General features: G+C 35.7%; 1 protein-coding gene, 2 long non-coding RNA genes and 1 pseudogene across 6 annotated transcripts; 1 reads left to right on the top strand and 3 right to left on the bottom strand.

Annotated features, from left to right (window-relative positions):
* Nucleotides 1–7,114: 7,114 nt before the first annotated feature.
* Nucleotides 7,115–10,307, bottom strand: LOC141638683 (uncharacterized). 4 transcript variants are annotated; one of them, XR_012542180.1, is made up of 5 exons: nt 10,127–10,306; nt 9,118–9,379; nt 8,957–9,027; nt 8,803–8,863; nt 7,115–7,466 (listed from the first exon to the last, which is right to left on the bottom strand). It is a non-coding gene; the product is annotated as an uncharacterized LOC141638683 (long non-coding RNA). The 4 variants fall into 4 exon arrangements; XR_012542183.1 differs by having other exon boundaries at nt 9,225–9,379; nt 10,127–10,301; XR_012542181.1 differs by having other exon boundaries at nt 7,115–7,476; nt 8,957–9,379; nt 10,127–10,307.
* Nucleotides 10,308–15,090: 4,783 nt separating this feature from the next.
* LOC141638685 (uncharacterized) lies at nt 15,091–32,966 on the top strand. Its single transcript, XR_012542184.1, has 4 exons — nt 15,091–15,173; nt 31,736–31,844; nt 32,361–32,415; nt 32,576–32,966. It is a non-coding gene; the product is annotated as an uncharacterized LOC141638685 (long non-coding RNA).
* LOC141638684 (uncharacterized) lies at nt 25,173–28,099 on the bottom strand. The gene is made up of 6 exons (XM_074448032.1): nt 27,823–28,099; nt 27,635–27,737; nt 26,675–26,704; nt 26,127–26,231; nt 25,889–25,993; nt 25,173–25,373 (listed from the first exon to the last, which is right to left on the bottom strand). Exons 2-6 carry the CDS (start codon nt 27,724–27,726, stop codon nt 25,247–25,249), a joined length of 459 nt encoding a protein of 152 aa, XP_074304133.1. The 5' UTR covers nt 27,727–27,737; nt 27,823–28,099; the 3' UTR covers nt 25,173–25,246.
* Nucleotides 32,967–34,637: 1,671 nt separating the features above from the next.
* On the bottom strand, nt 34,638–39,218 carry LOC141638676 (NADH dehydrogenase [ubiquinone] flavoprotein 1, mitochondrial-like; annotated as a pseudogene).
* Nucleotides 39,219–66,081: the final 26,863 nt, after the last annotated feature.

The following is a 66,081-nucleotide window of genomic DNA, read 5'->3' as shown; positions in this document are numbered from 1 at the left end:
AACAATTTGAATTAATAATTAGCTAAACCTTTTTTCTAGAAACCCAACTCTTTTAAAAAGAAATCTGAAAGTCATCATTTAAATCCAAGCCATTTAAAGTGATAAAAAGGATATTCGAAAGATGAAATCGAGTTTCAAGTGTTACAGACCAAGTTAACAGTCCAGGCTATTGTTACTTGCAAGAGTAACGATAATCTTGACTGTTGTTATTGCGTTTAAATACTCTACTCCCTAACTTGTACATTAGATGACACAATTTACTCTAAATCTTTGGGTGATCAACAATTCAACACATCTTAATCCAAGCTTGAGTTGTTCATTAAGCCTGGAAAGGTAAACTAAGAGAACACACATTAAATGGGCATGTTATCATCAATCAAGGGAACCCAACAAATTCCCCATTTGATGATGACAAGCCCAAAAAAAACGAATGTTAACTTAACAGAAATTCCATTTCAAGGTCGGTCAAGCAAAGTCAATAGGAGAAGGGACTGATTTACCTTATGGAGCAAGAGCCTATGTCAAATATACCAAACAAGATTACATTACCCCTAAACAAGAGTAAAAACTAAGAAGGTTAGACATAGTTATGAGTTAACCAAAATGCAAAGAGATTAAGAACACGAGTTTACCTTTTCCCCCTCTTGACATCATCAAAAAGGGCAGGGATGCTACCGTTAGTTAAGAGCAAACACGCATAAGAAAACACGAAAAGAAACAAATAAACGTGACAAGATAACAAAGTCAACACAAACGTTTGGTTTAAACATAGTCCAACCAAAGTTCACCAAGGCTAAATAGAGTTTATAAGTACACCACCAACAGAAAATAAGAGTGAAAGGCCGGAGGTAAGAAAAAGGCAAAAGGGGTAGGGAAGTATTCGGGTTTGGGGTTTTTAGGGGGAGGAGGCTTGATCACCGTCTGAGTCATCACTCAATGGATCATCATCCAATGGGTCAGAACCACCATCATCACCATTCTCCTTGGTGGAAACAAGAGTGGAGATGATATCCACCTCGCCTACGAGCAAACACACCTAGAACACGGAATTAACTAATTAAATCACTAACATAGTGCAAATGACATGTAAAATAGAGCTAAAATAGGGGATTAAAATTTATATAAAATGGACCTATCAAACTCCCTCAAGCTAAACCCTTACTTGTCCTCAAGCAAGCACACAATATAATGTATGATAAGGATAAGGGTGCGAGCAACAATCATCTCATCCAAGTGCAATTTTTATCAAGTAACTTTAGAGCACAATGAATCAAATCCCTAAACAACATGGGCATAGGAAAATGCAACAACATGGATGAGATTTATATGACGGCGTAGCATGAAAGACTTCACATGAATTTTTCGGCCTTTGCATGATCTTTTTTAACTTTGGACTCTCACGATTCACTCGTTACTCATTTATATGTGAAAGGATTTTTGTGTGAGTAGTACTCACCTATCCTCGGCTCATGAGAGTGTGCCCCCAATCTAATATGGTAGTCATTTCAAATCACAAGTAAAAAACAATCAAAATGCAAGCATGTAAAAGAAGCCAAAGGGTAGAAGATGGCAATTTGTAATGGGTAAGAAAGGGGAACATATGAATTATGGTATGTGGAGCTAAGTCAAGCTAGCAACAACCAAGTGAAAGGATGCTCAATCTCAAAACTAAACCCAATATTTCAATAAAAATCATAAGAACATTCTTCAAAAGATGATAATAAAACAAGAGAATTTTCTTAATTCTACTTCTCCTTCTTTTTTCCAATACAATTCATGCTTTTTTTTTCTCTTTTTCATTCTTTCATTTTTTTTTTCACATCTCTTTTTTTCTTTCTTTCTTTCATCATTTTTTTTTCACTTCTTTCTTTTACTTCTTTCTTTCATAAACCAATTTCGGAAAATAGCAATTCCGGCATAACCAAGCTCACAAAGACTCAAAATTAAGCATATCCCAAATGAGCACCCTAACACCAATGACATAGCTACTAGCTTAACAAGGTAGACAAGTTTATAATGTAGCTAGACGAATGTAAACATATGTAAGAAGGGGCTAGAAGTGGGCAACAATGTCAATGTAAATGGCTTTAAATGCAAGCATATTATGAATGTAATGATCATAAAAGAGATAAAATAAAAATCATACTTGTGCGTTATTGATATAACACACACCATAAGGAGACCTACACTCACCTAAGTGAGACCGAAAATGGATGAATCGGTCCAAGTAGGCTCTACCTTACCATCTCGTGGCTTGCCAAAAGTCAAGATCAAGCCTATTCAGTTCAAATTTCATCCTCCACATACTATATCAAGACATCCCCATGTATGCAAAACCCGTCAAAAGCGCGACTCATAAGATTTAAAAAGCTACAATATAGGAAATGCAAAGAGGAAAGACATTATGCATAAGACAAAAGGGTGGACACAACAAACACTTTTCATGCAATTTTTCAATGTTTTCAAATTTTTAGTTTACAAGATTTCCCATAACTAGACTCACTAAATCCCTCCCCCGAGCTAGAACAACACATTGTCCTCAATGTGTAAAACAAAGAAGGACACCCAACAATGGGAGATGGGATGACACATGCGGAAATAAAGAAAGGAAATAAAGCATACAACCGCATAGAATCTCCCCCAAGCTAGCTTGAAAATAGGGTAAAGTCCAATCCAAGTAGCAAAGTACCTGTGAAAGACAAGCTACTACATACGAAAGCAAGCTAAATTTCTTATTGTCCTAACTATTACATCAAAACCAAATTGAAATTGCAATTGTCCCAAAATTATAAATTGTCTCAAAAAGCATAAGTGAAACAAAGTTTCCTAAATGAATATCCATTGTCCTCTAAAAAGCATGTCAACGCCCTTAGAAGTTTATCATATTCATGCGCATGAGCAATACACAAGCATATGTAAGCAATTGATAAGATATAAGCATGAAAGATCAAAGGCAAGAAAGGATTAATCTTATCAAAATGCTCATGAGATATTTCAAATAGAACCACCGTACTCCACTCGTCAGCAAGAGAATGAGCATCATGCTTAAGATCATAAAATAAACCGTTAGTGCAAATATTATAATCATGAACGGTCTCAAATTGCTGGTATGAAAACTCTAAGTGGTAGGACTCATAAAAATGGGGGGTGCATCCCACTTAACCTATATATCAGCATCACTAAGTCCTCCATCAACTTCGAATGGGTCAACTACATCCCATGTGAAAGGATTTTCAAAAGTTTCACATGTCTCGGGTAAAACCTCATCCGTTTCACTATGGTCGGGCTAAAGCCCATCCATGTCACGTGTGTCAACTACTTCCTCCACGAAATGGTTAATTGGAATGACAATAGGGGGAATTTCAATAGTGAAAGTCGGACCATCGTCATCGTCATCCAATAATTCAAAATTGTTAGGGGGAGAAGACTCACATTGGGAGGTTGAGAGAGCATAAGGAGAGGAAATAAACTCACATTGGCTCGCTTCCTTTTGATAAAGTTGTTCCAAACGGGCTTGAAGCACTTTCCTCTTGGATTCGCCACACATCGAATTGACGCGCTAACTCTCGACATTCGGTAGCCATGAAATCTAAGAAATTCCAAAGTTCCGGCCCGACCATGTAGTAGACACTCACATCACTCAAGTTGATAGCCAATTCACGGGTCTCAAAATCCATGCCACCAAGCACGAAAGGATCCAAGTAATCCCCATCAAGGATATGCCCAAGGGAGATGAGACCATCGCAAAAATAGTAGAACCGGGCGAGATAGTCATGAAAAGGCTCATCTTTGAGTTGTGGGACGAATTCGTAATTCATTATGAAAGGCCAAACTTCTTTACCTACAAAATAGGTACTAAAACTACAAAGAAAACGTGAGAAGAATCCCAAGGAATAAGTGTTCCCCGAGATAAATAAAACAAGATAAAATTCAACAACTAATTAGCAACAAAACCGTGCTCCCCGGCAACGGCGCCAAAATTTGATAGGATTGTCATAACCTAATCAAAGATAAATACCCTATACACAAATGAATGTAGTAATAGGGGTCGAACACAAGGAGACAGGAGTTGCTAAACAAGTTGTTATGGAGTGAATTCTATCAAGGTTGGTTAACATATGATTGATTTGTTGGATAATGGAATAAAACAATAATGATAAAGGAATAGTCTACGGAGGTCGGGTCACATATGCAAATTATGTAAATGCTGAAGTTATCATAGGAGTTGATACAATCGTTAATTGTTTAGGCTTATAGACAACCATCTCTCGGCCTTATTGTCAACCATAGATCGGGTCCTAGCGAACTCTCGTTATGACTAGGTCGTTCTACTAACACATGTTTAGTCTAGTTCAACTTCGTGCCTCTCGACTTATAAAAGTGAATTAACAAATTTAATTTAAGATAGTGATCATTTGTCAAGATTAGCAATACAATGCAAACATGTGAAAGAAATAATGAAACGATATTATAACATCCTAATTCAACAAGTGCAAGAACTACTTATGCATGGTTTCCCTTATTCCCTAGACAATTTTAACTACTATTGCATAATGTAAATTAGACTAATGACAAATGATAAAGTGATCATAATTAGTAAATGGAAATGACAAAGGAATAACAAAGTAGTACTAGAAATAAGATTACCTTTATAATGGAAATAGAACTTGAATATAGAATAACAAATACTTGAAATAGAAATTACAAATGAACTTGAAATGTTTAAGGGAAATTACAATAAAGAAATGCTTAAGGTAGTGTTTGGAAACACGGAATTGATTTCATTTTTATGATTTCAATTATAGAAATTGAAATGTTTGAATTCAATTCCAAATCCAATTCCAAAATTGTGTTTGGTAAACCCGTGGAATTGGAATTGGAATTGAATTTGGGCAAGACGGATATGGGTTGAGGCCATTGGATGTTTTATATTTGAAAAAATAAAATATTGTCTCGAAAAATATTTGCCATCAGAAAAAATATCATAAATAAAAATATTGTGATGAAATTTGCGTCACAAAATAAAACGTAAGAAGTCATGGAATTGAAATGACTAGTATATGGTAGGTATTTGAGAACCCCAAATTTTAACTAGCTTGGATTTGGCAAGGAATTGAGTCAATTCCAATTCCAAATTCTAAGAGTTCCCAAACACTTGAAATATCTCAATTCCATAATTCAATTCCAATTCAAGGTTCCCAAACATAGCATAAGAGGAATTTAATCTAACATAAACTAAGAACTGAAATGAGAGTATAAAAGTGGTGTAGAAGGCGTGTAAGAAGTGTGTTTGAGGTCCCGGATCAACACCCTTTATATAGGGGTGAAAGATGAACATAAACATTTAAGAGGAGGGTAACCCCGATCGGGGTCGTGGGTTTTCTCATTTTTTTCTCTTAATTCCGTCTTAACTTTGTACTTAATGTTGATGCGGAATCCGATGCTTGTTTCTTAATGCGTCCGTCTAAGGTATCTTAGGCATCCTTTGGCATCCAATGCATGCATATGGCTTGGGCTTTTAATTTGACTTCATTTCTTTACATATCCACCAACCAAGATTGGTTTCCTCTTTCTCGAGTTTTCCAATTTCTTCCCAAAATGCCCCTACGCTTCCCGAAACACCTTTGCATGGTCAAGAGTTGCTCTCAAATCCCTTGCATTGATGACACTTCTCTATTGATGCTTTTATAAAGCGTCGATCGTAAATAACCCTCCATTTTTTTTTTGGAAAACCGTCACATATACTAAATAGGATGGCGCAATTTTCTAAATTCACCTAAAACTAGTTTTAAACCCGTGCAAAATTGCACGGTATGTATTTGGTCTGGTTTAATGTTTTAGGATGTATTTTTTTTTTTTTTTTTTTTTTTTGCATTTCTATTGTACTTGTCTAGTTGGTCTAAATCAGTGATCTACATAATTAATGTTTAAACTTGTTACTACTACGAGTTCACATGCAATGGTTGAAGAGGAAATAATAAAAGATTTTTTTTTAAAAAATAAATCGTACTATCTAGTTTTTAAATATTATGCATGTAATTTATTCGCATTATATGTAATTCAATCCCGTAATTAAATGTAATTCCTTTTCGTAATTATGTAATTTTTTTTTTAAATTATTTAATTCATTTATTTGTAATTAGTTTCATTTATTCCGATTTGTAATTCATTCCGCTTATATGCCATTAATTTCATTTATTCGGAATGTATAAAATTATTTCATAGTATTTATTCTGAGACGGAATTTGTCGCATGTTTGTATAGCCGGAATTCTGAAGAATTAAATACATTGCACACTAACGGATCCTACCATAACATGTATTTCCAAAAAAAAAAGGTTTAATTAATGACGTGGCACGTTCCTGGATTGAGTATTGTTTTCTGAACTAGTTTAGAATCCGTGCAAAGTTGCACGGGTATGTATTTAGGCTTTGTGTAATTTATTGTTTTAATACTCCCTCCTATTCACCATTTTCTTCCCTATTTCCTTTTACGGATTATTCACGTTTTCTTCCCTATTTCCTTTTTTGGATTGAATCGTGTGGTCCAAATTCAATAGCATGTGGGGTAGTGTGTTTTATGTGGTCCAAATTCAATTCTTATTTCTTGTGCAAAAAGGAAAGGGGAAGAAAATGGTGAATAGGAGGGAGTATTATCTTATTTTAAGTGTATAACAATGAGCATTGACGTAAGAAATTAAAGTTAAAAATATGAGAGATTTTTTTAAATTGTTTTGAGTCTATGTTAGGTCATTGAGTATATATATAACTAAGGTAACACAAAAAAATTCATTTTAATATATAGGTACAATGTATTGCTATTTGATTTAATTTTTTTGCGTTTATATTAGGTCACTAAGAACATAAAAATTAATTTTGGAGCGCTTACAGCCGGCACTTTTAAAACTCGATAATTGATTTCACCAACGCTCAAACTACATTCACTCGCATAGCGCACATAGATTTTGTTTAGTTTCATTTTCTTCTTTGTAAATTTAAAAAGATTCATCAATGGCAATACATAGATAAGATAAACATTGAAAAGTGATGCCCGACATTTCAACAACTTACGTAAAAAAAAATAGCCCAAGCATGTAAGTTTAGTAAAGAATCAATTCAAAACTCAATAATTAATTCACCATAGATCAACTATGATATAAACAACCATATACTTCCTCCATTCTCATATGATGTACCCATTTTATTAAAATACTCCACTTATATATTCAACAAATGAGTACATCATATAAAAACGGAGGAAGTATAATTAAAGAGACTAACTTAGTCTCCTTAGCTTCAACCTTCATTTGTACAATTATTTACACCCACAAAACTGCGAATCTCCTAATTATGCTATGTCAATGGACAGTAGTTGTGTTGCACCAAGGGGCCAATAATCAAGGTATATATGCATTGCCTTCTTGTCTTTAAATCCTTTCAACCTTTAGATGCATTGCCTTCTAATTACTGCCAAAAACTCAAATTTCATAAAAGGAGATCTTTAGCAAAGATGTGCTGTGCATGATGAGCGTAAATATCATAAATCAACTATTTGTATGTAATTAGAACACGAAGAGGAAATTACAGAAAATTAATTCTGAAATACTATGTATAAAGTCAAAGTACACAAATTCTCATTAAAGACGGGCACTATCCGTCACAAGCTAAAGATGGATAGTGCCCCTCTCACAATATGCGAGTGACACTATCCATGAGGTGCTCCATTTCCCCTTCACTTGCCCTCTCACTTATCTTATTGTAAAAGGGGTATTATCCCTCTTCAGCTTGTGATGGATAGTGTCCATCACAAGCAAGACGCTTTGGTCAAAGTAAGAGTGAAACAAATTATGTTAGTTTCCATTCAGTGCAAGTAAAAGTACTAATATGTCACCATAACTACATGGATGTAGTCTCCGTACAAAGCAACTTGAATAGAAGATTTGATTCAACACTAAATAAGGGGAGCTAGATAAATATAGCTAATTTACAATGGCTCAAGATAAATTAAGCAAAAAATGCTCTATCTCATTCTATGTCCCTATTTTCTACGGAGTATATGGTCTACCTAATGTTAAACCCTCTTTCATTTAAGGCGATCAAAAATTTGTTAAATTTATATGCAACATAAGTTATTGGACCCAAGGAAAAAGAAATGTCAGCAAAAGAGATAATAAAGTAATTTAAAAAATCATGATTAAGTAAGCATAAATAAAACTCAACTTAAAATAAATAGTAGTAACAAACTGATTAGACTTTTACGGTTTTACCAAAGCTGTATAACAATGTCAAAACTGGCCTTCTTTAGAGGTGAACTTCAATGCAAGACACAGAACATTTAATAGGAAATGAGTATGAAAAACATTTTGCAGAAGAGAGAACATCGGACAAAGATTGAGTGCTCGAAATGATAAGGGAATGAAAAAGAGAAATTTGTGACGCATAAGAGAGATGGGAACCAAGAATTTCACAAACTTGTGATCCTTGGATGACAAATTAAGAAAGACCAACCAACAAAAATACTCTCGTGATACTTATCATAACATAGATGTTTAGCAGTAAATAATTGAAAGAATTGAAAAAAAACCTACTGAGTAAATTGATAAATGATAAGTTCTACGGTCCACAATCAAATCCTCTACTTTCAAGGAGCGCATGCGCAACCACAATTTTGGGTTTCATAATGAAATTGTTTTATAAAATATGGTATCAAAATAAGGAGTCCTGCATGCCTCCTAATCTCCTATATGACCAAATAATATACTCACGAGTAAATAGATAAAAATCAATAGATTACTATACACACCTGGTTATATCATGTATATGCCCTTGAAAATTTCTCTCAAAGAGATGCAAAGTTTGAGCACCTGTTATCATGATTCAAGAAACTCATGAGTAAGACAACACGGGGTAACTTTGTTTAGGATAACGCATAATCATTATTAGGAGTTTAGACATACCCCCAACGACATAACATGGCTAATTACTAATTAGCAATAACAAATTCCCGACATCTTTGAATTTCTACATCCTGCAAATCAAAAGTAAGCTATTTTAGAAAGTACAAAGTATAATCAGTGACTTGGTGTCCAAATTCAAGGTATCAATAACTGTTTCAAACCTTTTGTCTATGGATATATAGCATGTTGCAGCGCAAAAACTCTGTCATAAATCTAAACGGAAGTATAGAATGAGTAATATAAAAATATCACTAATCAAAACACATACCTTGGTGCAGAATAACAAAATTGAACTTTGGATGAGATAACTAAACTTGACAACAGTACGACCGATAAATTTAGGGAAAAAACGACACTGTTAAACTAATAGAGAATTCCTGCTTTACAGATTCAGGATCACCATAGAAAAACTGAAACATGCGCCTGCAATTCCAAAATCAAACAAAATTCATGATGAACGAATCAGAACATAAACGACAAACATCAACAAAGCCCACATATAATTCTGTCACATATCAATCATATAACAAACTCATCGAACTAACACAATAAACCGTCAATTTCCTTCAAGTTATAAAGTGATGATATTTGGGAAAAAAACTAAGAGGCCAAGTACTTCAAAACTGATCCTGTTGATGAAAGTCGGTCAACTACTTCGAAATTGAATTCGCTGATGAAATCAATTCAGTAATTGAAATGAATGGATTAACATAAAGAAGTTGATTAGGTTGAGCACAATACCAACATCTTTATAAATACTTGAATCAAATAATTGAATTGAGCAACAGATGATAGGAACAGCAAATTACATTACATCAAAAAATATTGAAAGAACTTACGACCAAACATGTAATTGTTATATGTCATAAAATCTAAATCTCGATAAATTCATATCTAAAGATGATAGGCATGTTGCAATTTAGGCATAGTCTGCCTTACTGCGAATTGAAAAGATCACCTTTTAATAAATTGAAAACACGCAAACTTTAAATCTAGAAATAGACAAAGATCATAACTCAATAAAGAAAAATTCTTGTGTACTCCGGGAGTACCGTACTCCTTACACCTAGGATATTATTATATTCTATTTGGTGGATTAGTTTTAAGTGTAAGGAGTACGGTACTCCCGGAGTACGTAAGAATTTTTCCTCAATAAATTGAAAAGATCACCTTTCAATTAGCAGATTTTGGGTGGAACATTTAATAATTCTCATTGCGAATTAGAGTAGAGGTCGAATTTCCTTTGGGGGAAAAATAATTTGTGATATGAGAACATGTAAATAGGAAATTTCTGGATGAAATATACTCCCTCCATTCAACTCCACAAGGCTCTTTTCTTTTTTCACGTTTGCCAACGCGTGTTTTACGTGGTAAATACTAAATATCATTAGCTACGTATTTGCAAAAATTATAAAAGTTAGATATTTTTAATGTACTCGTAAAGATGAATCAAACAAGATCCCACATGAATATATTTTCACTTATGTATTGAGAGAAAATTGATAGTGAATGCTCACTTGGAGGGAGTATGAAAAACAATTTATAGAAGTAGCGTATGTTTGTATACTCCGTATAAAGATGACGGCTACTACGAATGAACAATAGGAGCATTCATTTAGGTCTTTTGGAGTAGGCGGGAAAAAAACTCATGAGAGCAAGACACATGTATGGTATGACGTGGTATGGTTATTGTTTTATAAGTTTACTAGTATTGGTGCCCGGCTTCGCCCGGGCTACCGCTACTTACCATTACATTTTTTTTTCATTAAATAAAAGGCAAAATTATTTAAAGTTGCATAACTAATAAATTTATCATTAATATACATTTTTATGACATCCTAAAATTACGATGAAATAAATTTTGAGACAAATTCACAACTCCCGCTATTAATATTTTACTCTTATTAATGAAACAATAGTAATAACATTTCACTATTTGCCCGTAATCATAGTTACTTTCACTACTCCCGCCGTAAGTATTGTTACTGTCACTACTGCCCCATTAATATTGAAAATTTCACTACTCCCGTCGTAATTATTGTTACTTTCACTATTGCCGCATTAATATTGATTATTTCACTACTCTCGTTGTTGTTTCTACCACTTTCACTAATCTCGCTGATAATATTGTTACTTTTACTATTCAAATGAGTGATTACTATCATATAAGTATATCCAATGTTATTACAATTCTTTTCTTTACTAACGAAATTACTTTTACTACTTAAGCTTGCAATTTTAAGCGGATTCTATATTTATATAAATATCTTACAAATATGCATTAAATCAAATCGAAACAATTATGCAGTATTATATATTATGGAATCTAACTTGAATTATTTATAACCTACTTATATTATACTTTTGTATGTTAAATAATTAACTTCTCTATACATCTAATAAACTATAATGTTTAATAAAATTGCATAGATTTTAAATTTAATATATAATTTTACGATGATAATAATTAATAGCATAAGTGTCCATGTTTATACTAATTAATTATTTTATTTTAAGGAAATTGAACATCTTCTAGTCTTCTATAAATATTTAGGAAAATTACCAAACATCTTCTTTCTTTTAGTCTCCTTTAAATTGACCACCTTAATTAATTATTTTATTTTAAGGAAATTGATCATGTTTTAGTCTCTTACAAATGTTTAGGAAAATTACCAAGCTTCTATATAATTTAATTTTAACCCAAACTATATAATATTTGCATTGAGATCCCTTAATCGGGTCCATCACACGGTGCTAGTGATTTAAAACTATATAGTATAAAGATCGCCCTTAGTTTTACTCATCTCGCCCCTAAATATTACCTTTTTGTCCTTGAGTAATTAAAACCCCATATACTTTCCTTTTTACTCATTTTCGATTTTAAATTAAAAATTTCAAAAAAACCGCTTCAGAAATTAACAAAAACAAAACCGTCTCAAAATAATACAAAATAGCGATTTAAATTGGACAAAAATTGACGATTAAATAACCAAAAAACTTAAAACGATCATAACTTTGTGCTCGGGTGTCCGATTTTGACGAATTTTTTTTTCAAATCACTTAACTCGACGAGACGAACACAATGGTAAAAAAAAAAAAAAAAAAAAAAAATTGGAAAATGGTCCATTCGTGTAAAAAACACGAATTGACCTAGGCCGATTCATGTAGTTTACATGAACTTTGCCAGGCGATTCGTGTAATCCACATGAACTGATCGGCTAGGCCCATTCGTGTGATTTACATGAACTCATTTTTTAGCCAAGGCTGGTTCATGTAAACCACATGAACTGCCTTTAGGCGATTCGTGTTTTTCACACGAATGGGCCCACTTTCCAATTTTTTTTTTTTTTTTTTTTTACCATTGCGTTCGTCTCGTCGAGTTAAGTGATTTGAAAAAAAAAATCGTCAAAATCGGACACCCGAGCACAAAGTTATGATCGTTTGAAGTTTTTACGTTTCTAATCGTCAATTTTGTTTCGAATTTAATCGTGCTTGATTATTAATTATCGTAAAATGGGTCACCATCACTCATATTTTGAATTACCGATAAAAATTAGTTTTGAGAATGTTTTAGAGTAAAGGGCAAAGTTGGAAAGTGAAATGAACATTAGGGGCGAGATGAGTAATATAGGGGCGATCTTTAGTAATTTTGATTAATAAAGATAAGGTTGCCTGCTAACTCATCCACACTGTCACGCACCGCTACTCCATACTCCTCATTTCTTCAATAGATAAAAAACCCTAATCTTCAAAATACACGGTTTTATCATTAATTTTTCGTTCAATCATCAGCAAAGATGATTCAAGCTGCCAATCGATTCTAATTCTTCAACCACAAAGACGATACAATCTGCTTATTATATCACAGGTATGGTTTTCTCATTCATTTTCAATTAGTTGTATGTTATTGATGGTAATTTTAATTGCTTTAATCGGGTTATGGGCGTTCTTCCTAATTTTGATCATCAACAACGATTATTAAATTATTGCTTTCGGGACATATTCAGATAGTTTGGTGCTTGGTAAGATTCAGATAGTTCGGTGCTCGGGACATAATTCTGAATTCGATTTCATTCTTTGTTTAATTTTGATTCTTATTTTTCGTTTGATTTTAAGTTCAATTATGAAATTAGGGTTTTTGTTTGAAGTTTTCAGATTCAAATTGGAGTTGTTAATTTGAGTTTCGTTTTTAATTATGTTCCGGAAGCCATATTTTTGTGTTTGATTTCTTTGATCTTTCTTCGTCAATGCATAAAAATATGTTCAAATACATTTTTTTTTAAATCCATCCAATTATTTATGAGTATGGAGTACTAATTATTGATTTGCTTGAAGAAAACGCCGTCCATGCCGCCTCTGATGCAATTGAGTATCATAATTTTAGCATTTGTGGTATGTGCATCATGGGATTTTGGATATCCCGTGCTCGAGAATGTAAATGGCCAACGACCATAGTATTCATATTTGTTTTCTTATTAATTTGATGCATATATTATCAAATCTAAAAGTATGGATTATCAGTCATATTTAACAATTTCTGTCATGTTCACTAGCCAACTAGACAAAATGACTAAATAAACTTTGGTTGTAATACTATTATTACCACCAAATCTTTGTTTTAAACCAAAAATCCGAGAGTTTTCAAAGGACGATCAAGCACCCAATAATTATATCTTTTGACTCCAGTAGTTATATACGGACTATTATTGTCATGAAGTTGTTTTCTACTGTATATGTTTATTTCCAAAATTTCTTTAATGATCATTAGAGAAAGCGTTGACGGGGATGAGCTTATTAGAATGAACCCCTCATTGTTTGACGTCTCCGTATAATTATTTTGACATGTCAGTGATTGTAATTTTGAATGTTGGCTATTAAATTAAATTTTGGGAACAATGCAAGTATTAAGTTTGGAGATGTAAGGCTAGCTATTTGGTAATAAATGTTTTACATACACAAATTCTCTTGTGTGACGGTGGTACGATGCAATTAGTGAAAAATGATCACTCTTTGTTAAATAGTGACTACTTTGAGAATGGTCATTTTTTAGTTATAAAAAGTGATCACTATTTAACTATCAGTAGTCACAAAAACATGAAAAAATCGTTGTCATATAAGAGGACTATTGTCTTACGTATGCTTAGTTTGAGATGCTTTGAGTTAGTTCATCACGTCTACGGGATAGTTTGAGTTTGAGTACGAACTATAGTTTCTAATATAGCTTAGTCATATGCGGTAAGGAGCATGAACATATTAGAACTTCATGGCTTATAAATGGTAAAATCGGTGCTCTAGCCTTTAGGGTTAGTGCTGACTCTCCAAGGGTAAGAGTTTAAATTTAGCTAATGTTCCACGGTCAAATAATGTATTTAACCTAAAAACTTTAACAACAATGATTCTTCCTGCATCCCTAGGTAATTTGGAGGTCAGTTTGATCAATTGTACGTCATTGCTTTCTCGATTTATTGTTAGATGTAGGTGGTTCATTGATTAACGACTCAAAAAACAGAGGAAGTTCAGAAGGAAGATAATACATACAACTGAGGTCATCAACGGTTCACGACTACTAAAACTATAAAATTATTCAAGTAGACACCACAAAAGGATGTAGAACCAAGGTTTCTCAAAAATTCAGGAGAAGCAAGGAGAGGCTTAAACATAGGGGATTCGGGAGGAAGATAAATAGTGATTATATTTGCTCAAATAGTTCTTTATCGGCCACTTTTAACCTTAATATTCCATGTATGATGTTTTATTTTTGCTCTGGCCTCCTCTCATATTTTAGCAAGGTTCATAAGGCGTAGTTTAGATTGGGTGTGCATATCTTTTTCATGCTATTTTGTAGATTATTAAAATCGTTGATGGTTGGGCTTCCTTCTCATTTTGCTTCTAGAGTAAATTATTTCCGACATTAGTAGCAGCTCTAGTTGATTTTTAAATTGTGGAAATGACGTAAAGTATTTTACGAGATCATAACGAATAACATTTTACAATTAGCATTTAAATTCCCTTTCGTTTAGAAGTCATTATAAACAGGCTATTGATTTACTGCATTTCAATTCCCTTTCATTTTATTTAGTGCTATTTTGTCGTCTAAAAATTTGGTCAGTGATAAAGTTTTTCCATTTTGAATCACAGGGCTGCTGTGGATATTGCTGCTAACTTAAATTGTTGGTTTCATTTCAAAGTTTCTAATTAATCAATTTTGGGATATCAGGTAACAATAAATCAAATAATTCTCACTTCGTCAAAGCAGTTTTTTTTCCTTTTTTTTTTGTGATCAATGTCATTCATTCTTGTTTACTTGTGTCATGTATTGCTACTATTCTTCTCCAAATTCTGAATGTTCCTTTTCAAATCTGAGCTATGTGCAAGTAAGTTAAAGAGACAAATAACAATGTCCTTAGTTGACAACTTTCACCACTAATTTCTCCTAATATACGGTAATGATATAGATGTAAAATTTGACATCTTTAGTTTATTAAGAAAGTAAAACAAATATTTTTATATCACAGAGCATATCGTAAAATAAATCGGTTGTAACACCCCGGTTTATGAAGGAGCCTTTAGCAAGACATTCCCTAATAAACCGGACTGTTACCATCTCGGTTTCCCGAGGTAGTGAAGAACAAAGTGCAACAATACCAAAGTACTTTAAATTAAAACTTAACGATTACATGTTTATTACAAATTATCCAACTAAACTCAATATAAGATAAATACAACTCGCAGCAGAAAATAAATTAAGTGATAAAAATCTTCTATGTGGTCTAGACTTCTAGGTAGATTGGCCAAGTTCTCACGCATCCCATAGCTCCCAAGTCAGCTAATCTTTAGTACCTGTCAAATCTGCTCCCCATTATGGTTCATCACAGGTGTTCACGAATACACAGGGTCAACCACGAGGTTGAGTAGGGAAAACAATAAAACAATAAAATGTGATATGCATGATACTCCGTCACCTCCTTCTCCATCTCAACTCATCACACACTTCTCATAACCCGGACAACCCAGCCATACCGATCCCCGGTAGACTATATATCGACCGAAACCGATCTCACCCATTTCAAACGAGGACACCAGGGCAAGTCCTGCAGAACCCGTCTGGGCCTTATCACAACATCACATCGTATCTCAACATCGTCACTCCTGCACCATCCTCCAACTCCAATGCATATGAAATGCTCAACAATAATAATGCAACACAATATGTATAATAATGAATGAAATCATGCCATTTCTACAATGTTGTGATATCATACTCAATACGATCAAATCGACCAATCACCTTTCCGAATATAAATGATCACGTAAATCAACAACCAGGAATCAAGTCAACACAATTCAACAACGACGATAATAGGACAAGTGTATTTCCCTACCTCAAAGTGCCAAAGAAATCCAATTAAGCGATTAAAGATCCGAAAATAAAGCAATGAATTTGACTATCGATCCTTCACGAATCCGTCACCTAGAACAATTATAATAATTATAATTACTAACTACTAAATATAGTAATTTCCCGAAATAGAAGCTTCCCCGAAATATAATCCCGACACCAACTTGTGCCCAATTGTTAACTAAAATAACCCGATTAATATTTGACCCACTTCCCAAAATAGAAAGTTATTAAAGTATAATTTCTAAAAAAAATGGAAACTTTCCCGATATAGTAACTTTTCTCTTTTAACAACCCAACTCAAGATAATTAATTAAGATTAATTATTATTTTATTTTAAACAACTCGGAACTTAAATTAAATAATTTATTTAAGTGACTTGGGAATTACATTAAATAACCGATGTGATAATTAAAAGATTAGACGGACTAAACGATTAAGAAAACCCGAATCAATATTTGAACAACTCAACACCCGACTCAAAAACCCGTCTTTAATTACTTTAGTGCACCCGGGAATTAATTAATTAATTTAGAATACGACCCGATACGAAATATAACGATTAAATGATGAAAAACCCGTTTACAAACCAAAACAGCCCGTACCCCCTTCACACGCACTCACGCACCACCACACACCACCTCACCACCGTGTCAACCACTGCACCAGTCCCCACTTCGACCCCACCACCAACAACCACCCCCACTGGGGTCGACTCCCGCCGGCGAGTCAAACCAGCGCCGCCAATTGGCCTGGTTCACCCCACGACTCACCAACACCTCCCCGTTTTCCTTTTTCCACCACCGCAACCAAAGAAACCCTACCCCGCCAAACCACCACGCCCCTGCTCGCCGTCAGCCCACGAACACAAACAACCCAGCACCACCTTGTCGACCTCCCCCTAGTCGACGGTGGCACCACCCCAAGGCTACCCATCTAAACCCGCCTGAAACCCGTGTATAAAACCCGTTTCTACACCCTCGTCGATGCCGCCAATTGCAGCCACTATCACCACCTTAAACCACCTCAACAACCACCATGTCACTCGTCCCCTACCACTCTACTCCTATACCCCTTCAACAACCATTATAAACACCCCTATAAGACTCGAAACAACCACCAAAAACCGACGAGAAAAATAAAAACAGAGGAAAGGGACCGACTCTTACCTTTAACGCCACCACAACAGCCCCACCACGGCCACCCTCGGGCGTCGACCATAGCCCCTAGACCTTCCCCGCCGTGTCGTCACTCACCCACGGCCACTCCCTCTCTCTCTCTAAGCGTGAAAGTTGGTGTTTGATGTTGAAGAAAGGAGGGAGGCGTGAGGGAAGAGGGAGGCGGAAATGAGGGAGGGATTAGGGTAGTGATTAGGTTAATCTTAGGTTAAAAATTAGGTTATATGGTAAATGGGTAAATGGGTTATAACATTTGGTAAATGGGTAATTGGGTTATGACATCTTGACCCAAAAATGCCACCTAAAACTATAAACCCGACTCGTCTTACAATATGAATCAATTAATTACTTTTACGATACTACTAAATAATAATATCTCGCTCAAATAAAATACGGGGTATTACGCCTTCCCCCTTAAAATGAACTTCGTCCCGAAGTTCGCTCCCCGTACTCAAACATCAAATAGGTATTGTATATCGTACATACGGACGTCACGCATTTCTAACTCGGTTAACACACACTTTTGACACAACAATTAACATAACAAACACGAAATGTTACATTCTGCCCTCCTAAAAATAAACTTCGTCCCGAAGTTTAACTCATCTTTACTTAACCCAACTAACTACGACTAATAATTACCTGGGAACACAGATATATAACAACTATATAATCATCTGAGACACATCTAGATTCCGATCTCAAACTCAAGTAACTCAACAACCATGGTCGCACTGGACCGCAAACGTAACTCGGCACAAAGGCCCCACAACTCATAACTCAAAACCGGTAGTTTGACTATACTCTCCTTTTACACATCAACCAACTAACAGAAGTAGGAATAACACATATAGAACTCATTTGCATAGGCAACCTCACAACGAAACATCAACTTGGTCAAACTACAATCTACAAACAAGTGCAAATTAAACATCAAGATTTTACAATCCTACCCAACTAAAAATATGGTTACGTCCTCGTAACCTCATTATTATAACAAAAGTTCTCAAACTACTGCTAACAACTGAAAGAGGCTACCGTTACCAGTAAAAATCATTAGTAATTATTCATTTTACCAATTATTGTAATCTTTTACCTTAGAAACATAGGGGATCCATCAACATGAGAAAAGAATTAGGGTCCAAGACTTACTAAATCGATTTATGAAAATTTATAACCTAATAGGTCCATCGACTTTCATTTACATAATTGTGCGCTTTTAGGTCAAGCCACGAATCACCAAATGAAGACAATCAGTTTCGCAGACTTATCACCTAGAAATATTTTTAATCCTCATAGCAAAAAAAAAGTTTGGTATTTATTCATAAATGACGAAAGCACATTGATTGACAATTTTTTTACAACTTATTGGTCGAGTCAACAAGCGAGTAAAACAATGATATTGTAAAGTTAATCATACAAGACTATCATGCATAAAATTTCGTTCTCGGTATTGAATACATTTAAATCGCACCCAACTCAATGACATACAAGATTAATGTATTTGACGACACCAATTTTACAATTATTCGTTACCTGTCATGCTAATATTAACGTACCATGTTGACACACAACTCACTTAAATCACCACATTACATTCCCGTTTTGACACTCGTAATTACCACATCCACCAATTCGCTATATGAACGAACAATATGTCTAGATTATCTTACTACTTCGACTCGTTCTAGTTTCATTTCTCAAAGCTAGCAACTATCATGAAACCATACCATCGACAATCTTGGCCGAAATCTCATTCCGAATTTATACTTACATGACAAAATTTAATTTGATTTGCACAACTTTTACTTTTATACTTTGACGGTGAATAACTTTCTTCACATAATCTTATAACAGTAATGTCATAGAATCCATTTACAAATTACTACTTAAACTAAAAATCGTAGACTTAATTCAATTCCCTTAAACAAACAAGTTTAGGTGTCAACTCATATATCGTAATTTACAGGTTCATCTTATTCATTTCAGTCCTATCTTTACTAATGAACGATTATTACTTCAATCATCAGGATTTTAGTTGCACTTCTTACTCAGTTATATTCACGGCTCAACTAAACGTAACTATAACGACTGTCATTTAAATCAACGCATATCATGTGAATCATAAAAGGGTTATCCCATTATAATATCGCCAACATAGTTATCATAAAATAATCCTTATTAGCATATAATTGATAGTGATGACTCGAGAATATAGATATGCTAAATGTCGTATTATATCAGACAGTTTCCTTTATATCATGCTCCTACAATTGCAAGAATCCCTTTGTTATTTTATGACGATAAAATGATGAACATATCCACTAAGAATTAACAACATTGTTTATTATCATGTTATAGGTTTTAGGTTCAACTGAAATCATTTAATGCAATGAAAGCAATAAGTATAACCATAGACACACAGACTCACATAATGGACCTTAGAACTCAGATGACATCCTACATATGTGAATATTTAGACATACTCATTACTACCATCCTTGTGTAAACTTTTAAACATCACTATTATAATTTTCATACGAGTATATTAGAAAAATCAAATTAACTTTTAACGTTATCAACTTACACGAATATGACAATATGGTTTTATATTTATATATATATATCCGACCACTATGCAATTATGATGAATACGCCAGAGATATTACAACATGCCAAACGTATATAAAATATGCAACAACTGGACTCATATAAAATATTTCACCCTCGATTAAAATCAAATTAAGCTATCCAGTTTTACTCATACTATCATGCCAACCATGTTATCAACTAAGTTTTAAATTTTTGTCACTTGTTAAGATACATAACTACTGAACATGTGTGCTACTGTCGTTATGTAAAAAAAAAAAAAAAAAAAATTATAAATTCACATTGTTAAAGTTCATGAATTAATCAAACAAATTGTATAAAAAAAAATTCAACATTGAACGCACATTTTAATGTTTGGATTTACGTTGTAACTTCCGAAAATCGCGAATAAATAACCGTTTGATTAAATACTTGATTCATAATATTTTTATAAAACACGGTGAGTTAAAAACACATGGGGAAAAAAAATATAATTAGGTCTAAAGCACAAGAATTCCATTTTTAAAGAATTTTACAACTCAGTTGGTCCAAACAAACATGTGACAACTATTGGTCCAAAACTTGGGTCAGTTTGCAAAACTTATTATTTAATATAGAGACATCAAGATTTTGGCTTATTAATTTGAAAACGTATACGACTCTTTTGATCGGTGGAGTTGGAATTATGCAAAAATTATTAATTAAACGAGAATTTTATAAAATCTTTGGTCAAACATCACTACACAGGAACTCTCTAACCATAGCTCACTAAAATATTTATTACTCCTAATCTGTATATCATATAAGCATGAAACCGACGCCAAATGAGCACTAACTCACAAGGCTACCTCTCATAAAATTTTTTTTTTTTATCCGTAGGCAATAAACAGAGAAGAAATGGCAGTAAGGTCAATTAAAGAGTAACACCAACCAAGACGAGTTTTATCACTAAGTCATACATTTCTATGTCCCAATTCTTATAACTAGACTCTCGATACTAATCCATCCCGACTTAAATCCAACACTGTACAATTCGTATCATCCACCCCATAGAATCCCTTCTCATCTCGATCTACTCATTACATCTAAATCACGATTGTGATGACTAAAGGTATGAAATTCTATCGTGTCTCTTATTACTAACACAGTACTATACTAGCATGGCTTTGGGATCACATAACCGCATATTACTAGACCTAATAGTACTATCAGCACATCATTCATACAAAATACGTACCGTAGCGTTGTCATGCATAATGGTTAGATTATATGATCTCAAGGCATACATCAACTCAATTAAGCAATAATCAATGCATCAATCAGTTAATACTTAAGCAACGATAATTGAATTTCAGGTTCAACCTTAGGCAACTTTTCTACCCTTTCTCTCGTATACACTCATGGTTTCCGGGTCAAACTGAGAGGGCCGCTGGTTCGGTGTGAGGGGGCCCCTAACTCATACCTTACCTTAGTGTGCTCCTAACAGTTCAATCCCGGGGTTCATTTTATTTAGACTCTTCCTATGTTCATTGGGTTCATTGGTTTAGGCCTGAGGATCGTTCGCTCTGATACCACTTTGTAACACCCCGGTTTATGAAGGAGCCTTTAGCAAGACATTCCCTAATAAACCGGACTGTTACCATCTCGGTTTCCCGAGGTAGTGAAGAACAAAGTGCAACAATACCAAAGTACTTTAAATTAAAACTTAACGATTACATGTTTATTACAAATTATCCAACTAAACTCAATATAAGATAAATACAACTCGCAGCAGAAAATAAATTAAGTGATAAAAATCTTCTATGTGGTCTAGACTTCTAGGTAGATTGGCCAAGTTCTCACGCATCCCATAGCTCCCAAGTCAGCTAATCTTTAGTACCTGTCAAATCTGCTCCCCATTATGGTTCATCACAGGTGTTCACGAATACACAGGGTCAACCACGAGGTTGAGTAGGGAAAACAATAAAACAATAAAATGTGATATGCATGATACTCCGTCACCTCCTTCTCCATCTCAACTCATCACACACTTCTCATAACCCGGACAACCCAGCCATACCGATCCCCGGTAGACTATATATCGACCGAAGCCGATCTGCCAGCTCAACAGCTGAGGACACCAGGGCAAGTCCTGCAGAACCCGCCTGGGCCTTATCACAACATCACATCGTATCTCAACATCGTCACTCCTGCACCATCCTCCAACTCCAATGCATATGAAATGCTCAACAGTAATAATGCAACACAATATGTATAATAATGAATGAAATCATGCCAGCTACCGAATGTTGTGATATCATACTCAATACGATCAAATCAGCCAATCACCTTTCCGAATATAAATGATCACGTAAATCAACAACCAGGAATCAAGTCAACACAATTCAACAACGACGATAATAGGACAAGTGTATTTCCCTACCTCAAAGTGCCAGCAATCCAATTAAGCAGTTAAGCAGTCCCGAAAATAAAGCAATGAATTTGACTATCGATCCTTCACGAATCCGTCACCTAGAACAATTATAATAATTATAATTACTAACTACTAAATATAGTAATTTCCCGAAATAGAAGCTTCCCCGAAATATAATCCCGACACCAACTTGTGCCCAATTGTTAACTAAAATAACCCGATTAATATTTGACCCACTTCCCAAAATAGAAAGTTATTAAAGTATAATTTCTAAAAAAAATGGAAACTTTCCCGATATAGTAACTTTTCTCTTTTAACAACCCAACTCAAGATAATTAATTAAGATTAATTATTATTTTATTTTAAACAACTCGGAACTTAAATTAAATAATTTATTTAAGTGACTTGGGAATTACATTAAATAACCGATGTGATAATTAAAAGATTAGACGGACTAAACGATTAAGAAAACCCGAATCAATATTTGAACAACTCAACACCCGACTCAAAAACCCGTCTTTAATTACTTTAGTGCACCCGGGAATTAATTAATTAATTTAGAATACGACCCGATACGAAATATAACGATTAAATGATGAAAAACCCGTTTACAAACCAAAACAGCCCGTACCCCCTTCACACGCACTCACGCACCACCACACACCACCTCACCACCGTGTCAACCACCAGACCAGTCCCCCACTTCGACCCAGCCACCAACAACCACCCCCACTGGGGTCGACTCCCGCCGGCGAGTCAAACCAGCGCCGCCAATTGGCCTGGTTCACCCCCACGGCTCACCAACACCTCCTGTTTTCCTTTTTCCACCACCGCAACCAGCAACCCTACCCCTGCCAAACCACCACGCCCCTGCTCGCCGTCAGCCCACGAACACAAACAACCCAGCACCACCTTGTCGACCTCCCCCTAGTCGACGGTGGCACCACCCCAAGGCTACCCATCTAAACCCGCCTGAAACCCGTGTATAAAACCCGTTTCTACACCCCTGTCGATGCCGCCAATTGCAGCCACTATCACCACCTTAAACCACCTCAACAACCACCATGTCACTCGTCCCCTACCACTCTACTCCTATACCCCTTCAACAGCCATTATAAACACCCCTATAAGACTCGAAACAACCACCAAAAACCGACAGAAAAATAAAAACAGAGGAAAGGGACTGACTCTTACCTTTTAACGCCACCACAACAGCCACCACGGCCACCCTCAGACGTCGACCATAGCCCCTAGACCTTCCCTGCTGTGTCGTCACTCACCCACGGCCACTCCCTCTCTCTCTCTAAGCGTGAAAGTTGGTGTTTGATGTTGAAGAAAGGAGGGAGGCGTGAGGGAAGAGGGAGGCGGAAATGAGGGAGGGATTAGGGTAGTGATTAGGTTAATCTTAGGTTAAAAATTAGGTTATATGGTAAATGGGTAAATGGGTTATAACATTTGGTAAATGGGTAATTGGGTTATGACATCTTGACCCAAAAATGCCACCTAAAACTATAAACCCGACTCGTCTTACAATATGAATCAATTAATTACTTTTACGATACTACTAAATAATAATATCTCGCTCAAATAAAATACGGGGTATTACAGTCTTCCCCCCTTAAAATGAACTTCGTCCCGAAGTTCGCTCCCGTACTCAAACATCAGCAGGGTATTGTATATCGTACATACGGACGTCACGCATTTCTAACTCGGTTAACACACACTTTTGACACAACAATTAACATAACAAACACGAAATGTTACATCGGTGAAAGTCGACAACGTTTGACCAAACAAGATAATTGTGGAAACTACAAACAAAAAGGAGGGAGTGGACGAGTATTGCATATTTACATAGCATGCTTAGTACAAATTTGTCCAAAATCAAACTCCTTATGAGGCATGGAGAGGAAGAAGGCCTAGGGTAAGTCATCTCAAAAAAATTGGCTGCATAGCTTATTCGCTGCTTAATCTAAGAACCAAACTTGATGAAAAATCGGTTAAGTGCATTTTTATTGGATATGCAACCCAATCCAAAGCCTATAGGTTGTATGATCCAGTGAATGGCAAAGTGAATTAGCAGAAATGTCATTTTCAATGAGGAAAGTGAATGGAATTGGGGAAAAGGAGAGACATCAAATGAAGAAAGTCAAAGGACTTTCACATTTGAAAACCCTACTATACAGCCACAGTTAGAAAATGAGAATGCTCCTACACCACCATCCACACCATCAAGCAGTGGTGGAACATCAAGTGTAGGAAGCAGTGATCAGATGAATCATCTGATGATTCAGGCCCTAGGAAAATGACACAATATCTTATATTGAGACGGTATCAAGTGAGGCATACTCTATAAGCATATATTATCAAATCCTCACCACTCGAGTTAACCGTTACCATCAACTCAACTCAACTCCTTGCCCAGGCAATCATCACTTGGTAGTCAACAATCATGAATCATCCATTCCTCAGTAATTTGTATTTTCACATTCCTAGCAAAGACGAAAATACATAATTAATCTTGCACAAGTTGTCTCATCACAAGCAGCAGGACAAAGCTTGCACAATTCCCGAAAATGGTCAATCCAACGGCGCTCAAGCAACTCTCGAATCCCTTCACGGACTGCGGACAATTAGTTGAACCATAATAAGACTACAAATCACCACATGATTCCTTTGCCTTGGGTGGGTCTACTTGACTAAACAAGTTTTTAAGGATAATACCGATAGAATGTGCTTGGGGTGGGGGGACTAACAAATCGAAAATAAAAGGTCTGACATACCAGCTTAATATGGGCTTTGATCGATGCAATTTGACGAGTACGCTCCTCTATTTGTCTACAAAAGAAGCAATCACAAGTTCACTAAGTTTGAATGCAAACTGATAAAATGTACAAGCAAAATCATTGGTTAACTTCTGATGGATCTATCATAGAGGGAAAAAGGGTTGACGAATTAACCGCTGATGATGCCTTAGAACATTTAAGATACCAGAGGTGAATAAATAGTGAACTCAAATACACTAGCACAATTGTAGCTGAAAACTCCGGACTAATGACCATTATGGATGTTCATAAGTAGGGAGTGATTTAATCTTGATGGGCAAACAAAACACGCAATACAAACCGCAACACTATAGAATTGCCTTCCATAATTCCATTAACAATAGGGGAATCTACAGAGACAGAGGGACAACATGTCTATAGAATTCAATCGATTTCACTTTTCAAAAAAAATTATAGGAGCCACTCTCCTATTTTAATAAGGTACACCAAACTTACGTTTGTCTTTCCTTTCCATTCCCGAGAAAATAAATAAATTGGGACAATAATGAAGTAAATGAAGAGTTTTACTTGGCTAGCCATTCCTCTTTTGCTGAGATGTAACGTATTGCTTCAGACGAGGTAAACTCAACATGAAAACCGAATCCAACATCAACAAATATATGGCGTGTATCGAAATGCAAAAGAATTACCCAAAGATGAAAAATGACTGAATTGCTTAATCATAAAGCTCATGGATGTAACGATGAAAAAAGATGCATAAAGCCCATGGATAAAAAACAAAGATGAAGGAGGGAAACAAAGATCATACACTTCTGCCTGAGCATAGACTTCAGAGCCAAGATTGACTAATGTCTTCAGGCTACTTACACTATTCTTCTCCAAATTCTGAATGCTCCTTTTCAAATCTGAGCTATGTGCAAGTAAGTTAAAGAGACAAATAACAATGTCCTTAGTTGACAACTTTCACCACTAATTTCTCCTAATATACGGTAATGATATAGATGTAAAATTTGACATCTTTAGTTTATTAAGAAAGTAAACCAAATTTTTTTATATCACAGAGCATATCGTAAAATAAATCGGTGAAAGTCGACAACGTTTGACCAAACAAGATAATTGTGGAAACTACAAACAAAAAGGAGGGAGTAGACGAGTGTTGCATATTTACATAGCATGCTTAGTACAAATTTGAGCAACAAACTTGAATCATCAAAAAAAAATTGACAGCCATCAGACGATCAGAATAAGATACAAGTTTTCACACGAAATAACAACCATACTTAGATGGCAATCAATCACAAGACTCACAAAAAAAAGCTTAAAAATCTCCCAAAGAAAAGTGAAAAAGGATACAATGTCTTCTGTTGTTCAAAAACCTTGTCCCTGCAATCAAATCAATCAAACAATAAACTATCTGTGACACTCACGATTACACAAGACTACATTATGGCTACATCTTCTAATGTTCAACATTACCTCTCAAAAATCTCTTTGGATTTATGTAACCAAATATGAGAAACCTAATCGGTTTCGGAGGCAAATGGATAGAATGTACGACAGCAGTGAAGCTTCTGAACCATACATGTACATGATATATCTTAAAAAAAATTCATAGCGTACTACTACTACTACATTCCATAGCCTCACCCTCTTATACAAAGCCATTCCGTCCAAACCACCTATTTATAGAAGTAATCTAAAGAGGAAACGTGCAAATGCACGATTTCAGCATAGAATGAATAAAAGTAGTGAACCTTTACAGCCAATCATGTGTTTCTCTTCATACTTTATCTCTTACAATTACCATTGATAGTACAGCAACAACATTATAGTAATATGTACAATTAAAGCAACACTAATTATTAATCGAGATGGCCTCGTGATAAGCTTATCGTGAAATCTCTTACACATTATTTTTTTAATCCATATTTTCTCTTTACTAATTTGTCCGTTTCTATCGTTTTATATAGTACTCCTTCCGTTTGAATCAATAGTTATCTTTGTTTCAATCCCCTTACAAAAAAGTCAATTAGATAACCACCTATTAGGACGGAGAAAGTATGTCACACAATATCTTATATTGAGACGGTATCAAGTGAGGCATACTCTATAAGCATATATTATCAAATCCTCACCACTCGAGTTAACCGTTACCATCACACGTGAGTCGTCTTCAAAAAACACAGGCACGCATAATTAACACAATTACGAGTTACTCAAAATAAAAATTAACCTTCGTTGCAAGTATAAACAAAGCTGAAAAAATATTGGAAGGCATTGAATTGAAAAAATAAATACTGTAATAGAGAGTACCTTTCAGCAATGGCTAAAAGAAGCTTAGGTTTCAAGTGACGGTCTATAAATTCTTCGAATTTTTGGACCTTTTCCTGTCTACGCTTATCCATCAATGCAATTCCTATTCATTTAACCGGAATTTTAAATGGGAAAGGCAGAAAATTGAAAAATAAATTGAAATGCAAATATGCAATATTAAACCATACCTCGCTAATATTTAGGTTAATTCAACGCGGTGGCTGTCGGCAGCGGCAATACGGTGGAAGACGGAGGCGAGCGGAGAGAAAGAGAGAGGTTAGTTGAGTTCAGGGTTTTGGCGGTCAGTTTGACGATTCGCAAATTGGCTTTGTCTCCTAACGGGCAAGTGTTTGGGTATAGGGGCGATGTATTCGTGATTATGGGTGTTCGCAGTACACATTTTACTCATTGTAGTACACAATTGAAATTTTTACCCCTTTTATTTCCCTTCTCTAATTTCTTTTTGATGTATCCTCTCTAATTTCAATCACTCATTCCCCTCTAATTTCACATACACTATTTTTGACGGTTCTTGTTTTTTAAATCGGATCGGCTCGGCTCATTTTGGCTCGGCTCGGCTAACATGAATCAACTTTAAAACCGTAAACAATTGATTGTATAAATCAGAGACTTAGGGTGTGTTTGGATTGAGGTATTTGGAGGGAAAAGAAAGGGAGGGAGAGTAAGGGATTTAAAATCCCTTATTTGGATAGCAAATAGGGTGGAGGAAAATGGAGGGGGAAGATTTGGAGGAATCCAATTTCCCTCCTCCAAGCCTAATCAAAATCTCTTCACAATAGGCGAGATTTGGAGAGAAATTGTATCCAAACAACCACACTCCATTCCCCCTCCCCTTCCCTTCTCTCCCTTTCCCTTCCCTCCTTCCCCCTCCCCTCCCTTTCCCTCCACTTTTGCTATTCAAACACACCCTTAGGGTTTGTTGGATAGAGGGACGGGAAGGAGAAGGGGATGAAGGAGAGGGGATGGAACAAGTGTTTTTCTCTCCAAATCTTTTAAACAACACAAATCCCTTTTTTCAGTCTCACCTACCACACATATCTAACAGAAAACAAAATAGATCTACAACAATTCAACAAAATCCCAACTCAATTAACAACAAAACAAACCCTAAAACTTTAATAGAAATTTCATCTTCAAATTGTAAACCCTAACAACAACAACAATAACATCAGAGCCTTAATCCCAAAATGATTTGGGGTCGGCTGACATGAATCATCCTTTCAAATTGTAAACCCTAACTTTAAAAAAAAAAACAATCAATTAATCCCACAAAAATCAACAAATAAAACAAACAATTAAATCAATAAATAAATAAACAGGAAGAATCAAAAGAAATTAGGAGAAAAATTACCTTGAAGAAGGAATCAAAGAAATTAATGTGTGGAGAAAATGAAAGAGGAAGTGTAAGATGTGAAAGAACTGAAAAAAGGGGTTTGTGTTGTTTAAGAGATTTGGAGGGAAAAACACTTGTTCCATTCCCCCTCTCCTTCATCCCCTTCTCCTTCCCGTCCCTCTATCCAACAAACCCTAAGGGTGTGTTTGGATAGCAAAAGTGGAGGGAAGGGGGAAGGAGGGAAGGGAAAGGGAGAGAAGGGAAGAGGAGGGGGAATGGAGTGTGGTTGTTTGGATACAATTTCTCTCCAAATCTTGCCTATTGTGAAGAGATTTTGATTAGGCTTGGAGGAGGGAAATTGGATTCCTCCAAATCTTCCCCCTCCATTTTCCTCCACCCTATTTGCTATCCAAATAAGGGATTTTAAATCCCCTACTCTCCCTCCCTTTCTTTTTCCTCCAAATACCTCAATCCAAATACACCCTAAGTCTCTGATTTATGCAATCAATTGTTTACGGTTTTAAAGTTGATTCATGTTAGCCGAGCCGAGCCGAGCCGATTCGATCCGATTTAAAAAACAAGAACCGTAAAAAATAGTGTATGTGAAAATTAGAGGGGAATGAATGATTGAAATTAGAGAGGATACATCAAAGAGAAATTAGAGAAGGGAAATAAAAGGGGTAAAAATTTCAATTGTGTACTACAATGAGTAAAATGTGTACTGCGAACACCCATAATCACGAATACATCGCCCCTATATTCAAACACTTGCCCGTTAGGAGACAAAGCCAATTTGCGAATCGTCAAACTGACCGCCAAAACCCTCAACTCAACTAACCTCTCTCTTTATCTCCGCTCGCCTCCGTCTTCCACCGTATTGCCGCTGCCGACAGCCACCGCGTTGAATTAACCTAAATATTAGCGAGGTATGGTTTAATATTGCATATTTGCATTTCAATTTATTTTTCAATTTTCTGCCTTTCTCATTTACAATTCCGGTTAAATGAATAGGAATTGCATTGATGGATAAGCGTAGACAGGAAAAGGTCCAAAAATTCGAAGAATTTATAGACCGTCACTTGAAACCTAAGCTTCTTTTAGCCATTGCTGAAAGGTACTCTCTATTACAGTATTTATTTTTTCAATTCAATGCCTTCCAATATTTTTTCAGCTTTGTTTATACTTGCAACGAAGGTTAATTTTTATTTTGAGTAACTCGTAATTGTGTTAATTATGCGTGCCTGTGTTTTTTTGAAGACGACTCACGTGTGATGGTAACGGTTAACTTGAGTGGTGAGGATTTGATAATATATGCTTATAGAGTATGCCTCACTTGATATCGTCTCAATATAAGATATTGTGTGACATACTTTCTCCGTCCTAATAGGTGGTTATCTAATTGACTTTTTTGTAAGGGGATTGAAACAAAGATAACTATTGATTCAAACGGAAGGAGTACTATATAAAACGATAGAAACGGACAAATTAGTAAAGAGAAAATATGGATTAAAAAAATAATGTGCAAGAGATTTCACGATAAGCTTATCACGAGGCCATCTCGATTAATAATTAGTGTTGCTTTAATTGTACAGATTACTATAATGTTGTTGCTGTACTATCAATGGTAATTGTAAGAGATAAAAAAGTATGAAGAGAAACACATGATTGGCTGTAAAGGTTCACTACTTTTATTCATTCTTTGCTGAAATCGTGCATTTCTGTACCGTTTCCTCTTTAGATTACTTCTATAAATAGGTGGTTTGGACGGAATGGCTTTGTATAAGAGGGTGAGGCTATGGAATGTAGTAGTAGTAGTACGCTATGAATTTTTTTTAAGATATATCATGTACATGTATGGTTGTGAAGCTTCACTCATTGTCGTACATTCTATCCAAATGCCTCGAAATTGATTAGGTTTCTCATATTTGGTTACATAAATCCAAAGAGATTTTTGAGAGGTAATGTTGAACATTAGAAGATGTAACCATAATGTAGTCTTGTGTAATCGTGAGTGTCACAGATAGTTTATTGTTTGATTGATTTGATTGCAGGGACAAGGTTTTTGAACAACAGAAGACATTGTATCCTTTTTCACTTTTCTTTGGGAGATTTTTAAGCTTTTTTTTTGTGAGTCTTGTGATTGATTGCCATCTAAGTATGGTTGTTATTTCGTGTGAAAACTTGTATCTTATTCTGATGGCTGTCAATTTTTTTTTGATGATTCAAGTTTGTTGGACAAATTTGTACTAAGCATGCTATGTAAATATGCAACACTCGTCTACTCCCTCCTTTTTGTTTGTAGTTTCCACAATTATCTTGTTTGGTCAAACGTTGTCGACTTTCACCGATTTATTTTACGATATGCTCTGTGATATAAAAAAATTTGGTTTACTTTCTTAATAAACTAAAGATGTCAAATTTTACATCTATATCATTACCGTATATTAGGAGAAATTAGTGGTGAAAGTTGTCAACTAAGGACATTGTTATTTGTCTCTTTAACTTACTTGCACATAGCTCGATTTGAAAAGGAGCATTCGAATTTGGAGAAGAATAGTGTAAGTAGCCCGAAGACATTAGTCAATCTTGGCTCAAGTCTATGCTCGGGCGTATGTATGATCTTTGTTTCCCTCCTTCATCTATGTTTTTTATCCATTGGCTTTATGCATCTTTTTTCATCGTTACATCCATGAGCTTTATGATTAAGCAATTCAGTCATTTTTCATCTTTGGGTAATTCTTTTGCAGCCCTGATACACGCCATATATTTGTTGATGTTGGATTCGGTTTTCATGTTGAGTTTACCTGGTCTGAAGCAATACGTTACATCTCAAAGAAAAGAGGAATGGCTAGCCAAGTAAAACTCTTCATTTACTTCATTATTGTCCCAATTTATTTATTTTCTCGGGAATGGAAAGGAAAGACAAACGTAAGTTTGGTGTACCTTATTAAAATAGGAGAGTGGCTCCTATAATTTTTTTTGAAAAGTGAAATCGATTGAATTCTATAGACATGTTGTCCCTCTGTCTCTGTAGATTCCCCTATTGTTAATGGAATTATGGAAGGCAATTCTATAGTGTTGCGGTTTGTATTGCGTGTTTTGTTTGCCCATCAAGATTAAATCACTCCCTACTTATGAACATCCATAATGGTCATTAGTCCGGAGTTTCAAATACAATTGTGCTAGTGTATTTGAGTTCACTATTTATTCACCTCTCACGTATCTTAAATGTTCTAAGGCATCATCAGCGGTTAATTCGTCAACCCTTTTTCCCTCTATGATAGATCCATCAGAAGTTAACCAATGATTTTGCTTGTACATTTTATCAGTTTGCATTCAAACTTAGTGAACTTGTGATTGCTTCTTTTGTAGACAAATAGAGGAGCGTACTCGTCAAATTGCATCGATCAAAGCCCATATTAAGCTGGTATGTCAGACCTTTTATTTTCGATTTGTTAGTCCCCCCACCCCAAGCACATTCTATCGGTATTATCCTTAAAAACTTGTTTAGTCAAGTAGACCCACCCAAGGCAAAGGAATCATGTGGTGATTTGTAGTCTTATTATGGTTCAACTAATTGTCTGCAGGTCTGTGAAGGGATTCGAGAGTTGCTTGAGCTGCCGTTGGATTGACCATTTTCGGGAATTGTGCAAGATTAATTATGTGTTTTCGTCTTTGCTAGGAATGTGAAAATACAAATTACTGATGAATGGATGATTCATGATTGTTGACTACCAAGTGATGATTGCCTGGGCAAGGAGTTGATGGGCTAGACGTTTTGTTGTGTATCCATTGAAGAACTCTAGTTAACCAGTTTGTTGAGTCGCTTTGTCGATGTTTATGACACTATGATATGGCGAGTCTTGTTGGCATACCCCAAAGCTATTAACTAGAGTACAAGTAAATGAGGTACACAATAATTATACAGGTTATTTCATAACAATAATACATCCTATAAGTGTTCTTAAATCACTCCAACCTATCAGTAATCCGAATTTAATCCATCCTATACCCCATTCCTGCCTAGATCAAACTCACTCAATTTTTTGATCTGTTGTATCAGTCACCTTTCTTTTTGTTCAACATTATCATCTTCCTCTCCCTCCCTGCTTTCCTCCTCCTCCTCCTCCTGTTTCTCCATCCACCATCTTTTTTTTTTCTTCTCTTTGTTTTTGATCTCTCCATCCTCCCTCTTCCTTTTCATCTTTTCTTCTAGAAAAATGTCGATTTCTACATCAAATATCAATAAACTACCAACATACCACCACACAACACAAACATAAATATGAAAAAAAAAGGTCCAACCTTTGATGATACCTAGAAGAAGACGACCAACAAAAAAGGCAGAAAGCCTAGAGAATTCTGCGTTATTGAGGTTTTGATGCGAGTGCCATAGAATTGCCGACGCTTTGCTCACTTTCACCCTCTCCTGCTGTTTTTCTCCCTTCTAAGTCGCCTTTGGGGTTCCATTAATGGCGAAATTATCCGACGAGCTATCTTCGAGGTCGCTCATTATCTCAATCAATCATTCACTTGAATCAGATGGAATTGAAGATTAATTGCGAAAATGTATGTTCAATATACAAATTAATGGAGTAAATAGATAAATGAAGAAACAAGGTGGGTTGTACACACCTTTTCCCGACCTTTAGATAAGGGTGATCTGTTATTCAGGTTGCTCATTTTCTTAGGTTGTTATGGGAAGGTATGTAGTGTAGGATGGATTTAATTGGAATTACTGATAGGTTGGAGTGATTTAAGAAAACCACTCATAGAATGGTTTATTCTAATTATAATTTGTGCTTGTGACTGGGACACATAACACGTTAATGATCTTCCTCTTCCCTGAACAAGATAGTGTACATTATGATAATTCCTACAGGACTTTTGAATGCTTATTATCAATGAATTTTGAAAGAAAAACTTGTTCTGAATTACGCTACAAATGTCACAACCACAGATGACAGACCTACCTCAACTTTTAGTCTTTGTCACGACTCGAGATCTGAATTGTGCAACACTTGCAAACAGGTACAAATTGTTCAAGTTCCAAATATATCTGATTATTATGGCTTTGTCAAAAGAAGGGGGCCAATAGGCAATAGATACAAGACATCATTGGCTCCAAATAACACATCTCCAGTCTCCAAGTACAAAAAGAGAGTTGTATTCGATACATTTCAAAGCATTTCGTAAAGAAGGTATCAAAGTCATTGTAGTAAACAAATACAACCATAAATCACTTCAACAAACTCCCCGCGACGTACATCCGCTTGATCAACCTTCACACTTTTACACTAACAAGGGTAATTAATCCCTACATTTCTCTTCCTTTTTCACACATATGGAGATCTCTCGCCAATCACAAAAAAAAAAAAAAAAAAAAGCTATAAAAGCAACAACAAATATTTTAATTAAGTATATCTGAGTTTGAAGCTTAAGAGTCATGTTTTCGTCTCTAGGTCACCCAAGGATGAAAAACCGAACCTAATAACTGAGAGTCATGTTTTCGTCTCTAGGTCACCCAAGGATGAAAACGAACCTAATAATCGAGATATAGCTAAAACCCCGTATATTAGTCACTACTCACCCACCAGGTTAAGACATCAAAGCTCAGAGTTTAAAGTGGCATTAAGGTTCAACAAAATCTAATGTGAAGTTGTGCACTCAACTGATGAGATTCAATGCTGGGCTACGGTTGGGTACATCAAATCCTCCTACTTGTTGGAGTGAGACTTTTGACACATTAAATTAATATTCTTGTCCAATAGGCTTAATATAACACACAAAAAGTAGAAAGAGCAAACTAGTCAAGGGAAGACAAATAACCGAGTTATAGAATCTAAGCAGCAGCCTCAAGCAGACCTCTTTTTTCGGCCTCAATCAACTCCTTGGCGGCATGTTCCTTAATTCTTCTCTCAAGCTCAGGTCTGAAATGTCTAATGAGACCCTGAACTGGCCAAGCAGCAGCATCTCCCAATGCACATATAGTATGTCCCTCGATTTGCTTCGTTATCTCTTGAAGCATATCAATTTCCTCCAGCTTTGTATTACCAACTTTCATCCTCTCCATAATCATCCATAGCCAACCTGTTCCCTCCCTGCAAGGAGTACATTGTCCACAACTCTCATGCTTGTAGAAATACGACAATCTTGCTATTGCATCCACAACATCGGTGGATTTATCCATTACTATCACTACGGGCGGTCCCAAACCAGATTGGACGGCCTTAAGGGCATCGAAATCCATCAACACGTCGTCACATAGGTGTTTGGGAAGAAGCGGGACCGACGAACCCCCGGGTATTATCGCGAGTAAGTTGTCCCACCCACCTCTTACTCCACCACAATGTCTCTCAATCAATTCCTTCCAACGGAATGCTCATTTCCTCCTCAACGGTGCAAGGCTTGTTGACATGCCCCGAAATGCAGAACAGTTTAGTACCAGAGTTGTTCTTCCTGCCAAAACTAGCAAACCACTCGGGTCCACGTCTTAGGATGGTAGGAGAAACGGCTACGGTTTCCACATTTGTAACTGTGGTAGGACATCCATACAAGCAAGCATTAGCAGGGAAAGGTGGCTTCAACCTTGATTTCCCTTGCTTTCCTTCAAGACTCTCCAAAAGAGCCGTCTCTTCACCACAAATGTAAGCACCAATACCATAGTGGATATGAACGTCAAAATCATAACCAGACCCACATGCATTTTTGCCTAAATATCCAGCTTCATAAGCTTTTTGTCTGGCCTTTAGAAGATTCAAGCGTTCATTAACATATTCACCTCTTATATAGATGTACGCTGCACTAGCCCTCATTCCTACTCCAGCAATGAGGCATCCTTTTAAAAGTTTGTGGGGATCATGCCTCATGATTTCTCTGTCCTTACAGGTTCCAGGTTCACTTTCATCTGCGTTGACAACAAGATATGATGGACGACCATCGGACACTTTTGGCATGAAAGACCACTTGAGACCTGAGGGAAAACCGGCACCACCACGCCCACGGAGGCCCGACTTCTTCATTTCACCTACTATCCAGTCAGTACCCTTCAAAACCAAGTCCTTGGTTCTATACCAGTCACCACGTTTCATGGCACCTTTGAGAAAGGGGTCATGTATCCCATACAGATTTGTAAAAATTCGATCATCTTTCAATCCACCAAAGTGAGTTTTCTCAGGAGGAGGTGGGGGTGGAGGCTGGGGAGTACTTGATGTTGAAGCCGCTTGGGTATTGAACAATCTGGTCAGAGCTTTGCACCCCACTTGTCACAGCGTCGCTGGAGTAGTGCTGCTCTATGAAGGTTAAGGATGCCTCTCACGGGTGCCTATAAATAAAATCAAATTCAAGGTTTTTAAAAATTGTCATTGGCTATGTTACTTCGATACTTCATAATTTCATACAAGCTCGCATACTCGTGTCCGCCACGTGAAACTTCCAAATTTGTATGAGTGTATGACACTCCGAAACTGCTTTTAGATCCAAAATTGATTTTTTTTATAAAATAGCCGAGTCCGACACATAAATATGCACTTTCGTGTCACCCTTCGAACCGATTCCAAGTAACATAAGTCATTGGTACCTATTTTTGGTAAGTAAGCAGCAATTTCAGCTCTAAACAAACACCTGTATCAATATAAGAAATAAGAGTATCCTAACCTTGGGGGGGGGGGGGGCTTTCAGGATATAATTCTTTCCGAGTGCCACTTGAGGGGCATCCGAAACTCTCGTAAAATCGAGTTTGTCACATAATATCTACCACGTAAAAATCTGAGTTTGTCACATAAAATCTACCACAAGGCACAAGGGAAATAAAAGAAGCAGAAGACAAAAGAAACAGGAAACATGGGAATATAACATCAGATAAGAGAGCCTCCGATTAAATTGCACAAAAACTAAGAGAATGTATCTCCAGTTGAAACTCAAATAACAATAGCAACTATATTGGAAAAGACATCTCAATAAGAACAAAATAGTACAGTATTCCTTAATTATGAGTTACTTGAGTCTAGATTAAAGACTGTAATAGAGGTGTCCCTGAAGGCTCTACTACTTTAGTCGTAATGAGCGAAGTAACTCTTCCCCATTCACCAAAGATGATCAATTGGATATGAAATTCCATGAAGGAAACATGTCATGTCAGCTCCTCTTCAAGGCTCTAAACAAAGAACCGATAGCCATAAAATGCACATTGCCAAGTTGCCTCCTTATTCTGGCATCTAGTCTAACCTAGTATTAACTTATGTTTGTGGCAATGTGGCCCATAGCCCCTTCAGCTAGAATGCTTATTATATATGAAATTTTAAATAGAATATTTGTGTAGATTTCTACACGTGGCGAGTCCATTATTTCAATCCTTAACAAAGTGTTAAAATGCCTTGGTATCTCAGCTATTAGGAATATAAGGACGCATATCCTGCTATTAGGAATATAAGGACGCATATCCTGTACAGCCAAATCTAACTTAGTATTCTTAACAAAAGTTATAGGATTACATTCGAAGAGGGAAAAAAAATCAAATTTTGATGTTAACAGTGTGTCAAGTTTGCTGTTATGGATTTTCAATGTCATCCCTCTACGTTCATACGGCAAATATTCAACTTTAATGTGGCTGGGAGTCTGGGACTAATGGAATGAGCTGTAAATTGGATATCAACTCATACAGTCATACCCAAACATTGGTCTAATGCCTTCTTATTTTTCTATGAATGCATAAAGCCATTAAAAACCACGCTACAAGGTTATATGCTTTATATTAGGGTAGGTTATGGACACAGTCGCTAAAAAATCAGACTAATCAAACAGTACTTATTGACATTAATAAGACCTACTTTGAATGTTACTAACATAACTGATTTACAAGAACAACGGTTCTGGCTCCAATGCAATGCCTAAAATGCTAACTGAATCAAAAAGCTGATCATGACATGTTAATACAGACAACAATGACAATTGTATCCAAACTTAGAAGGTAATGAGTGACGCCATCCATAATATATGCAATCTGATCTCTGAAGAGAAACGCCTATGACACCATATAATCTCCCTAACATTTGTCCATGGGGAAGACCACGACAAATGTACCCAAAGATGAAAATCAGAACGTACCAATGTACAACATTCAAAATATGTTCAAGTGAAAAACCATTCTACAATCATAAGCTTCAATCATCACTATCATTAAAGCAGCACCACGGCTAAACAAGTCATGGTTAATGTTTATGAAGAGCACACATCTAAATGATATTCGAGTATTCGACCATCAAAGATCATACCTTTACATAGTTCGAGAACCATTTAAGTACTGATAGTACCTTCACCTTCTAAATCCTCACTAACCATTATATTCATTACTCCGTATAAGTTATAACCACTAACATTGAGTGTAAAAAGAAGTGGAGAGATTTTCATAACCCTCCACTACAAATCCCTCCACATATATATTGCTACACAAACAAAGGAAATTATTTCCGTCCATTTCGCTCTCTCGCTTTCTCTTCAAATCCCTCTATCCAAACAAAGGATAAGTTTAATTATTATACGGAATAAGCATTCACAAGCCCCAACATCTGTGTACATCAATGTTGAAGACTTTATACGGACAGAGACATAGTTAAAACTAATGTACCTCTCATATACACATGACAGTTGAAGAATCAAAACTTATATTAATCGTTAAAATTTCGAACTAACAAAGAGCTAGACTCTATTCCGCAAGCAGTAATCATGATAAATATGACCTTTTGAATAAATGAGCACAAACGTGGCAATTGAACATCATTTCTCATACCCTACAAAAGCTATAACCATTAAAATGGGGACGGATTCATTTTCTTGACACGTCTTTGTGACACATGACAATCATCACATTAAATGACGATGTATGAGAAGATAAAAGTAATGGGACACAAGATGAGACACTGAAATGGGAGATACGTTCCCAACTCCGTTAAAACTTAGAGCAAATTGACGATACAATCTAAATATTAGATCTAAGAGGAACAAAATTAACCTCAAAAACGCCTAAATATATACCAAGTACTGGTATTAGAGAAGAACAAACAAAGAAAAGGGTGAAAAAGCATATCCCAGAAACAATCAGAAACACAAATACTTACCATTTTGGTTGCAAGAATGAAGCTTTATTATTCCAAAGGAGGTATCTGCGATTCCAACAGACTTGACTGTCAATATATCGGGAGTTTTGATGAAGAAAATAATCGGGTTGGGTCGGGTGTGAAACGTGGAATTAAACAGATCAGGAATAGTTAATGGTTGAGATTATCATTTATCAATGCTGTTTTATCATGATTCATGTCAACGTCTTAATGTTAAATGTTTGTTGAAAAAGATTAGTTATGTGGATGGGCAGACGCAGATGGCTGGCTGCCTGGCTATGGATCATCTTTTTCATTTATTACTCCCTCCTTTATTTGTTTCCATGTTTCATTTGTCGTTTTCCTATGTGTTTATTTGGTTACTACATGTGAATTTTTTCTCTTTAATTGTTGTCCATACATCTGTTTTATTTATACCCTGACTTTTTTTTGGGATTTGCTAAATCCCGCGCAAAATTTTACTGAATCTCGCGCATTTCTCCGCTTTATTTCGAGTTTGCCCCTCCCATTTTTTGCACTCACCAACACATCAAAAACCAAAAAAATCCCAAAAATTACCCTGACGAACTAGTACAATCAAGAGCCTTGCCTAAAAGCTCGGCAACGACGGAGAGGGGATGGGACGGCGGCGGCAGAAAGTCCACGACGATGGTGGTCGACGGTCATTCGTGGTTGTTGGGGAAGGTAGAAGAGGGAAAGGGATTGGGTCGTTGGGTGGCTGGGGATTGGATCAGTTTGGGTTGACAGTGCGCGGGCATTGGGTCGACAATGCAGGGTGGTCTGGGTGAGGGATTGGTGGTTACGGATGAGGGAGTACGGTTGGGGAATTGACGCTACTGAGTGGTCATCGGAATTTCAAGTCAGACCAGATATGAACAACTGAGTACTTCAAAATCATTAACAAATTATGAAGTAACCTTTATCACTATGTTTTATGGCATTAATCTTTATCAGCATTTTGATCTCGTTAACCTTTATCGGGAATTCAAAGTTATCAATCATTAACAAATTAGTTACGGTTTGAAGGGAGAGAAGGAGATTTTTTTTTTTTAAGATGAAGGGTAGTATTGGAATAACATAGGCAAATTGTGCGAGATTTAGTAAAATGATGCGCGGGATTTAGCAATTACGTTTTTTTGTATAATGCTCAAAATTTGAATAATTGATGCATATCATACTAAAATATGTCTTTTCCCCTATCCCTGTACAAAGTACACGTGCTAATAAAAATCCTTATTATCAATACTATATATTAAATCCAGAAACCAAGGGACTTCAATGTAATTAAAGAAAGTTATACAAATTAATTATACTATATAGTTTTAAATCAATAGCACCGTGTGACGGACCTGATTAAGGGATCTCAATGCAAATATTATATAGTTTGGGTTAAAATTAAATTATATAGAAGCTTGGTAATTTTTCTAAACACTTTCCTTAAAATAAAATAATTAATTAAGATGGTTAACTTTCCTTAAAATAAATAATTAATTAGTATAAACATGCACACTTATGGCATTAATTATTATCATCATAAAATTATATATTAAATTTAAAATCTATGCAATTTTCTTAAACTTTATAATTTATTAGATGTATAGAGATGTTAATTATTTAACATACAAAAATATAATAAGTAGGTTATAAATAATTCAAGTTAGATTCCATAATACTCCCTCTCATTCACAATAAACCTCCCATTTCATTTTGGCACAAAAATTAAGGAAACACACTATCCCACCATATAATTAAATTTGGACCGCACAAATACACTTACCCCACCATACAATTAAATTTGGACCACACAAACACTTACCAAAAAAGGAAATAGGGAGGTTAATGTGAATAACCGAAAAGGGAAATAGGGAGGTTTATTGTGAATGGGAGGGAGTATATAATATTGCATAATTCTTTCGATTTGATTTAATGCATGTATGTAATATATTTATACAAATATATAATCCTCTTAAAATTGCATGCCTAAGTAGTAAAAGTAATTCGTCAGTAAAGAAAAGAATTTTTTTTTTTTTTTTTTTTTTTTTGACAATCGGGTTAACAAGATCTACATTCTGATAGCACGCTTAGCTAACCTATGAGCGGCTTTATTACAAATTCTAGGAACATAAGCAAAAGAAATACAGTGGAAGTTTGTCGCTAGATCGCTTATATCGTCAATAGTATTCCTGGTCCAATGTTTGAGCTGAGATAACCGTAAGACTTGAGCAAGAACCTGTAGACAATCAGAGAAAATGTTAATATGAAGGATGTTGCGAGAGAGTGCCCACTTTAAAGCTTCCCTAATTGCCAAAGCTTCCGCTTGTTCAGCATTTTCAGCGCCTCCTTTGATACATAATTCAGAAACATCATTATTATCAAAAGTGATACATCCACCAAACCCAGCAGCAAACTTCTTAGACCACGCCGCATCCACATAAATATCATACCGAGAGCAGCTCACAGAACTCTGAATCAAAGGAAATGGCACTCCATCCCTAAGTTTAATCAAGTCCTCCTCCTCGGGTGTTTGGTAAGGAATGGCCCCCGGTTTCCTATCTTCAACAGAAAGAGCTAAGTTAAGGGAATCTTGATATAATAAGATAGCACCAATAGGGGAACACTCGGTGTTGTCAAAAATCTTTCTGCACCTTACCACCCAAATAGTCCAAATGGTACACAAAAAGGATAGACAAGCCTCTTGTTTATTATTAGCTTTAAAGAGGATAAAGAGCCAATTGCAAACCCAAGTTCGGAGACTCAAACTATCCCCTGATTGTGCCCTAATCCCCAGGAGACTTCCAGCCCAAACTCTGTTAGCAAAAGAACAGTCTCGAAATAGGTGGTCAGGAGATTCCGTTTCTTGTGAATCACAAAGCACGCAAGAGAATGGGCCATCAAAACCCCTCCTTAAGAATCCTTCCCCAGTGGGCAACGATTCCGTGAGCAGTTTCCACATAAGAATGATCCAGCTTTTTGGCCCTGGTAGGTTCCATAGGATTTTCTGAAAAACACTAATACACTCAACAGGAACTCTTGAACGGTCTTTCGGGGTAGCTGAAGTATTCCAGGAATTTTGTAGAGCAATGTGATATCCAATCTTAACTGAGTAATTCCCAGACGACGAAGCCGACCAATAGAAATTGTCGCTGCCTTCAGAGCATCGGATTGGAATAGCAAGAATGTCATTCACTGAGGTTTCATCAAAAGACATAGACACGAGTCTATGGTCCCATCTGTTACTGTTACAAATAAGATCTTTGATTCTCAAATTGCATAAGTTGGGAGAATCAATTAGAAGCTCTACACATCGTGGTTTTGGCTCCGTTCCATGAACCCATTTAGTATTCCAAACCCCAAGATTAGAAAGTGGAGAGATGTTCCACGCTAAAAGAGGTTTGATGAGTTGAAGGCCCCAAACAATACCTTTCCATCCCCATGAAGAATTACTCATGCCATCCTTAAAAAGCAGGTCACCATCTCGCCACTTTAAGCCATATTTAGCACCAATAGACTTACTGAGAATAGAATCTGGGTGAGTGATCATTCGCCATCCAATCTTTGCTAGAAGTGCTTGGTTGAACTCCTTCATGCGTCTAATACCCAGGCCACCATTCCCTTTGGGTTGGCTTAGGAAAAGCCTGCTACACCAGCTAATAGAAGGTGATTTCTTATGACCCGCCCACCAAAAATGTGACAAAATAGCATCTAATCTTTTTGTCACACTTACCGGTATTTTAAATACCGATAGAAAGTAAACAGAGAGGGAGGACAAGACAGAAGAAATCAACGCCAGTCTACCAGCCGACGATAGAAGAATGCAATTCCATGAAGATAAGCGCTTCCTAACCTTATCAATGATAAACTCAAAAATTTCCCTTTTACTTTTGTTACCACCTGAGAGTCCCACATCAGTAGGAATACCCAAGTAAAAGCCCAAATTAGTGCCACCTGATATGTTGAAGGTCTTCAAACATTTTCGAGCAAAAGATAGACTAGAGCACGAACTTAACATCATAGAGGACTTATTATCATTAATAACTTGCCCAGAAGCATGACAATAGTCCTTAATAACTCTCTGTCCAGCTTACGCACTCGTAGAATTACCTTCAATAAAAAACATTGAATCATCCGCAAAGAGCATATGGGAGATAGGGATACTATTTCTGCTCACCTTAATTCCTTGTATAAGACCCTCCTTCTCCATACGTAGAATGTTTAAAGAGAGAATTTCGGTACACAGAACAAATATATACGGGGAGAGAGGATCACCCTGCCGAAGGCCGCAACTCGGATGGATACGTCTTGAAGGAACTCCATTTACCAGTATTTCATAAGACACCGTCGTGATACAATTCATAATCAGCTGAATGAAGTTAGGAGGGAATCTCATCAGGATCAGCGTACCTCTGATAAAGTTCCAGTCCAACCGATCATAAGCTTTGCTCATGTCAGCTTTAAAGGCCATCCTACCCATTCTTCCATTCTTAGATGAAGAAATTTTTTGGAGTATTTCATTTGTAATTAATATATTATCACCAATATTCCTCCCAGGAACAAAAGCATTTTGAAAGTCACCCACTAGTTTTCCCATGAACTTCTTCAAACGATTAGTGATACATCTAGTAATGACTTTCATTATAACGTTGCATAGACTAATCGGTCGGAAGTTATCAACCGTTTCAGGGGTACCAGATTTAGGGATGAGAACTAAGAAAGTCTTATTCAGGTATTCTGGTGAACAATTACCATTAAGGATAGCCAAGACAGTCCCAATGACATCATGCTTAATAAAGTGCCAACACTTATGGAAGAAAATAGCAGGAATACCGTCAGGTCCCGGAGATTTTAACGGGCCAAGTTGAAACACAGCCGTACGAACCTCCTTAGGAGTGAAACGAATGCCAAGTGCATCTCTATCATCAGGAGAAAGGAACCCTTTATCAATACTAAACAAATTTTTCACAGAAGGGAGGTACTCTTCAAAAGTGATTTGATTCGCTCCTTCCTTGAAGAGTCTAGAGTAGAATTGGACAAATAATCCCTTAATGTCCTCAGTGTCAAAATTCCACTCCCCACTATCCATTTTAATCCCAGCAATGTAATTCCTACCTGCCCTTCCCTTAACCCAATTAAAGAAGTACTTGGAACATGTATCTCCCTCAGTGTTCCATTTAATCTTGGCCCTCTGTTTCCAATATTTAGCCGAGACCTTAGCATACTCCACTTGACTAGCATAAGCAGTAGTGAAAGTTCGAGTCACTCCCCTTGTCTCAATTTCATGCAGCCCTTTTACCAAAGTGTCATCAAAATCACTCCATTTCTTGTTCCACTCTTTCCTCTTGGAAATAGACCAAAGACGCATACAATTCCGAGCTCTAGATAACTTACGTATCATTCGTACTGTAACCGAGCCTGAGACTGGGTCAGGCCATTCATTATGTACCAAGCGAATACATTCCTCATAATCCAGGTTCCAAGCCTCCATTCGATAAGGTCGTCTACCATTACTAATAATCAAATCTGTTTGAAAGATAATAGGCGCATGATCTGAAACTTGAATAGGAAGATGAGTAATACCAGAGTTCGGAAAATAATCATACCAATCCCATGATCCATAACCTTTATCAAGTCGTTCCAACACTACACTATTATCATCCCTCTTGTTACACCAAGTAAATTTTGGCCCCTTAAACGGAATATCCATCAGAAAATGCTCAGGCTTCCATTTATTAAAAAAGGTAGCTCCGGAATCCTCGCCCTTACTACCCCCCCATTTATCTTCCTGATAATCAACCTGGTTAAAGTCACCAATAAGAAGGAAGGGGGTATCAAATGAGCGAATCCATTGACTAAGCTCATTCCAAACAGCTGCTCGTTTATGGGTGATCGGTTCACCATAGATAAGACATAAGTACCAGAAACGACCTTTGCATTGCATGACCTTGATAATAATGAAGTTTTGACATGCTATAATACACTCAAAATGGGCATCAGGTCTAAAGCCAAACCAGAGGCCTCCTTTAGTTTCATGAGCATCCACACCGAAACTCCTAGAAAACCCAAAAGCACGAAACATAGGATCAACTAAGTCAACTTTACATTTTGTTTCAGATAAGAACAAAAAATCAAAATAAGTACTCGAAAGAAGCGCCCTAGTCTTTACAATTGTAGGGGCAAGGGGGTTATTTAAACCCCTAACATTCCAACAAAGTCCTTTCATGAAGAGAATGGATATAGTTATATGATAGTAATCACTCATTTAAATAGTAAAAGTAACAATATTATCAACGAGATTAGTGAGAGTGGTAGAAACAATAACGGGAGTAGTGAAATTATAAATATTAATGCGACAGTAGTGACAGTAACAATAATTACGGCGGGAGTAGCGAAAGTAACAATGATTACGGACAAATAGTGAAATGTTATTACTATTGTTTCATTAATAAGAGTAAAATATTAATAGCGGGAGTAGTGAATTTGTCTCAAAATTTATTTCATCGTAATTTTATGATATGTTATAAAAATATATTAATGATAAATTTACGGGTTATGCAACTTTAAGTAATTTTATTTAATGAAAAAAAAAATTTAATGGTAGTTAGAGGTAGCCCGGGCGAAGCCGGGCACCAATACTAGTTAATATAAAAATACTAAACCAAAACTCAAACTCAACTTGATGTCCATTATCGTCTCCAAATTGTCCTTCCAAAAGACGTTGATTTATGGCTTTTATGTCAAGGATACCATATCCAATTAGTAGCTTGTAAATTCGTGATTATATTATCATAGTTAAATTGAAAGTTGCTTCAAACTTGTCACTATCTATAACCCCGTTGACGCCTTTAAAGTTGCAAAAAAAAAAAAAAAAAAAAAAAGAAAAAAGCAATACCACTGAGTCAGCAACGCCATCAAGATTCATGAACTATTATTGAGTATTGCTCAATATATACTTATATGTAGGTAAATACGTGTATATATAGATACTAAAAAATAATGAAAATACTGTGGTACCGAAACAAAGTTTGTGACAAATTAAATATAACCACCAAAATTACACAAAAAAAATTAATAAATCATCATCATATAAAAAGGAAATTGGAATAATAACTACCTCCAAAAATAATGAAATTTTAGTGACTAATAAGCTTTTCTCTTCACATGTTATATATGCATAAAAGGGTAGGTGAATGGTTTGAAAAACTGTAATTGGTATAATTAAGAACTTAGATAATTACATGAATTTAAGTGTCATTAAAGAGGGAATATGGAAAGTCTAAATTGTTAAGAGACTATAGTCTATTTATTATGGGTTTTAGAGTTTGGAAATACAACAAATAAGGCCTTACTAATGAAGAAGAGAATGCCACGTGTTGCCTCAACAATTGCTCAATCTAGGTTTTTTATATTATTGTATAGATAATTTTAAAAGTAACTTGATTATCCACATAACTTATTGTCCACTTCAGTCAATACCACCTTAAATAGTGCCCCACCTTTTTTCCTTGATCTTTGTGCCTAGACTTAAGGTAAACAAAAGACCAGGACGGAGGGATGATGGGCTGAAAGTCGTATGCCTATCAAATGTAAATTTATAATCACTTACTTAGTAAACTACTAAAACAGTAATATAGAGAAAGTAAGGGCCGAACCCACAAGGAAGGACTAAATTAATTAACGTGTATAAGAGTAGAGAGTAAAGTAACCAGTTTAAGGGGGGATTTGATTTATTCGATTTATTAAAGAACTAAGACTAAGCAAATAATGAAATAGATGAAATTCAAATGGTTTAAAAGGTCTTAGACCCAAGCATATATCCACACTCAATAACAATTGATCATTGTAAGACGGTTTCAATTAGTAATCTTGATTACTCTATCGTGAATGTAAAATTCCAATTCTCCTTACGAATAGTCAACTAAAACGAATCCCGTTCTTAATCAACCCTAACTATAAACAACCCTAACAATCCAGTTAAAGGTTTAATTCAACAACAACAATATAATTTAGAGAATTCGATAGAGAATAAATAGCGCATACAATCCAGTTGCACTTTAGATATTTATGTGAATCGCTTCTAAGTACTAATGTCAACGTATCCCGTTCAATACTAATTCTTAGATGTTAGTAATGTAAAGTTAATCAATAAATCCTATTCAATTAACAATACTAACAATAGAATGAAGAAATCGACTACTAGTTGCGCACCTAGCAATTATCAATCAACATTCATATAATTAATAGCTAAGCAATTCACAATAATCAAGAAGAGAAATTAAAACATTCAAACTCACAACCGGATTTAGAGTGCTTCAATCGCTTGAATCCAAGATGAAAGATTAGTTACACATAGTCTTGAAGAAAATAACAATAGGGTTTTTTCTCTCAAAGCTGCGTAAGTCCTTTCTAAAACTAAAATACTAAGTTATATAGTAACTAGGTAAAATAATTAGATTAGGAAATAAAGCAATAATGATAATAGAACTCATCGGAACAAACCGACTAAAATAAATAAACAAACACGAGTCTTAAAGTTGAATCACGAACACGAGGACTGTCGGATGTAAGTCGCGTGTTGGTCGCGCGTCGGTCGAGCTTAGGTTGAATGCAGGTCGCGCAATAGCTGCTGCCGCCCCTTCCCTTTTTGATTTATGCGCGCTCAATTAGTGCACCGCGCACACGTCTCAGATATCTTCATAGGTATCCGGGCCCATCTCTCCTCGGACTTGGACTCTGTTTTAAACATATAAAACCAACCCACAAGATCTTCTTCATCTTTTCCAGGCTTATTTCTCAATATTTGGATCCATGTTCCGCCAACGTTACAACTTAAAGCATTGTACCATTATAATTCATTAAGGACCGCCTTTGTCACTTGAACTTCACTAATTCGACCCTCTGAATACATACTAAAACCATCTCATCAACTTCCCCACACTTAGATCTTTACTCGTCCTCGAGTTAACTCAAAGGACCCAATAAAATTAAACCAACACCAATCCACAGAAGTATGGGAAAAAATCAACAAGACTCACAATGAAACTTATAAAGACAAGTCTCCAATATTGTAAAGGGACATCAAAATTTTTTTTTCATTTTGCCTAGATCTCTCAGTTTGCCTAGAGCGCCCGCCCTTGCGGGGTTTCACTCTAGCTTATCATTTTTTTTCAATCTCACCTCTACTCTCAGTGGCACGCAACTCGATTCTTCATTTTACCCGGAGCGCCCTTTCGGGTTTTCACTCCGTCCTCGGCCACATCCCAATCTTGCCTAGGCGCCTTCTCGGGTTTTCACCTAGCCGGGATTCATTATTTTTCTTTCTTTTTTTCATCTTTTTCACTTTTTAATTTTTCAAATTTTTTTTTGGAATAGAAATAACTGAAATAAAGCACACCACACAAGTACAATGAATTACAATCGGAACGATTTTCCTCCCCACACTTGAATTAAACATTGTCCTCAATGTTGTATAAGACACAATAAAAAGGAAGGAGAAAACACACCTCATGGAAAATAGCATCAGGCGACTTCACAAGTACATCCATCCTTCTGCAAACCACTTAAACATGCCAACCACTCACCACACCTCCTCCCCACACTTGGCCATTAGCATCCACCACAAAGCACAAGAATAACATGACCAAGAAACAAGAGTAGTCAAAGAACACTAACGCCCCTTATTACTCCAAACCTAACCAAAGACCAAATAACACAAGTTAAAACAAAAACGGATAATTCACGCGGTACCCCTAAAGTTGGTCATTTTGCACAAAATACCCAAATTTTTGATCCGGAAAACTTAATGAGGCCATAACTCGTGTTTACGAACTCTGAAAGTAAAGATTTTTTTTTTCAAATCGATCATCTTTCTGAGTACTACGATTTGAAAAAAAAGTTTGACGAGTTTGGAACTCGTGGACAGGAGATATGCTCACTCAAAGTTTGGTCGGTCGAAAAAACTTTGACACACAATAACTCCTAGTAGCGGAATCAAAATGCACCATTTTTTTTCAAATTGTAGTTCTCGAAAAGATAAGCGATTTGGAAAAAAAATCGTCACTTTTGGAACACGTAAACACGAGTTATGACCTCTTTAAGATTTACGGATCAAAAATTTGGGTATTTCGTGCAAAATGGCAAACTTTAAGGGTACCGCGTGAATTATCCGAAACAAAAATAAGACCCCATCGTATTTGGTCTAACCTATACTCCTCTACTCCAAATCAACAAACCATCCAACCGCAAAAGCAAGGTGCCTACAACAACGCACCGCGGTTTCTCCTCACCTTAACCACTAACCTACCCAACCACCCATCTATGTCGTCCTTCTTATGACGCCACTCCATAAAATAAGCAATGAATCCTTGAGGTTTTGTTCGATTCTTTTTACTTTTTTTTTTTTTTCCGACCTTTTTTTATTGGATTTTCGTTTTTTTTTTTTGCAAAAATAGCACACAAAAATCTATGGGTTGCCTCCCAGAAGCGCTGTTGTTTAACGTCGTTGGCTCGACATCTCGCGGAATGGTAAATCACCCGACTTAAGTAAAAGTCTAGAGATTTACCTTTCAAAAATCTCCTTCAACTGAATGATTTGTCAAGAGCGGAACAACTCAATGCCCTGAGTAGTTTATCAAACATGGTCGCAAACAAGTTAGATGAATGATAATAACAACAAAGTATAAGTTGCAACAATCCACGAACAAAATAGGCACAAGCATATAAGTGATTTTCCAAACCTCTATATTGTTCAAAAAGAGCTTTATTGTCACGATATGGTTCCTTGAAAGAGGACCTGGGTCTAAGGAAAACCAAATAACAGGAAGATAAGATACAAGAACCTTTAGGAACTAACTCAGGTAGCTCCTTAAGATGAGCTGTGAATGACTCCTCTTTTTTAGGGGAGAACTCAATTGACTCGTCCAATTTTACTTCATCGATGCTATCCTTGAAACCTGCAATTATTATATCATTCTCTACAGGCATAGGTTCTCTAACGGATAATATATCTCCCAAATTATCAATCACGGAATGATCATCTCCAGCAAAACTTAGAATCTCAAATTCTACCTCACCCACTTCAGTCTCCTCATCCATCTCTCTCTCTTGCTCATCCTCAACATTCACACTTGAAGAATCAACAAATTTCAAGACATACTCAAATCATTATGAATCAAGGAATCATCAATACAATGTGTCATTTCAATAATATTATAAGATGAGTCAACAGGCATACAAATAGAGGGAGGGGGTGATGAATGTGTCAAATTATAACCATCCTCCTCATCATCTTCATCCCAAAAACCATCGTCATCACTGTCATCATCACACCCTTTATAAGAGTGGTTCACTTCAGGTTCAAAGGGAAATGGGTCATGAAACTTATCAACATGCTCATCTTGCCACTTAATATAATAAAAATCAAGTTCTTCTTGTGTCACACGCATATTAAAGGGATTAGTCACTTGTCCAACTCGGTCCTCTAAATCTTGACTAACTAGGTTAGTCTCGCATGGAGAAGGTGTAACATTAGCACAAGAAGAATTCACACCAGCCACATAAGCACGTATCAAATCCTCGGTAGACAAACGTGAGTTATCATGACAATTCAAAACATCAGAATAAAGGGGTTGGGGTTGCATAGGGAGTGAATTGTATCGCTCCCATTCTTCAGTATCATAAGCCAAATATTGAAAAAGCTCCCACTTTTCCTCACAGCTCAACCCATTCATGAAATTTTCCCCACTCAAAGAATTCACATGACCAAGAGTCTCCTTATTCAAACCATTATAAATTACATGACAAAGCTCCCATGTTTGATAAGGATGACGACATCTTATAACATATTCATGGAGTCTATTGAAATATATATAAAACAGTTCATGCTCATATTGAGGAAAATATTTAGTAGCCATCTATCTATCTAATAAACTAAGACAAAATTAATTAACTAAATAACTAACTAAGGCACTCTACACTAGAAACACTAAAATTAACTATTGCCTTCACCGGCAAAGGCGCCAAATTTGACGGGCTGAAAGTCGTATGCCTATCAAATGTAAATTTATAATCACTCACTTAGTAAACTACTAAAACAGTAATATAGAGAAAGTAAGGGTCGAACCTACAAGGAAGGACTAAATTAATTAACGTGTATAAGAGTAGAGAGTAAAGTAACCAGTTTAAGGGGGGATTTGATTTATTCGATTTATTAAAGAACTAAGACTAAGCAAATAATGAAATAAATGAAATTCAAAGGGTTTAAAAGGTCTTAGACCCAAGCATATATCCATACTCAATAACAATTGATCATTGTAAGACGATTTCAATTACTAATCTTGATTACTCTATCGTGAATGTAAAATTCCAATTCTCCTTACGAATAATCAACTAAAACGAATCCCGTTCTTAATCAACCCTAACTATTAAACAACCCTAACAATCCAGTTAAAAGTTTTCAACAGCAGCAATATAATTTAGAGAATTCGATAGAGAATAAATAGCGCATACAATCCAATTGTACTTTAGATATTTATGTGAATCGCTTCTAAGTACTAATATCAACGTATCCCGTTCAATACTAATTCTTAGATGTTACTAGTGTAAAGTTAATCAATAAATTATATTCAATTAACAATACTAACAATAGAATGAAGAAATCGACTACTAGTTGTGCACCTAGAAATTATCAATCAACATTCATATAATTAATAGCTAAGCAATTCACAATAATCAAGAAGAGAAATTAAAACATTCAAACTCACAACCGGATTTAGAGTGCTTCAATCGCTTGAATCCAAGATGAAAGATTAGTTACACATAGTCTTGATGAAAATAACAATAGGGTTTTTTCTCTCAAAGCTGCGTAAGTCCTTTCTAAAACTAAAATACTAAGTTATATAGTAACTAGGTAAAATAATTAGATTAGGAAATAAAGCAATAATAATAATAGAACTCATCGGAACAAACCGACTAAAATAAATAAACAAACACGAGTCTTAAAGCTGAATCACGAACACGAGGACTGTCGGATGTAAGTCGCGTGTTGGTCGCGCGTCGGTCGCGCTTAGGTCGCGCCTAGGTCACGCCTTGGTCGCGCTCAGGTTGAATGCAGGTCGAGCAATAGCTGCTGCCGCCCCTTCCCTTTTTGATTTATGCGCGCTCTATTAGTGCACCGCGCACACGTCTCAGATATCTTCATAGGTATCCGGGCCCATCTCTCCTCGGATTTGGACTCCGTTTTAAACATATAAAACCAACCCACAAGATCCAGGCTTATTTCTCAATATTTGGATCCAAGTTCCGCCAACGTTACAACTTAAAGCATTGTACCATTATAATTCATTAAGGACCGCCTTTGTCACTTGAACTTCACTAATTCGACCCTCTTAATACATACTAAAACCGTCTCATCAAGGGAGTTCTTCTTTATTTCATCAAATAGTTTACAAGTATTAGATTGTTTGAAGTAAAACCGGAAGAGGAAATTGGTGGAAATGAATTAGACTATATTCTCAAAGTTCATTAGTGTTTGGTTATACAAATATGAAATAGCACAGTTAGTTCCTCGATCTGGAGAATAACTGATTGACCGGATTTATCTACCATAGATATCTTCCGAGCGTGGCCACGCATTTCCAGTTCATTACTCCTCGAGTGGCCCTGAGATATTGTTATAACCCTGACAAGGGGTGGACAATTCCTATCGAACTCATTCCCTTCGATAAGCCACATCCATCATAACCCAAAATATGCCCATTTGACCCCATTTACAAAGGTCGTAGTAACACAAATCAAAGTTAATCTGAAACTGTGCCATCTTAGGCGAATAGTCTTTAGTCAAAAGAATCGACTCATTAGAATACTATAGTAGCTCTCGCCACGACCAGACTATATAAATTTGCCAAAACTCTATAAGCGGTCATAAGGCCCGACAAGGTGTTCATAACATGTCCATGTGTTCAAACTTCTTGTATTGCATTTTCCTTTATATTTATGTTCTCTCTCATAGCATGAACCTTACCAAGTACACATATAGGTTCCCAACCTGGGTTTGGGTTCTTTATCTTCAAAGAACTTTCTTTGTTGTTTATCACATAACCAACGAATTTGTAGTGGATGATATAACTTGCACTGGTCAAGTGTTCTACCATTTCGCAATGCACTAGGTATACGTTTTGCAGTGTCTTGCAACAATTGTCAAGATGATTAGCCTAGCACTTCTCATAAGTCCTAGTATATTAGAAAATATTAGTTTTGAGTAACTTCTTACTTTAACTAAGTATCTTTCCAAACTTTTCATTTCTCCTTTTAGCTTGAATAGCTTAAGATTTTCATAAATCCTTACGTGTGTTCGAACTTCAATATGTGCAACCTCTTGTCACATAACAGAGTGTTCTGTCCAACACTGGTATCGCTCATTAGTTCTCCTCGAGAATTCATGACGATTCTTCTATGGCTTGGCAATGAATCATCATGCTCTTATGCATATAATTCATTATTGGACATGTGCATGATTATTCTAATGGCGGAAACATTAGTAACTAATAATCATGTAATCAACCATTCATAGGTTCAATGAATGACCATGACTGCTAATGGCAATTCCATTTTCATTGACATGAATAACCTATGTTTCTTGTTGATTCGATGTGTATATCTCAATACTTATCCAACATCTCATGATGTGATTGGATTCATCATAGTCCATTTTCATCCAGAATTGAAAACTCAAACATATCTTTGTGAAAAATAGTATTAGCTCGCCATTCTCAATGAGTAATGAGTTATAAATTTTTACAAGACGATTGCTCCCACTAAATTCCATGTCTTCACATGATAATTTCCAACTCCCACTTAATTCCACATGTTTCGCAATTGACCACTAAATCGAAACATTTCAAGAATTGAAATATATTTTGCTTTGCCAAGTTATTAAGATAAAACCATATATGTTCCCAGCATATCCTTTCAAAATATCTATTTTGAAAAGGTTTCAATCTTAAACCTATGGAAAGAGATTTTAATCTCTAACTCATTCATTTTATAATGATGCGTAGCAATGTCATTATTTAAATGTGAATTTCATTTAATATACGTCCTTCTCAAAATACTCTTTTCTGGAAGGAGGTTTAACCATTTCATTTTCATAATGAGGTTAAGTAATGACACTAGCATGGTTAGTACTTGACTTAGCTCTTGTGGATATCGGCATATCATTCTTTGCAACTTTTAGTCATAAATCTCATTTATTTTCGAGGATGCAACTTTGTTTCATTTAGGCTCTTAAGTAAATATCAATATTTAAACTATTTGTCAAAAGTCGCTCATAAACTAGCCAAATCTCTTGTTAGGACTTTATATTAGTCATTCTTCTTCCAAAACTTTCTTTTGATCTCCTCGTGTTGTTATCTTGAGAACATATTCTTTTGATTACTTCACTTGGTCTCTTTTGTCATGTAGATTTCATCTATTCGAGACTATATATCTCATCTATTCGTGTACACTATCTATATAGGTATACAAATCATTCTTTCTTGCGTAGATCTCATTTACACATTTGCTTTGTGTTCTTTGTGTCTTCATCTTTCTCCCACTCTATCTTTAGAATAAATACACTAGAGATTCAAAGATAGCTTATGAGACACAAATGATGATTTTTGAAGCATAAGGAGGACTATCTCATAGGTTGACTAATTGTTTTAGATTTGATAAGTGTACTTGGTGATTGACATTCCTTTAAGAGAGTTCATCAACTCAACATCACTTTATAATTGATCATACACAAGCCTTAAGCTTGTGGACATATAATGAATCCCATCATTATAGTTGTCTATTAGATCACTTTAAGTGGATGATCATATGTTTCTATGTGCAAGCATACAAAGACGAATTTTTAGAACAAGGAAAATACGATAAACGGGTGACTTAGGTTGCAAACCAAGCCACCATAATCCAAAATACAACAATTGTTTTAGAAAGGATCAAACATTTCCATGTCGAACATGGAAATCAAAAGGTTCTAAAAATCCGAAACATAAATTAAAATAAGACAATAAAAAGCCAAGCTTCATGGAAGCTACTCCTAGCTTCTTGATGATTTCTCAAGCTTGCTTTTCCTTTCCTTTGTCCTTGCTTGGTGGAGGCCCTATTTACAATAAAAAGGGGATACATTATCACAACTTTGTATCACAATACCATAGTTGAATTAGAAACATAAAAGAAAAGATAGTCATTTACCTACTGGAGTGATCTTTCCAGCTTTGATGTCACCAAGATACTTGGAACAATTTCTTTTCCAATGTCCAACACCATTACAATAATGGCATTTATCAAGAGGACCCTTCTTGATCTTGGAAGTGCTAACTTCAAAAGTCTTAGCCTTGGTGAAAGTGGGAGCTTGCTTCTTACCCTTCTTCCCATTCTTCTTGAATTTCCCCTTTCTCTTGGTGCTTATGTTAAACACATCCTTAGGTGGGTTAACATTTAACCCCATGTCTCTTTCGGCTTGCACAAGTAACTTGTGCAACTCTTCAAGAGACACGTCCTTGTCTTGCATGTTAAAATTCACCCGGAATTGAACATATGCCTTGACTTTGGATAAGGAGTGTAGAATCCTATCTACAATGAGTTCTTTGGGGATTTCAACTTTTTGAATCTTCAAGGTCTCGACTAGCTCCATTAATTTGAGCACGTGAGGGCTAACCTTTTGGCCCTCTTTAAAGTCGAGATCAAAGAATGCCGCGGCCGCCTCATATTGGACGATCCTCGGAGTTTGTGAAAACATTGTCACAAGCTTGGAATAGATTTCATTAGCGGTGCCCATTTTAAAGGCTCTCCTTTGGAGATCCGCCTCCATCGCAAAGATCAACACATTTTTCATTGCGGCGGACTCCTTGTGGTAAGCCTCATATGCTTCCCTAGTAGCGGCACTCGACCTAGCATTAGGTTCGGGTGGAGAGGCCTCGGTGAGGTAACGAAGCTTGTCGTCACCTTGGGCGTCTAGTTTGAGTTGGGCATCCCAATCGGAGAAATTTGACCCATTCTTTTCAAGTTTACAACGATCCATGAAGGATCGGAGCAATGAAGTATTAGTGAGAGGTGTGGCGTTGGTGTTTGGAGTGGCCATTGGTTATGAGAAATAAGAGTGGTCTACAAACCAAAATAGAAGGAATAAAACATATGTCGTTTTCAAAATAATAATACTCGTAAAAATTAATTTAAACAAGTTTTATTGCATTTATCTAGTGACCTCTACCCAACTTGATAAATGATTCCAAGATCCAAATTCATATCAACTTAGGGCACGGTGTGCCGAAATACCCTTTATTAACATAACTTGGTGGATTAACCTTTTAATCGATTCTACTTTTAGAACTCTTGGTCGATAAAATTACATTAATATTTATCTCTAGCCCGAAACACATCCGGAAATCGTCGTGAATACTTTCGTTGAGTTCAACCCAAATTTCGAATAAATGTGTCCATGATCCAAACTCATATCAACTTAGGGCACGGTGTGCCGAAATACCCCTCATTAATATAAATTCGGTGGATAGACATTTATCACCCACTTCCCCTACGTAACAAGGTTTGTACCCCGGTGCACTCCCTCACGAAATAGGTTTTCATGGTTTCTACTTTTTGGTAAGGCTATGTCTCAATTGTTTATTTTAAGCGAGAGGTCATGTCAATTTATTATCTATCACGTTTTAAGTGAACTAAAGCGGTGAACTACGATAATTGTAATTGACATGGTCGATAAACTCGATTAAATGAAAATGCATGTTTTAGTTATGGCGATTTAGCGATGCATGCAACATATAAATAAAATGCAAAACATAAATTAAATCCTAGTATGGCCTTCCTAAAATAGAAAATCTAATTAACTATTACATATTCGGAAACCAACTCCATTGGTCCCTTGAAATTCGGCTTTGGCACGCATCTCGAGGTAACACCGTCTTTAATGGATCGCCTTCTTAAGTGGCATCGTCTTCAAGGATCTCCGAAATAAATAAATTACATAACAAATTACATAATCCTCTATTTACTAAATGAATAGGAATTCTCACATTTTTCCCTCCAAAAAAAATCTTTCTAAATAAGGAAAGTAACTACAATTATGTGCATTTACTAAAAAAGGAAACTAATAATTACATTTTTATTACATTAAATTATTATCTTTTAATTAAAATTAATCTTTTCATCAAATTATATTATTTTCACCTCTAACTCCAAACTATAATATCTTAATTAAAATATAAATAAAATTTATATAAAACTATAAATTACTAAATCTTTTATTGATACTATTATTTAAGAATGACTTAATACATGCTACATACAAAACAAAACTGAATCACTATTATTATTACTTTCGTGACAAAAAAAATTAAGATGACTAAAAAATTGAATTCATTAACTTTGTGGGTAAAAAATATTTTGTTTTAAAATATATTCCAGCAAAAAAATCTCTTGATTAATTGTCAACAAAGCAAAATACAATAATGAGAAATATGGACAATTAATGAAATATCATTATTTTATAAATTATTTATTTATAAAAAAAAATACTATATATACGTGCATTTATTGCACGGGGTCTAAACTAGTTTCCTATTATACATTTGTAATTAAAATAAAAATAAATCTATTAAATTACAAAACGGTGATACGAGATCACAATAAATTACAACCGAATCGATATTCCCATACATTTCGGGCAATACCAATTAAAAACTAAGGCCATACTAAGCAAAAATTAGATAATTCAAAAATTACATAAAATAAAATTATGACAATCATAAATAAAATGCAGCATTATAATATGTATGAACATGCCCAATTTTATGCTAAATCGCCTTTAAGGAGCCAATATCGTATATTAATCGGTTTTTACGGATTTGTGTGATTTAACATTTTAAAAATCACAATAAATTACATAAAATCACATTTATGTATTAGTTAATTACCCTAACCATCTTAGGACTCAAAATTAGTCTCCACTAACATTTGACAATAATTAAACTTGATTTCTTAATATTGTTCATAAAAGGACTCAAAATTACAATATAATGCCATAAACTTCAAATAAATCATAAAAATTTCAAATAAATTTGAAATTTGAAATTTTAAACTCATGAACATTCTGGAAAAATACCATGACACTCATAATATTCAAAAAACTTAGGTTAAAAATTTCGAAATTTATCGAGAAAAACAATGTTGCGGTTTATCGGATTTATCAATTATAATCATAAAAATATGAGAAAAATTATTTTTTATCAACTTTTCAATTTTATATCTGAAATATAAGATAAAATGCAACATGTGACGTTTTTCCTTAGTCATGAAGTATGTTTTAGCAATTTTTACTAATTAAAGTCACTATTTATGTGATTTTTCATCAAAAATTCATAAATCATGCATAAAGACTTCATTATAGCCAATTATTTTACACACATCTTGTAAAATTTCATGTGACAACATACTAAATTTCTATGACCATATTCGAAATATTACTCATATTAAGCTATTTTTCATTTAAATTCAATTTTTATCATGAAAAATCCATATTTCGAGCATAAGAAGTCATAAAATTATGAAAAATTACAGGTCATCAGAATATAATAAATGTGAAAACATATCCAAAAACCACTGGAAAAAACGAAGTTTAGCTAATTGTAATCTGAAAATAACATTTTTATCATAAAATCACATTTTAATGCCATTATTATATAAAATGAACAATAAAAAAATCCATAAATTAACCAAAATATCCTAAATACATTTTAGGATCAGAAACTTTAACATGCATAATTGATTTCGTGATATATCATAATAAACACAAATTTATAAGTTTTATATGTTAATCGTATAACTCGGAAAAACTATAACCGATTTGCATGCAAACAACCTAAGGCTCTTGATACCGCTTGTTGGAAATCTATATCTCATAATACAACATATTCTTATATGTTACAATGTAATTTAGTCATAAAATTAATATGGATCTTATGCATGCAAACATAAGTAAAAATAGAGAAGGAATCGTTTTCCTTACATTTAGAAATCGGATAAATGGGCACAAATGAGTTCTCCTACTCACTTGTTCTTGAGCTTCCTAAAATGGATGAACAAAGGATTCAAGTATAGAATCCCTCCCAAGGAATAATACCCAAGATAACCTCCTAAAACGATTAATATTATTAATACTAGAACAATATTAATCTAAAATAAAATTGACCCAAAAATGGAATTTTGGTCTCTTAATTTTCGGTTAAGAGAAGGGAGAAGAAGGAAGAAAAATCTCTCTAAAATCTCTCTATTTTTTAGATGTAAGAATGAATAATAAATCACTAGTTTTCATGTAGTGAATATTAGGTAAAATGAGCAAAAGACCCTTAGCCTTTTTCACTAGGAAAACCGGGTAGGGTGGGGTGGTGTTGGCCAATGCATGATCAAGGTGCTCTTCACAAAAACAACTAAGTTTGCATGGCTAGTAATTAGGTAAAATGATTATGTTTTCCACTAAATTAATCAACACAATATTTATCCTAATACACCCTCTATTTCAGTCCATTTAAGATAAAATGGATTTCATTTTATTTTTGTTAATTTGTCACATGTCACAAGTCGTGTAAAATTGTTATGCATTTTTAACATATTAAAAATCAACGCATTAATAAAAATACGTCATGTACAAAATCGACTTAGTAATTCATAATTACTTGTACCAAAATAATTCACCAATTATAAATCACAACATTTTGTATTTATAATAAATTATTCATTCAAATGCAATTGTTTCCTTAAACAATAATTTCATCTAAGTAATAAAACAATTCGATCACTTAGACCGTATCTTATATAATCAAATTATAATGAGATATGTAAATATTACTTCAAAAACCGTCCGTCAATTTTAAGTAATTTAATTAACCTGTATCGTCATACGATCAATTAAATAATCAATTAAGAGTGTTACCCTTTAGCTATGACCTAAGGGGATCAATTGATCACCACCGTCGCACGACAATAATGTCAAACTCTAGTCAGCCAATCATTACCGATATGTGTGGACCAGTTGACAGTAAAATATTACTTCCCAATTGTATTCTAAAAATGAGACTTAAACATGTGATCATCATGATCAACAGTTGTGATCGCATTATTGTCGGAGGACACATATTCCAACAATAAAATGAGGCAAGGTTGATCAAAAATTGAGAAAATACCCGTAATGATATCGGGATGAGCGGCGGCTTCGGCTCGACTCATGACAAAGATGGTTCCTCTTGGCCTAGCATTTGGAGTAGGAGCATTCTTCTTCTCGGGGCAATCGGCAACACGATGTCCGGGCTTCTTACAATGAAAGCAAGTCAAGGGCTTGCCATAACATCCAACTCCGGGGTGTAGAGCTTGTCTACAATGGTAGCACTTACGGTCCTTCTCAAGTTCATTAGTTGGTGGGGGAACTTGTCCTCTAGGTTCTTGAACTATTGGTCCTTGTCCTCCATGGTCTTGCATCCTTGGCACAAACCTCCTCTTGTTGGCATAGTTGGAAGTAGAAGGCACAAATGGTCTCTTGCCATGAAAGTTAGAACGGTAGGAGTGAGAAGAGGAGTGGGGCTTGGATTCTTCTTCAATGGCCTTCAAAGAGCTTTTGGCCCAAATAGCATCATCATAAACTTCCATAAAGGTAGTTGAGCTTCTTCTCACCATGCTTTCCACCTTAGGATTCAACTTGTTCTTGTAGAAGTAGACACGATCCTCTTCATCTTTCACGAACTTGGAGGCATAGTGAGCAATTTCATTAAACTTGTCGGTGTAGGCTTGAATTGATAGCTTCCCTTGCTTGAATTCCATGAACACCTTCAACCTTTGTTTCTTGAGCTCCTTAGGGTAGAAGCGGGTTTCCACAAGTGACTTGAAGCGACTCCAATCGAAGTTTGGGTCTTGAGTAGCGGTAGGACGGGTCAAAGTCCATCACCTATCGGCTTCCTTCACAAGAAAGTGAGAGGCTAACCTCACCTTATCCTCCTCTCGGGCATCAAAGAGAGAGAAGTTTTTCTCCATATCACGAAACCACTCCGAGAGAGCGACGAGATCCACTTCACCACCATAGGTCCTAGCCTTGTTCCTTGCTAGTTGACTTGCAATCCAAGCATAACTTCCTTGAAGGTTGGTTTCATGTGTAGGGGGAGCGGGTTGAGCATTTTGTTGATTAGCAAGCACTTGTGTGAGGGCTTGCATGATAGCATTTTCCACATTGGTTGGTCGTACCATCTTTTCGTACAAGAGCAAACAAGTTAGAACTTATCACAAAACATACACAAAAAGGCTACCAACTTAGGTCCTTAATTCTACCCATCTCTCATTCATTATTCGAGGTCAAGTTAAAATTTTAAGTTGGGGTACACGTGTGTGCGTCGGGAGCAATATATGCTCTGATACCAACTGTGACGCCCCTCGTTGAGGTAACTAAATGTAACTAGTAAATCGTGGCGGAAACACGAGATTTTTAAAACTTTTAAGGCTTCTAATGAAGTCCAACGCGAGGCATCACCAACACGATAAATAAGTTTAGATAGTTAAGTTTAAGTTCACAACACAAGTCTATTTATTGGGGAAAAGATATCCCACGAATTAACATAAGTTCAAAAGTAGGTGGGTCTATCAAAGTGATAACTAAATAAGGTCCAAGGTAAGAACTCGCTAGCTCACACGGTCTTCCCCACTTAAGCTTCATCACCAACCTGTCATTCATAATAAATATGAAAGCCACAGTCAGTGGGGAGTAACTCAGGGTTCTCCCAGCCACAATATGTCAAAATACAAGTAATTAGGAATTTAATTAAACAAACAAGCATGAGAATAAATACTTACGGTAACAAAAAAATCATGATTAGTAGGCATAGGGAATAGGAATGGAAGTACACAAATGAGAGAAGAATTATTAGGTCAAACTGTCACATATCAACTCGACTCAAATATAAGACAAAAATACAAGTATAGACGGGGTATCCGGCTCAGAGGCTACCTTTCAAGCATGTCCGAGATACCTCACACAAGACTACATCCTAGACACCAACCTCCTGGTAGGACGACGATCATAATACGGTCCTAGTCTAAACCTGGCCAGACTCTCGGGATGGACGACACCCGATTCGACATGCGGTGACGACCCATCCGCATCCAAGACTCGAAACATGGTACACCTAACCGTGACCGAAAAGTCGAGTAATCCCAAATCGGAACTTTGTCACCTAACCGTGACCCACGAACCGAAGAGGCGGGAGGATACCTAGCCCAATCTGGAAACATGGCACCTAACCGTAACCAATGGTCCGAAAGGGTAATAAGGAGTGTCAAGTCGTCACACAATGTAAATCGTCACACATGGGTCCAAGCGAGAACCACAATAATTTGCATGATCATAGCATGAATAAGTCTTAAAGTAACCAATTATCGATAGGGAAGAAGATACATGCATAACTCAATCATTATTAGAAGTCACAAGTAAAAAGGAGCAAACAGGGGACTCCAAGCCGGGAGGGGTACCGGCGGCCGGGCCACCGGCTGGGGCAACACACCAATATTTTAAAAATTAATAAAAGCTTACAGTGCTCTCCCAGCCGGTTGGTGGACCGGCTGCTGGGCCACTGGCTGGGAATATATGCCAATCTTAAATTTTACAAAAACTTACAGAGAACTCCCAGCCGGTTGGTAGACCGGCTGCCGGCCCACCGGCTGGGAATACAGGCTTACTAAAATGCGTCAAAAACTTAGAGGAACCTCCCAGCCGGTTGGTGGACCGGCTGCCGGCCCACCGGCTGGGAGCACACTGTTGGAATATGTGTCCTCCGACAATAATGCGATCACAACTGTCGATCATGATGATCACATGTTTAAATCTCATTTTAAGAATACATGTGGGAAGTAATATTTTACAGTCAACTGGTCCACACATATCGGTAATGATTGACTGACTAGAGTTTGACATTACCGTCGTGCGACGGTGGTGATCAGTTGATCCCCTTAGGTCATACCTAAAGGGCAACACTCTTAATTGATTATTTAATTGATCGTATGTCGATACGGGTTAATTAAATTGCTTAAAATTGACGGACGATTTTGTGAGTATTATTGACGTATCTTATTGTAATTCGATTAAATAAGATATGGTCTAAGTAATCAAATTGTTTTATTACTTAGATAAAATTATTGTTTACGAAACAATTAAAACTGAATGAATAATTTATTATAAATACAATATGTTGAGATTTATAATTGGTAAACCGTTTTGGTACAAGTAATTATGAATTACTAAGTCGATTTTGTACATGACGTATTTTTATTAATTCGTTGATTTTTAATATGTTAAAAATACATGACGATTTCACATGACTAGTGACATGTGACAATTGACAAATGACAAAATATAAAATGGACCTCCCATTTTATGTAAGTGCCGAAAAAAAGGAGGGAGTATTAGGTTTATGTTGTGTTTTATCTTAAGTGGAAAGCATAATGATTATAACTAGCTTGTAGCCAAGCAAACCTAGCTTTTCTTGAGAAGAATTACAAGCTCATGCATTGGCTCTACTCTCCCCATGCCAACCGGTTTTTGAAGGAGAAAAAGGCCAATGGTTTTTCTCTTAATCATTCACAATTTTACAAAAAACATTTCTAGTGTAAGAAATATAATTTACTCTCTACATCTTATGAAAAATTAGAGAGATAAAAACTCTAAAAATCCTTCCTCTTGACCGAAATTACAAGAGACAATGTTAGGATTCTTTAATTCCATTAATTTACATATTCATATATGAAATGATTTATTTAGTCATAAAATAAATTGTTGATCTTATGCATGCAAACTAAAAAACAAAAGAAGAGAAAATCGTTTTCTCACCATCAAATTTTCGGCCATTTTGGGCACCAACAAGATCTTCTACTTGTTAGTTCTTGAACTATAATGAATATTAGGATGATCCTCCAAAAATCCCAAAGTAGAAATTCTCCTCTTGATTGCACCCAAGATTATCCCTTATCCCCACTAAATAATATTTGCTAGATATTTGTTTAGTAGTTTACCTTAAAATTGATTACTAATACTCATATATTACACTAATAATATTAGTAATCTTTTATGAACAATTTAAATCAAAAATCTCATGTTTTGATGAAGAAAAAGATGAATATGTGAGAGAGGAAAACTTTGCATGTCCTTTGAATGGACAAGCATAAAGAGAATAAGTAGAGAATAATAATCCTCTCAAGAGGAGGAGGGAGTCACGGTTTTGGGAGGGAGGAGACCAATATATGGTCTTTCACTTTTTAGCTTTTGTTCTTTTCTAAAACCATAGGTGTAAGACTAGGCTAGAGCACTCATTACATATGCCATACACTATGAACAAATGCAAACAAACAAAAGCCATTTTACACTACCAAAAACCGGTTACTCCTTATAAAATGGACTACCATTTTATTTTGTCAATTTGTCATTTTTTCACACAATATGTCACATGTAGTCTTATACATGTTATTAATTAATTTAATGCATATTCATCACATATATATCATTTTAAAAATTAATTAAATTACATGCAACAAATTGACTAGTGATACTTGATCACATAAATAAAATGGGTCATAAAATTATAATTCACAACATCTTGTAATTATAATTAACCATTCATTTTTATTTCTATCGTTTCTCAAACAATAAACAATTTTAGTAATAAAGCATTTTCTTACCAAAATAAATCTTATTTCTCATTAAAATAAGAAATCAATATTCTCTCTCTCACAAATGAATTGTTCAATTTCATGGAATTGATCAACTTGTATCGTCATACAATTAATCAACTTTACAGATAAGGGCATCATCCTTTAGGTGTGACCTTAAGGGATCAACTGACCACCACTGTCCCACGACAGTAACGTCAAACTCTAGCAAGCCAATCGTTACCGATTAATGTTGATCAGTTGACTATAAAATGAATCATCCCTTACGTATTCTTAAAAATGAGATTTAAACATGTGATCATCATGATCGACAATTGTGATCGCATTATTGTCGGGGACACTCCAACAATCTCCCACTTGTCCTCGACAAGTGTGCGTCACCAATTCTCTTGTCCTATTACTATCTCCCACTCAATGCAAGGTGTCTTTCAGGTCGTAGTTGCAATTGATCATATCGAGAGTGGTTTCCTCGATCTGGAGAATAACTAATTGACCGCAATTTATCTACCATAGATACCTTCCGAGCGTGGCCACGTATTTCCAGTTCATTACTCCTCGAGTGGCCCTGAGATATTGTTTTAACCCTGACAAGGGGGTGGACAATTCCTATCGCACTTATTCTCTTCGACTAGCCACAGCTATCATAACCCAAAATATGCCCATTTGACCCCATTTACGAAGGTCGTAGTAACATAAATCAAAGTTAATCTGTAACTGTACCATCTTAGGCGAATAGTCTTTAGTCAAAAGAATCGACTCATTAGAATACTATAGTAGCTCTCGCCACGACCAGGCTATATAAATTTGCCAGAACTCTATAAGCGGTCATTAGTCCGACAAAGTGTTCCTAACAGTCTGCCTATGTGATCGACTAGTCATCTCATATGACTCTATGGCATTTGAGCTTGCCATCAATCGCATCACACTCTAGTCACTTCAAGACGTCACCTCATGTAAGTGACTATGGGTGAATACAATGCTAATCCGTGTTCACTTTAACGGGGTTCAATGTCTCTACAACCCGTTTGGATGTAACAAAGTATAAGGTGAGTTAATAATAACTCAAACGACGAATGTCGACATCACATTCGGGTAGTCAATACCATATTACAACCTTGTGATTTATATCGTAAGTGTGTAAACACTATTTGATTGCAATAGAAGTTTAACATACCATGTGTCCATGTGCTCTAACTTCTTGTATTGCATTTTCCTTTATATTCATGTTATCT

Source organism: Silene latifolia, unplaced genomic scaffold, assembly GCF_048544455.1.
Source record: "Silene latifolia isolate original U9 population unplaced genomic scaffold, ASM4854445v1 scaffold_214, whole genome shotgun sequence".
NCBI lineage: Eukaryota > Viridiplantae > Streptophyta > Magnoliopsida > Caryophyllales > Caryophyllaceae > Silene > Silene latifolia.
This window is presented reverse-complemented; position numbering and strand designations above follow the sequence as displayed.

What these genes read in the sequence shown, in the direction of transcription:
- LOC141638684 (XM_074448032.1), bottom strand. Translation starts at nt 27,726, where the DNA reads ATGGATAAGCGTAGACAGGAAAAGGTCCAAAAATTCGAAGAATTTATA. An exon ending in TTTGAACAACAGAAGACATT is followed by an intron (nt 26,232 to 26,674) that starts GTATCCTTTTTC and finishes ACTTGCACATAG; the next exon opens with CTCAGATTTGAAAAGGAGCA. An exon ending in AAAGAGGAATGGCTAGCCAA is followed by an intron (nt 25,374 to 25,888) that starts GTAAAACTCTTC and finishes CTTCTTTTGTAG; the next exon opens with ACAAATAGAGGAGCGTACTC.